This window comes from Miscanthus floridulus, chromosome 8, assembly GCF_019320115.1.
Source record: "Miscanthus floridulus cultivar M001 chromosome 8, ASM1932011v1, whole genome shotgun sequence".
NCBI classification, from domain to species: domain Eukaryota; kingdom Viridiplantae; phylum Streptophyta; class Magnoliopsida; order Poales; family Poaceae; genus Miscanthus; species Miscanthus floridulus.
The window spans coordinates 157,695,680-157,767,768 of record NC_089587.1 but is presented as its reverse complement, the minus strand read 5'-3'; the positions used below and the strand labels follow the sequence as shown (position 1 = coordinate 157,767,768).

The window sequence follows — 72,089 nt, the reverse complement described above, 5'->3', positions numbered from 1 at the left end:
TGATATTACTAGACCAATTTGCTTTTATTGTGATAGTAAAACTTAAATATTTGTGGATTAATGAATGTCATTTTGATTGTATGAATGCTTGTGTTCTTATGTGTTTGAATTTGAACGAAAAAATAATTACATATTTGAATTGAAATATAAAATTTATATTTGGATTCAAACTAAGTTTTCTATTAAATGCTTTCTGCAAGAGGAATGTGATTTGGCATGTCAAGTTGTTTTCTAACGGCCTGAATTCCTGGGGAGAGGATCTTCCCACGTAGGATAAACCAACTACATGTCAGAGCATTCTCTAGGGATTATACATGTTAGTTTCCTTTCTTAAAAAGTATATAACCTGCAATTTTGATGCCCATTTACTCTGATACATACACTAAATAGTAGTAGCTAGGAGGAATTTTTTTAGACAACTATATGGATTTTTTTTAAATCACCGTATAGATGCAGACGCTCAGATAGACACTTGCCTTTACGAACACCTACACACACATTACCCCTATGATCACATTTGAAAGAATGAGCTATCAGATTCTAAGATTGCCAAAGTAATTATAGGATGTGGTAGAAAAGACGGGACACCTACCACTAAATGAAAATCATTATTAAATTCTACAATAAATCCAGATTAACAGCAACACCCACGTTCAGGGCGAAAGTTAAACCAGTTATTAGCTAGTACTCCCTCCGTCGCTTAATGTGTGTCGTTCTAAAATTTGGCACAGGAATTAAGGAACCTAGCGACAAACCTGAACACCCCTATAAAATACAGAGTACGTTCACCTGCGAATGGACATGTCATTAATGCTCATTCTTGGATTGAAAGATGCAGGCATGCCACACACAAACATTATTTTTATAGTAAACAAAACACAGTTGTCAAATCAACCTTTTGTATAGTTACACATGCACTGCATTATTTTGGACTTAAAGAAACCAAACATTACACCAAATCGTTGGTGGCAAACAGCACTTAACGCCAAAAAATATCAGTGCGCTCCATTTTTACACAGAAGAGGCAAACTAAATTTTGAAACTAGTGCTCCTAGCGCCATTTTTCTAACTCCTGTGCCAATAAAGCCTGGTAACTCTTCGTTCCACTCATTTGAACCATTTCTCATGCATCCTCCATGGCAATAGACTTGAACACAGTACCAGAGGGAGGGGAGGAGTTGCCAGATCTCAACAAGAAGCCTGATGAACATGAAGAGGATCATAATCCCTTTGAAGATGTAGTGGATTCGATTGAAGTTGGGGGATCTGGTCGCTTTGGTCTCCATCCTGATCAAATTCATGAACAAACAGAAATTCATCAAGGTAAGCATGTTTGCTTGTATCCAAATCTGAGTGTACTGTTTCAAGCTCTCTCTCTCTCTCTCTCACACACACACACACACACACCCTCCCTCTCCCTCTCCCTCTCCTAAAATTAGTGTGCTGGTTTATTTCTGTCCTAAAAATCATAAGCAACATCAGGGAATTTAGTCATTACTATCTTTTGTCACCTAAAACTCTTTTTTGTACCACTTGTTCTATGTAACCTCTCTATCCTAAAATAGCATGGGCTTCTCTTTATCTTCTATCCGTCCTAAAATTAGTATGAACTGGTAGTCTCTCATAAAAATTTAAGCAACATTAGTTAGGTTTTTTGTGTGAGGAATGCAACTCATATTTGCTTCTGGTTCAAAATGAAATTGTAGTGAGGGGAGAATAGCTCACTTGTGGGGTGACAATGCCTTTCATATTCATCAGCTGCTTCTGTACAGGTGACAATGTTGGCCATCCATTTGATTTGAATGATCCACTAGTAGAACAACAAGGAAACCTGCATGCAGGTGATTATTTCCCTTAGGTTCAAGTCATGTTTGCAAGAATAATTGTCCCTATGAAAAGTTTGATAATTTATTTAATGACAATCAGCACACAGCATCTACATTTTTTGTAGGAAATGACAACACTGCCTTACAAGCAGAACATGATACCTTGGACGATCTCATACAAGACTTCGGAGTGTACGCGGATGATGTTGACATCATATTTGATGAAGAGGAGTTGCCCGACTCGGATGACGACGAAGATCAACAAACCCAGCAAGAAGAAGCAACAAATATGGTCAGGATTTTGACAGAAAGAGAACAGCAAGACATTTATGAAGATTTGCTTCAGTTAAGCAATAATGGCAAATTAAAAAGAGACAGCACAACACTTATTGCTGCAAAGTACAATGTCCATGTGCATACAATACAACGGGTATGGCAGAGAGCAAAAAAATGTTTGGAACAAGGCATACCAGTAGATGTCAAATCTTTGTGACCTAAGAATTGTGGTCGTAAAAAAATTCAAGTGGACCTCACAAGGGTTGTTGATATTCCCTTAAACAGAAGGGGTACCATAAGGTCACTAACAACTGCTCTTAATATCAATAAAAGCTCTCTACATAGGTTGTTCAAAGAAGGCTTGCTACGACGACACTCCAACTCATTGAAGCCTTATTTGAAGGAAGAAACAAACATGCAAGGCTGCGGTGGGTTCTCTCTATGCTAGAAGAAAGTACTCTACTAGACAATCCCAAGTTCAAAGAAATGAAAAATATTATTCACTCAGATGAGAAGTGGTTCAATGGGACAGAGAAGAATCTGACTATGTACATGCATCCAAATGAAGAAGACCCACATAGAACAGTGCAAAATAAGAATGCCATTCACAAAGTCATGTTTTATTCTGCTGTTGGAAAGCCTAGGTTTGATGCTGAAGGGAGATGCTATTTTGATGGGAAGCTAGGCATATGGGCTTTTGTGCGAACGGTACTAATATTTGTCTAAATAATACTTGCAATCCCTTTTATGTTATTTCAAATAACATTCTTTTTAATTACAGGAATCAGCAAAAACGAGAAGTAGCAACAGACTAAGGGGCACACCTATCACAAAGTCCATGAAGGTTGATAGAGAAACAATGAGAACTTATATGATCGACAAACTCATACCAAAAATACAAGCTCGTTGGCCCAGAAAAGCAAGGCATGAGACAATATGGATACAACAGGACAATGCTCCTTCTCATGTACTAGTAGATGATGCAGTTTTTGCTGTAGCAGTAGCCCAAACAGGCCTCGACATACGCCTAATGAACCAACCTCCTAATTCTCCTGATATGAACTGCCTTGACCTTGGTTTCTTTGATTCTCTTCAGTCGCTAACGGATAGAACGACATCCAGAAACATGGACGAGCTCATCTAGAATGTGTACATTGAATATCAAAACTACAACCCCATCCTTCTCGATAGGGTATTCCTCACACTACAAACATGCATGATTCAAGTTATGAAGGATAATGGAGGCAATAGGTACAAGATCCCTCACATGAACAAAGAGAGGCTAGAGGCACAAGGCATGCTCCCTATAGCTCTAAGTTGTGATAGTCAGTTAGTTCAAAGGGCTTTTGAGTTGTTGAACACTTAATGGTTATGTTCATGTAAACATCGCTTGTGATGCTTCTGTTCATGTAAACATCTCTGTATATATATGATCATGTATAAATTCTCTGTATATATATGACCATGTATAAAGTCTCTGTATCATGTGGCAGCGACAAACTAGTAATTCCTTAGCGTGTCATTTAACATTGCAACTCGCAAAGTATACCATAACATAGATACATGCAAGCACCGCAAATCAAAATGAACCAAACTAGTCCAACATAAACCATCAGTGCAAACAACCAACAACCCATCAGTACCACCAGCACTAGGGTGGAGTTACAATCAAAATGTTACCAATACCTTGACTACGATCTTGCGTGTTGTAGCCTAATGGTTCTAACGTTTGGAACTCTTGAAAACATCTTCATATGCAGGAATGAAGGTAGTGAACATGTCTGTTACCTATTCATTTAAGTCGTCATCTTCCACCTGTGAATGGCCTCGCAAGTCCACACCATCCTGAAACCAACATCCCTCATCATCAGTTTCCATATCAGAGAAGCTAGCTTTATGGTCCACCTCCTCCTTGCTAGTATCCATCTACACCTTGGCACACGACATGTCCAGCTTGTCGCTCTCCATCTCCACATTTCCACTCTCTTGCTCCAACTTTACACTACCCATCTGCACTGTGCTACATAGCATGTCGAACTTGTCGCTCTCCACCTCCAACTTCACACTGTCCACCTCCAGCTTGGCACTCTCCTTCTTCAACTTGACCCTATCAACCTGGACCTTGCCAGACAACATCTCCAACTTGTCGCTCTCCATCTCCACATTGCCACTCTCCTTCTCAAACTTGACATTGTCCATCTGTAGCTTGTTGCTCTCCATGTTTACCTTGGAAATCTCCTTCTCCTGATCCAGCTCAAAAATAAGGTCACGCCACTGGTGAAGCATAGTACTGCACAGAATCGATAGAGTTTATACACAAAATCAGTGGCGGAGCTTGGAGCCAGAGCACAAAATCAGCAAGTTACCATAAAATCAGCAACGTAAAGCTGTCTTACCCCAAACGCCCACGACCTTGGTTGCCACACGGCCCAACAATTCTGCTCACTGTAACAATTTCCTGTGGCTGCATCTCAGGCACGTACTCATCCTCATCGCCAAGCAAAGATGAACCCTTAACCCCTTCTTCTTCATTCGAATCAGGTATCAACTCGAATCGATCCGCACCCCCTTCCTATGTTTCTTGAGCAAAATCCTGTCCTTCGATGGCGATGCAGTTAAGCTTATGTTCCCACCAAGTTCCACGACGACGATCCCGACCGCGCATCTACTTTGCAGGCCACATCCTATGGCTTGAAGGGATTCCCAAGGCACGCTTCATTCGCAAGTGGCGAATGAACCGGCTAGCCCATGTGCCCCGTTGCCGCCTGCCATCCAAGGATTGCCTGACAAAAGAACACTGCAATAAGAGTAAAACACTTGATTCTCATGCAAATGATAAACTGATATGACAAAAACAGAAGCCATTCTTCTTAATGAAAAAAGCACTAGCACAGCAACAGGATTTCTGAGCATAATAGTAGCTGAGCCATATTTTTCGTAAATGTCTAGGCCATCAACAGAGTGGATTAGATGTGCATAACTTAATTTTCTGAGCACTATAACGGATTATTCCTGTACAACCCGATCCAAAGGCTCAGCATGCTCTTCACACATTGGTGCATGATGTAGGTAACCTATTTTTTTATTTGCTTATAGTGGTCATGGAAAGATTGAAGTTTTTTCAGAATAGAGATGTGATTTTTGGAGCAGGAGGAGTACCTTGACGAAACTTGAGGGTCCTCAACACAGGCCCTCAGATCTAGCCTAGCTCCACCTTGAGCTGGTAGGAGGCAAGGTTGTGGGTGGCAGTGCGACGACAGCAGAGGGCAGCGGCAACTAGGAGCGGCGAGCCTCTGCGGGTCGGCGCGGAAGCCGTGCTTCACCCTTGCGCTGTCGGATGAGTCTCAGCGATGTCACGTGGACGAAGGGCCTGCGTTCTCGGCTCCCCTAGCCCGGCGCAGGATGAAAGGGAGGGGCCGGGCCAGAGGAGGAGGCAGACGCCGTGCGCCACCGCACAAGTGAGCCTACGCTCTCGCCTCCTGCAGCCTAGCGACCGGCGACGATGCGGATGGGGCAACCGGCGACGACGATGGGGTGAGCAGCTACGAGGATGCGGCGACCGGAGACGATGCGGATGCGGATGGAGCGACAGAAGACCGACGATGCGGTCGAAGAGGGCGAGATTGGGGATCGGTGTATTTTTTTACGAAGTACTACCCAGCCTGTGCGGTGCTGTGAGGGGAAAGCAGTGAAGGGATAAGGCTGCTGCGGGCGACGTGCGGTGGGAGTCTGCATCTATGCGTGGGACCCGCGTCACTAGCCCAACGACACAGACACCGCTCCCCTTCCAGAACAATGGACATTAAGGGACGGAGGGAGTACGAGCAGTAGCTTTCACCCAGCTGAGCTAGGTTGAGTCTGCTGCAGATTGAGGCAACAGCAGTACAATGCAGAAATTATTAGTCCGGCCGACTCAATTGTAGATTGACATGCATACGTACTATTATTAACATGTGGGCCGGCTGCAAGCCCTAGAACTCAAACGAAAAGCTGGAGTCCATTTGAGGAGATGACCGATGACCCGAGAAAAATTGGGCCAAGCACAGGAGCGCAGAGATAAAACTCTCTTTTTCCTTTGCGTCATGTCATCACATGTCCTAGGGCCTGTTTGGATTGTAGGTTTTTCGTAGGAAATTTATAGGAAACTAAAACAGAGGAAAGGAAAGGAAATATGCTGTTTGGAACATAGGAAAATATTCTTTCCATTCCTATGGAATACTGTAGTCTCTTCAAGATTTCACATGAATGAAAAAATCCACTTTGTGCTCTGGTTTTTCTTCTCTTCGCGGAAGCCCGAGGCGTGCAGCGTGATTAGCATGAGCACATCAATGCGAGATTACTCCAGGCCGGCATATGCTGCCATACGTTTTGGAGGTCATTTTTTTAAGGTCATATGCTGCCATATGTTGTACCTCAGGGTAGCTTCTCCCACCCATTAAATAAGAATAAAAATAATCAATCATACATGGGTATTAGTTTATCATTGTACGTTTTTACAAAGATTTATCATTATGTGTTAAGTGCCTTTTATCAGTCATATGCTTTGGAATTCCTGTGTTACAAATTCCTATGTTCCAAACACCTCCTCCTATTTCTTTTCTGTGTTTTTCCTTTCCTTAGTTTTGCCACTACACTCACATTCCTTTCCTGCATTTTTTTTCCATTCCAATGTTTTCCATTCCTTCGTTCCAAACAGGCCCCTAGACAGCTACTGCTACCAGTAGACGACTCCAGCCATAGGTAGGTAGCCAAGCCAGCAGTAGGACAAATTCCATCACCGATTGACAGCAGCTAGGCTAGAAAGCACCCAGAGCGAGAACGGCCCGGAATCTTGCATGCAGAACGGACCAAGCTCCAGTGCTCCAACCCCACCTAGGCCTTATTTAGATGCCATTCAAATTCCAACTTTTTTCACTCTCTCTCCATCACATCAATTTTTAGTCGCTTACATAGAGTATTAAATATAGGTAAAAAAATAACTAATTACATAGTTTAGTTGGAAATCACGAGATGAATCTTTTGAGGCTAGTTGATCCACGATTGGACAATATTTGTCAAATAAAACGAAAGTGATACTATTCATCGGTTTGAAATTTTTTCGCAATCTAAACGAGGCCCTACCCTCGCGCGCAAGGGAGACTGATGGGATGGGCGGAGAGGACTGGCCGGACCGGACGTCTCACGTCTGTCTGAACCTGGACGACACGCGCGCGCGTGGTCGTCGGGTAACCATAACTAAAGATTCTCGACGAGAGGAGCAAGCAAAAGCACGCACGCACGCTAGCTGCAGCTGCACGCCGGCCGCCGGCCGCCGGCAAGCAAAGCTACAAGGGTATTATCCGGCGTCGCGCTGCTTGCTTGCGTTGCATTGCCTTCCTCCCGTGGCCGGCCGGGGACGGACGGACAAATCAAAGGGAGGTGGTGGCGCTGGCGCAGTAGTGCAGGAAGGAAACGGCCGAGAGGCGCTGTCGTCCCGTCGTTCTTCATCGCGCCCTGGTCTGGTCTTGCGTCGCCGTCTCTCGTTTGTCTGAGACTCTGGCGAGGGAAAACAGGAATAAAGTGGCCATGATGCATGTGTACACGTAGGTAGAGACAGAAAGGGGAGTGTGAGGGAGAGAGCTACTGTACAATACATGCAGCCATGCAGTAGAGAGAGAGAGAGATCAGAGAGTGGCGGGTGAGAGACATGCGAACCTTTCAGCTACTAGCCTCGGTTTGCAGAAGGGGAATCTGTGCAGGAGCGGGGGCCAGCAGCAGGGCACAGTGCAGGCTGGGCAGTGGAGTATGCTCAGCTGCCTGCAACTAGCAGGGACAGCATGCAAGACCAAAACACACCATACGATACGAGAGACGGAGAGAGAGGGAGAATGTTAAAAAAAAAGAGAGGGAGAAGCGTGGCGTGATTGGGGAAGCAAGCTTGGTGTTGCGTTGCGGCCCCTCAGCCCTGGCCGCCAATGCCCCTCTGACGATCGATCGTTCTTGCTCCCTCCGTAAAAAAAAAAAAAAAACATAATTCTCCTTCTCTCGAGAAATCTAACAATTTTATAATTAACTGAATCCATAAAAAAATACCACTAACATTTGTGATCCTAAATAAGTATTTTAGAGATTAACTATAAAATATATTTTTTTATAATAAATCTATCTAGAGTCATATATTATTTCAATAAACTTGATCAAATTGTAAAAAGTTTAATTTGAGTTGTTTCTGATCTCTTTTTTTTTCTTTTAACGGACAAAGTAGTTCTTAGGGCAATCCCAATCATAAAACCATGAGATAGTTTCTATACTTGTTGACTGGTGTTGGCACTACACATGAAAACTATATTTTTACAATGGATGGTTTCTTCAAATTAAATTTATCGAGTCATATACCTCCTCTCTCCTATCGTGAACCTATCACAACTTTTCATGTTATGGTTCCTATGTAGACATAGTTTTTTTATAAGAAACATTTTCCTTCTCTCTCCTCCATAATTCCAATGCAATATTAACATTTTGTCTACTTGACACCTTTTTTTGAAAACAAAGGGGGAAGGGTCCCCAGGTACTCGTACAGGGACCAAATATGAGTAAGGATTTTACACAGTTGCATGATTCATACACATAGCGGACAAACACGACTAGACCCAGACCGAGCTCACTATAGATCGCAATCACAAGTCCAGGCCCTTCTGTTTCTTCACACCAGCCATGCACCAAAGATTGTGCTCGTCCTGCAGCTCAAAATCGTGTTAACCGAAGGAGATACCCCCTCAAACACAGAAACTACCTATTAGTGCTGCCCTCTTACTGTAAATTAGAAGCAAAAAATTTAGATCATACAGGTGGCTAATTACTATTCTCTCCGTAAAGTATGCAATTCTCACTTTCTAAGGAGTCAAACAATATTAAGTTGACCAAATTTATACAAAAAATTACAAACATTTATGATACCAAATAAATATCATTAAATTAATTATGGAATATATTTTCACATTAGAGACATAAGTGTTGATATTTTTCCTAAAGATTTGGTTAAATTTAGAAAAGATTGGCTTATTCACAACCTACAATTGCATTCTTCTTAGGATGAAGAAAGTATCGACGAAAGTTTAGTCAGACAGAGAGTGGGAGGAGGCTAAAAGTATAGCTAAAATTAGCTTAGGCACCCTGAGCTAACAATTAGAGCAACTCCAACAGACTGGGTAAATATATTCGTGAAGCCATTTCCAACAGCTATATAGTTTTCCATTTTTTCCAGCTGGCTATCCCACCATTCTCTCTGGCCATATTTTCCTAGCGAGTCCTGCTTGCTACCTGTGTGTTTCCAATTTAGCTAGGCTGTTGTAAAACTCTACATCTTAGATATGCTTTCTATTTTACATAATGGCTAAATCTCACAATTTAGCATCTAAGTTTACCAAGTCTCTTGGAGTTGCTCTTAACTCGTTGGCTAGGCAAAGGCAGCTAACATGGCTAATGGATTGTGAATGAAAATCTCACACCCATTTTCCCCCTCTCTAGTACATTCTCTTCTCGGGAAAATCTTACCTTCCACTTTTTCCTCTTTGGTATACTCTTTCCTCATCTCCCTCTCAATCCATCCATCTAGCCATGGAGGCACAACATAGAGAGGGGGGGGGGGGGGGGGGGGGGAGCACAAACCGTAGTCAGGAACAGGGGGAGCAAAGGCCGATGCAACCTGGAACTAGAAGCCACTACACTTTGACACACATTTGCTTATAGTTATATGTGTGTGTGTGTGGGGGGGGGGGGGGGTTATATATTTGTGTCAAATGATCCGTGGACAAATGTGCAACAATTTGTCAACATCTTATCTGTGGGAAATGAATATATAAGCCAACATGTAACTATGGGCAATGACTATATAAGCCAACATGTAAATTGTCGGTGTTACTAGATGCTGCACATAAACTGTCAGCATAGATTCAACAACTAAACATCAGTCGACAAATCAAAATTAGTGACTTAAAAACAATTTGTGAAGGTGCATAGGCTCATACCCTACCAATTGTGCCAAGAGCAAAAAATTAGGACTACACCAAAAGATTTTGGTGTTGTGCTACTATTGCGCTACATCCATGTGGGTGGGATCATAGGAAAAAGCTCCCCCATCTCAATAGTCCCTCTCGTGCCTTAATAACTCTTTAATCCCCATTGACTAATTCCTCTGAGCCATCGATGGATGCCACCTGCCACCTCTCTTTCACATTGCGCCTACATAGCCCTACCTCCTTCACCAATAGTTGTCACCCACCCCCATAGCGTTGCTCGCCACATCTCAGCCTAGCCTAAGTGCACCACCTCCATTCCCCATCTCATGCCTGACCCCTCCCCCTTGCTCCCTTCTTCTGCATCCCCTCCTTGCTCTCTCTCTCTCTGGTGCATGCTTACAGATGGTCTACCAAATTAGAGTCATGTTGGCTTCTCTCTGTCATGTCCTTACAAATAGTTGTGGATACCACAAATGGCTCGCCAAGTGAATAGCTTGCAGGGTGTTATGCCTGAAAGCATCTAGGCCCCTAGTTGGGTTTCAGTGATTAATGACAATACAAGATTACTATGACTAACGTGTGTTTTGCAGAGGCAATTATGTTAGGTCATGGTAATGACAATTGATTGGGCAATCATGGTTGTCATGCCCCTACGATGGAAATCATTTTGGTTTTCAAAGGATGGATGACAAGGTTAAGGATGGACTAGTTCTAAGTGTCGTTTGGTGTTGAAGAGACACTTAGAGTAGTTTAGGACTTTGTTTTTCCTTTGGCCGTACTATTAAGGGGGGTATGAACTAGTAGCTTGACTTGGGTAAGTCTAGTAGGTTAGGTGTGGTGCACACTTGTCAAATCTAGCACTAGGTAGCTCTGAAGTAGCCCTAAGATCAATTGGAGCAAACTTCATTCACATATGATTTCGAGTTGAAAGTGAATAGAGGGTAAAATGTTGACTGGACGCTGATCCGGTTGTGACTGGACGCTGGCTGTAGAGTTTGGTCAGTTCATTTGATCAAGAAGAAGTCATCTGGTTGCGATCGGATGCTTAGTGAAAAGTGACCCGACGCTGGGTGCCAGAGTCCGGTCAACTCCAGTAAGGTTTCAGAGAGAGAGAATCCTGATTGGATGTGTCCGGTCAGTGCTGATCGAACGCTGGTTAGATCTCGGTTACTGACCGGATGCTGAACAGTGAAGTGACCAGACTCTGGGCTCCAGCATCCGGTCAACATCAGTAAGGGTCCAGAGAGTAGTTTTTGTGACTGGACACGTCCGATTAGTGCTGACCGGACGTAGGTCAGAGTTCGATCATAACTTAACGGCTCTATGGCAGGGAGAACTGACCGGAGCGTTCGGTCACCTTGACCGAAGCATCCGGTCACCCCACAGAACGCTGACGCAACCTCCTAACGGTTTGTTTTGAATGAGGGGGTATAAATACTTCCTCTATTCATCCAAGAGAGGTCTCTTGCCCATTTGATTAGCTGAGAAACACCCTTGAGAGTGCTTTGGAGAGCAAGAGCCTAGTGAGGTGATTGAGATTTGAGAATCCAAGATTATGGCCTCATTAGTGCAAGGAGAGTAGCAAGTGTGCATCCACCCTTCTCATTAGGCTTGTTGTGGTCTAGTGAGAGTTCGTGCTTGTTGCTCTTGGTGATCGCCATCACCTAGACGGCTTGGTGGTCATCGGGAGTTTGGTGATCATCCAGCGGATCTTGTGGATGGCCCAACTCAAGTTGTGAGCGGTTGTGGGTGATTCATCGCGACGGAGTGTCAAAGAATCAACCCGTAGAGAGCACTTGATCCTTGCATGGATCAAGGGGGAGCTACACCCTTGCGCGGGTGCTCCAATGAGGACTAGTGGGGAGTGGTGACTCTCGATACCTCAGCAAAACATCGCCACATTCCTTCACCTTTCTTTACTTTGAGCATTTATTTTTGAGCAATTCAATTCTTGTCTTTACACTCTTAGAATTGCCATGCTAGAGTAGGATTGGAACTTAGGGTGCTAAACTTTTGTGCGGTAGATCATTAGAATCACATTCTAGGCACAAGGGGTGAAGTGGGCTAAGTGTAGGGTTTAATTATTGCAAAGAATTTTAGAATTAGCCCAATTCACCTCTCCTCTTGGGCATCTTGATCCTTTCAATTGGTATCAAGCCTCATGGTCACGTATTTAGGCTTAATCGCCTAGAGAAAGATATCCCACAGGGATGGACCTCCTCCTATCTTTGAGGGAGATGATTTTCCTTATTAGAAAATCCGCATGAAGGCGTACTTAGAAGCTTTAGATGTTGGAATTCTTAGAGCCGCTTGTTAAGGCTTCCCAAAACCTAGGGATCCTACACATCTTCAAGGCGATGAGGTCAATTATGAGAAATGGAATGCAAAGGCTAGAAACACCATCTTTAGAGGCCTTTGCAAAGATGTGTTTAACCATGTGTGGAACCACAAGGATGCCCATGCTCTATGGTCGTACATTTGTGCGCTCCGTGAGGGAACTAAGAGTGAGCGTGAGGAACGCTATCATCTTGTCATGAAAAAGCTTAATTCTTTCGAGATGCTTCCTAAAGAAAGTGCAAATGAAATGTACTCACACTTAAATGTTCTTGTAGAGGAAGTCAATGAGCTTGGACTAACACAAATGCAACCATCCGATGTTATAAGAAAGATCTTGAGTGTCCTCCCCATTGACAAATATAGACACATTGTGACCATGCTTCATCAAGGTGATCTTTCCACCGCTACACCAACTCAAATCTTGGGAAAGATCAACACTCATGAGATGTATATGCACATCACACCACAAGATGGCTCTTCTTCTACCAAGAAGAAAGACAAAAACTTGGCATTTAAGGCTAGCCAAGAGAAGGGCAAAGCAAGAGTTGAGTATGAGAGCTCAAGTGATGATGAAATTGATGATGTAAGTCTTGCTCTCATGGTGAGAAGAACCGCCAAGATGCTAAAGAAGCTCAACAAGAACGGTGTCAAGTTTGATGGAAAGAAAAAGAAGTTCTTCACTAGCAATAGAAGAAAGCCAATCTCAGAGATGGATTGCTACAATTGTGGAGAACTTAGTCATCTAGCTCATCAATGCCCCAAGCCCAAGAAAGACAAGTACAAGAAGTACAAGGACAAGAAAGATGACTCAAGTGATGAAGATAATGATGAGAAGAAGAAAAACAAGCCATACAAGAAGAAGGATGGCAAGAAGAAGGATTTCCACAAGAAGAAGAAAAATGGCAAGGCATACATCATCGGTGATTGGCTCACGAATATTGATTCATCAAGTTGCTCATCCATTGATGATAGTGAGATTGAGAAGGTGGCTGCTATTGTGATTGATTCTTCATCATCTTCATCGACACCACCTCCATCATCCTCTACACACCTATACCTTATGGCCAAGGGTGAACGAAAGGTATCAAATGATGATGATAGTAGTGGTGATGATCATGCTTGCAATGATAATAGTGATAGTGATAGTGATGATGAATTTGAATCACCTTCATATGATGATCTAGTCAAATTGCTAAATCAATACACTAAGATCATTAGAAAGACTAGAGCTAAGAATGAAAAGCTAGAACTTAAGAATGACTATCTTTTAGCTAAATGTGACATATCATAAAAAGCTAGAGTTGAGCTTAGAGAAGCAAATGATGCTATGTCATCCAAACTCAAGGAGCTCAAATCTTCTAAGAAAGAGCTTAAAGAAAAACATAATAAACTTGAGGGGGTGCATAAAGACCTCATCACTAGCTACAACATGCTAAAAGAAGAATATACAAATCTCAAGATCAATCATGATAATCTTGTTGTCTCTAATGAGCTATTATCCAATGAGCCGCATGATGCTACTAACCATGTTGTTAAGATTGATATAGCTACATCATGTGATGATTTGATCATTGAGAGCATTGAGCAAGGTTCTAGTAGCAAAGGCAAGCAAGTGATTGAGTCCGACAACTATGATGAGTATGTCAAGATCAAGAATGAGAATGAGAAGCTTAAGAAAGATCTTGAAAAGCTATCAACCACCAACACTATTGTGATAGAGAACCTTGACCATGATAGTGATCTAATTCTTGAGAATGAGAAGCTCAAAGAAGAGAACAAGAGACTCAAGAAGGAGAAAAATCATGATGAGCTCAAAGAAGAGAACAAGAAGCTCAAGTTAGAAAAAGAACATCTCAAGACCGGGTTGAGCAAATTCACAAGAGGTCAACATCTTCAAAGTGAGCTACTCATGAACACCGTGATGAAGATGGATAGAAGTGGTATTGGGTACTTGGCAAATCAAGGGAAGAAGGCTCAAGCTCAACATCAACAACAACACAAGTCAAAGCCTAAGCCAAAGAGATGTATTAAGTGTGGACAAGAAGGTCACTTTGGCCATGAGTGTCAAACTCTACCACCATAACCCTTGCCCAAGCATGCTAGACCCTTTGCTTTCAATGCTCATTGCATGCTTAGAAAGGATTCTAGTGGTAAAATGAAAGTCATGTTCTTAGGACCTCCCAACAAGAATAGGCCTAAGAAAATTTGGGTTGCAAAGTCACTTGTTGAGAAAGTCAAGGGCCCTCAACAAGTTTGGGTCCTTAAACAAGATTGATCTCTTGTGTGTAGGTGAACTACAAGACCGGTGGAAGTCATTGGATAATTGATAGTGGTTGCACTCAACATATGACCGGTGATCCTCATATGTTCACCTCACTTGATGAAGAAGTTGATGGCCAAGAAAGAATTACATTTGGTGATAACTCAAAGGGCAAAGTCAAAGGATTGGGCAAAGTGGCAATATTAAATGATAATTCAATATCAAATGTGCTATATGTTGCTTCTTTGAGTTTTAACTTGCTATCCGTTGGACAATTATGTGATCTTGGCTTTCAATGCTTGTTTACCGAGAAGAAAGTGGTTGTATCTAAGAAAGATGATGATCAAGTGATATTCAAGGGATTTAGATACAACAACCTATATCTAGTGGATTTCACCTTCAAAGATGCTAACTTGAAGACATACCTATTCACCAAAACATCACTTGGGTGGCTATGGCATAGAAGACTTGCTCATGTTGAGATGAGCTCACTCAAGAAGCTCATGAAGAATGAATTGGTGAGAAGGTTGAAGGATGTGAAATTTGAGAAGGACAAGCTTTGTAGTGCATGTCAAGCTAGCAAGCAAGTTGTAAACACTCATCCTACAAAAGCTTTCATGTCAACAACATGAGTGCTAGAGCTCCTTCACATGGACTTATTTGGACTAACAACTTATAAGAGTTTGGGAGGAAATCTTTATTGTCTTGTGATTATTGATGACTACTCAAGATATACATGGGTGTTCTTCCTTCATGACAAGACCGAGGTTGCTTCATGCTTCAAGAAGTTTGCCAAGAGAGCACAAAATGAGTTTGAAGTGAGGCTCAAGAAGATTAGAAGTGATAATGGTAAAGAGTTTGACAACACAAACATTGAAGCCTATTGTGATGAAGTTGGAATCAAGCATGAGGTCTCCGCAACATACACTCATCAACAAAATGGTGTAGTTAAGAGAAAGAACCGGGCACTAATCACACTTGCAAGAACAATGTTTGATAAGTACAACACACCCGAAGCTCTATAGGCGGAAGCTATCAACACCGCATGTTATGCATCCAACCACCTATTCATTCAAAAGTTTCTTGGCAAGACACCGTATGAGTTGCTCAATGGGAAGAAGCCGGACGTCTCATTCTTCTGGGTGTTTGGTTGCAAATGCTACATCTACAAGAAGTAGCAATACCTAGGGAAGTTTCAAAGACATTGTGATATTGGCTTTCTTGTTGGTTACTCATCAAAGTCCAAAACATATAGAGTATTTAATCATGCCACTGGCTTGGTTGAAGAAACATATGATGTGGAATTTGATAAATCTAACGGCTTCTAAGGAGCACATGAGAATCTTGATGATGTATGTGATGAACCATTGAGGGAGGCTATGTAGAACATTCTAGTTGGAGATATCAAGCCTAAAGATGATGAAGATGATGTACAAGTGATTGATCCACCTTCTTCATCAAATGTGCCACAAGATGGAGATAAAGATTGGAGAGTAGAAAATGAAGATACTCATGTCTCTCATGATCAAATGGTGGCACAAGCACAAGATGTTGATGCTCCATAACCTCCCCCTCAAGTGGTTGATAGAAGAAATTCACCTCTACTACAAGCTCATCCACAAGATCTTATCATATGGAGTTCTTCAAAGGGTGTAATGACTCGATCTCAAAAACTTGCTTCATTCATTGAACATCACTCTTTTGTCTCTTGTGCTGAACCTAAGAATGTAGAAGAAGCTCTTCAAGATTCAGATTGGATCAATGCCATGCATAAAGAGTTGAACAACTTCACTCGCAATGAAGTTTGGACTCTTGAAGAGCAACCACAAGGTGCAAGAGTCATTGGAACAAAGTGGGTGTTCCACAACAAGCAAGATGATCAAGGTGTTGTAGTGAGGAACAAGGCAAGGCTAGTTGCAAAGGGGTTCTCTCAAGTTGAAGGGTTGGATTTTGGAGAGACCTTTACACCGGTTGCAAGACTTGAAGCCATTTGTATCCTCCTTGCATATGCATCACATCATGAAATGAAATTATATCAAATGGATGTTAAAAGTGCATTTTAAATGTCTTCATAAATGAACTAGTCTAGATCAATCTCCTGGGTTTGAAGACCCTAGATATCCTAATCATATTTATTGGTTATCCAAGGCACTATATGGGCTTAAGCAAGCCCCAAGAGCTTGGTATGAACACCTTCGGGATTTCCTCATTGAGAAGGGCTTCACCATTGGGAAGGTCGACACCACACTATTCACCAAGAAGCTTGATGGAGAAATCTTCATTTGTCAAGTATATGTTGATGATATCATCTTTGGATCATCAAATGTAGATTATTGCAAAGAGTTTGGTGAATTGATGTCGAAGGAGTTCGAGATGTCAATGATTGGAGAGCTTACATTCTTTCTTGGTTTTCAAGTCAAGCAAATGAGAGAAGGGATTTTCATCTCACAAGAAAAGTATACCAAGGATCTTCTCAAGAGGTTCAATATGGATGAATGTAAGCCAATCAAGATACCAATGCTATCTAATGGACATCTCGACCTAGATGAGGAAGGTAAAATAGTTGATCAAACTCTCTACCGCTCTATGATTGGTAGCTTGTTATATTTAACCGCATCTAGGCCCGACATCATATTTAGTGTGTGTATGTGTGCTAGATTTCAAGCTAATCCTAAGGAAGCTCATTTGATTGCTGTTAAAAGAATCTTTAGGTACCTTAAGCACACACCAAGCATTGGCCTTTGGTATCCCAAAGGAGCTAGATTTGAATTAGTTGGCTATTCCAATTCGGATTATGCCGGTTGGAAAGTTGATAGGAAAAGCAAATTTGGAGGGTGCCATTTGCTTGGTAGATCACTTGTGTTTTGGTCCTCCAAGAAGCAAAATAGTGTGGCTTTGTCCACCGCTGAAGCGGAATACATTGCCACGGGTGCTTGTTGTGCACCAATACTTTATATGAAGCAAATTTTGCTAGACTATGGTGTAGTTCTAGAAAAGGTACCTCTTTTGTGTGATAATGAGAGTGAGGTAAAGCTTGCTAATAATCTAGTTCAACACTCTCGCACCAAGCACATATATATCCACCATCACTTTCTTAGAGATCATGTTGCTAAAAATGATATTTCACTAGAAGGTGTAAGGACCGAGGATCAATTGGTGGATCTCTTCACTAAACCGCTAGATGAGGCTACATTTTGTCGGTTGAGGAATGAGCTCAATGTGCTTGATTTTAGTAATTTCACTAGAAAATGAGCTTGTGTTGTCCCTTGCATTGCATTGTAATATACAACATGTTTAATTTTTGGTAATACATTTAGAGCTTGTCTAACATGGTTATGATAACCGTCGAAAAGCGTGTGAAGAAGCTTAACCTTGGATCAAACTTGACAAGCAAGTAGAATTACTTTTAAGTATTGCATTGCATATGCATGTATGTTGTTTTGTTGTTTCTCTTCAATCACCTTTTTATTGCCTATTTTCTTAAAAATAATTATAGCCTAAGGCAAAATACTTTAAAAAATTTGAGAGTTTAAGGGAGGTCACTCACATCAGTCCCAATTGGTGTTTATTTGGGTCTTATTGAAGTTGGGACTTGATGGGGAACAGGCAGCGTGAAGGAACTTTAAAGATTTACTAAGAAAGGGTGATCAGACGCTGCCCTAGACTCTAGATTCCAGCGCCCAGTCAGTTCATAGGAGGTGAACAGTAGCGCAAAGAAGTGACCAGACGCTAAAACAGTGTTCTCCTTGCGTCCGGTCAGATGGTGATCCTACGTCTGGTCAAGCGATGAAGATGAACATAGGGTGGACCAGACTCTAGCTACATCAAGTCAAGGATAACCGGACGCGTTCGATCATGACTTGATGGGATTTGGACCTCTCTGTTGTTGATCGGACTCCAGATGGTAGAGTCCGATCGTTGCCACCAGAGCGTCTGGTTAGTAGAAATCGTGTGGATCTAGGACTCTTTCTCCTTTCCTTATCCATCACGTGTGGGCGCCACCATATAACCATGACATTGCTTGGCCTAAGCCCACATCCATCATGATTCCGCCGACATCGCCTATGCCCTAGCCACCGCATCCACACCTGCACCGAACTCGCACGCCTCTGCTGCCGCACAGTTATGCCGTGCCACCACCACAGCCATCGCGCCCTCTCCGCACCATCTACCCATGCCGCCTATCCATGATGCGCCCATGCCCAAGTCGTCTTGCCCGCGCTGCTCCTGAGCCACCGCAGGCTCCCACGCCCAAGCCGCCTGCCCACGCCACCTGCCAGTGCCACCATCGTCGCCGCCATCGTGATCCACTACCATGCCCTAGCGCTGCCGCGCTAGCATCATAGCCTCACATCTCCACCACATTGCTCGACCACCACACTAATTTGAACCCTAACCCTAGGCGATTCCCGGTGGTTCCCTATGATTCGTTCCTCTGCTCTTTGGTTCGCCGGTTCGTCAGGTAGCAAGCTATCGCCTCTAATTTTGTATCTATTGCTTGCTTCTTAGGGTTTCATATCTCTAGATGTATATTGTAATTATTCATATATCCGATCTATTCTATCATACAACGAGTTGGTGTTTTTGAGGTCACTTTGGTAGTTGTCAGTTAACTCGAGGCCAAGCTCATGAGTACAGATCGAGGCCAAGCCTCGAAAGTGACAGTTGGTAGTTGGTTCTTGTCTGTGGCAGTAGTTCTTTTTAGCTCTAGCAATGGCACATGTCAAGAAAGCCAGAGGTGGTCTAGGTGATGAGGATCCAAGGCCTCTGCCTCGCTTGTCTGCTGAGGTGAAAGGTAAGGTGAAGAAGCTTATGATGAAGAAGCACAAGTTTGTAGATGCTGATACTGAGAGAGCATCAACAGTTACAGCCACCGTAGAGCATGCAGAGAGAGGAGGAGCTTAGAGTGGTGTTCGCATTGCAGACCAACTTTCACCAGCTTAGAGAGCCACCATTGAGTAGGTTGAGTGTCATCATGGTAGTCTAGCTAGGACTGTCATGCTTGAAGGACAGTGGGTCGCTATTGATGAGAGTCAGCCTTAGGGGGAGCCATAGCAACAGACATAGCTAGTAGAGTAGTTAGAGGGCACCTAGCAGACAGAACAGACTTAGAGGTAGAGCAGGCCGAGGAGATAGAGCAGGCACCTCAGCCACAGTTACGATGCTCTAGTCGTACTCATGCTCAGGTGACACCGAGGCCAGAGACACAGCGGAGGGGTTCTCGTCTGCCTCCCAGACCACAAGGTCCGCCTCCCATGACTCACCCGGACTTGAGGGCCGCCACATCCAAGCATGTACAACAGCTCAGGTGTGTGCAGTTCGAGGACTAGTTCCCACCGAGGAGGGATGAGTGTGCTTCAGAGGGATTCTATACACCACTTTAGGAGGACTTCTACAATGCTTATCTAAACAGTGGTGTGGCTTTTAGATCTCAGAGAGTTTGCTCCATTGAGTCAGTTATTGCAGCAGTAGGAGAGTAGATCTGCCCTCACCTCTCTTACTTGATAGGGTGGATAGACTTATTTGGATGGACTAGGAGATATGTTCCATCATGGATCCGTGAGTTCTATGCTTCACTTTGGATTGACCCGGGCCATAGGTTTATACACTTTGCATTCAAAGGCCATGATTATAGGCTAATGAGTTTCAGGGTTAGAGAGATCCTCAGGATTCCAGAGGCACCCATTTGCCTGTATGAGGTTTGCTATGGTTAGACAGAGCCACCTAGACATCCTCACAGCAGCCTTGTGCCTCCTATAGATCTGGTCCAACCCTACTTCATAGAGCCTTTTGGTGAGGGTTGATTAGGACACCGAGAGATCTTACTCCTACAACAAGGCTACTTGATGCTATCATGAGGAGGACCCTGCTCCCGAGGATGGGTTATCATGAGGGATTGACTTGCATTCAGCTTTGATTAGTGAACTCTCTGATACAACAGACAATGTTTATCATTTGGGATGTTATTCTATCAAAGATGGAGGACACTCTTGTAGAGGGGTTTAGAGGCCATTGTCAGCTACCTTATGCTCACTAGATTACATTCTTGATTCGTAAGGTAGTTATAGTGAAGTCCCTAGAGACTATGGCTGAGTACACAAGAGCTACTATAGAGTTTCCACCATATAACATGACTCAGATGCTCCATCACAGTGCAGCGAGGACACCTAGCTAGCCATGCTGTCACCTAGAGGTGCTAGAGACTGCAGCCCAATAGGATGAGATCATTAGGGGAGTTACAGTGACAGAGGAGGAGCAACTAGATGCTCAGTAGGAGGGTATGGTCGAGAGCAACCCCAATGATAGTTTAGATGATGACTACCAGGCTATCCCTCAGATGCCTCCTTGACGACATGACAATGAGGCCGGTGGCTCTAGCTCAGCTCCACCATAGCCACCATAGACAGACCTCGCTCTACTTGCTATTCTTGAGCTGATGAGGCAAGATCAAGCACGCCAGGCCTAGAAGACTGCAGCTGCCCTTGCACAGGTTTAGGCCAGATAGGACGAGTTCCATCAACAGCAGCAGGCTATACAACTATAGCAGTAGGCCATGCAATAGCAGCAGCTCCTGATCTAGCAACAGTTACTTGGGTTCATGCAGCATGTCGTTACTGCTATTGGGTCTGCACCGCCATAGCTCACACCTTAGCTTGGCTAGCCTATCACCACTACGGTGACTCCATCTTTATAGCCTAATGGGCTTTAGAGTCAGGGACAACCAGCTACATAGTTTTCTTCACCAACAGAGCAGGTGTCCCAGTGGTTTGCTTCGCTAGTGACAGCCCCGCACTTCACACTTATCATTACGGGCTTTACATCGGCTCAGAGCTCCTCAGTGCTTGTGACTGATACCCTAGTTTCTAGGAGCCTTGGTGCGACATTCAGTGAGCTTATAGGGCATCCTACACCGATAGAGGTACATGTCCCTATACCTACCACCATTGCTCCAGTCACTGGGACTACAAAGACGCTCCCTTCATCTGTTGCATCATTAGAGCCACCTGCTTCTGTGATACCTACAAAGTCCTAGGCCGCACTAGTCCCAGATCCGACCCAGACCACTTTAGCTTCAGTTCCAGCGACAGAGGGTTAGATAGCTTAGAGCTCTGGATTAGAGGATGATGCTACCTAGTTTTAGATTGCTCACCACACCTCAGCGCCTGACTCGTCTGCTCTAGCCCCGCTGACCGACCCTTAGGTTTTGGTGCTTGATGCCAAAGGGGGAGAGGGATCAAATATGATTAGATCTAGGGGGAGCGATATATCTAGAGGGAGCTTATTTATTACGTTTGGCTTTTTATGTGTGATACATTACTATGCATTCATGTTTACTTTCATGCATTAAACTACATAAGTGTGATTGTGATATTTATGTGATATGTATGTGATATGTGACATGTGTGCTCTCTACTTTGATCTATTTATATGTAATGTTACTTCATTATGCTCATTTGGTTTTCTTCCGCATTTTATTTTGATTCAAATGAGATTTATTTCTTGTACTCATGCTTATTTCATATCTATTGAGTACACCATGTTGGCTTGGGTCACATAAGCTTGTCTAACTTCTTTGTTCTTATTATCAAAAGCTTATATGAACCAAGCATGTTGAAAACCTCATCTCTTTCACATACTCGATGTTGTATTGTCATCAATCACCAAAAAGGGGGAGGTTGAAAGCATCTAGGCCCCTAGTTGGGTTTCGATGATTAATGACAATACGAGATTACCATGACTAATGTGTGTTTGCAGAGTCAATTAAGTTAGGTCATGGTAATGACAATTGATTGGGCAATCATGGTTGTCATACCCCTACGATGGAAATTGTTTCGATTTTCAAAGGATGGACGACAAAGTTAAGGATGGACTAGTTCTAAGTGTCGTTTGGTGTTGAAGAGACACTTAGAGTAGTTTAGGACTTTGTTTTTCCTTTGGCCATACTATTAAGGGGGGTATGAACTAGTAGCTTGACCTAAGTAAGTCTAGTGGGTTAGGTGTGGTGCACACTTGTCAAATCTTGCACTAGGTAGCTCTGAAGTAGCCCTAAGATCAATTGGAGCAAACTTTATTCACATATGATTTCGAGTTGGAAGTGAATGGAGGGTCAAATGTTGACTGGACGCTGATCTGGTTGTGACCGAACGCTGGTTGTAGAGTCCGGTCAGTTCATTTGATCAAGGAGAAGTCATATGTTTACGACCGAACGCTGAGTGAAAAGTGATCGGATGCTGGGTGCTAGAGTTCAGTCAACTCTAGTAAGGTTCTGAAGAGGGAGAATCCTGATCGGACACATCTGATCAGTGCTGACCAAACACTGATTAGGTTTTGGTTACTGACCGGACGCTGAACAGCGAAGCGACCGAACTCTAGGCTCCAGCATCCGGTCAACATCAGTAACGGTCCAGAGAGTAGTTTTCGTGACCGGACACATCCGGTCAGTGCTGACCAGATTCAGGTCAGAGTCCAGTCACAACTTAATGGCTCTGTGGTGGGGAGAACTGACCGACCCATCCGATCACCTTGACCAGAGCGTCCGGTCACCCCATAGAATGCTGACGCAACCTCCTAACGGTTCATTTTGAATGAGGGGGTATAAATACTTCCTCTATTCATCCAAGGGAGGTCTCTTACCTATTTGATCAGCTGAGAAACACCCTTGAGAGTGCTTTGGAGAGCAAGAGCCTAGTGAGGTGATTGAGATTTGAGAATCTAAGATTAAGGCCTCATTAGTGCAAGGAGAGTAGCAAGTGTGCATCCGCCCTTCTCATTAGGCTTGTTGTGGTCAAGTGAGAGTCCGTGCTTGTTACTCTTGGTGATTGCCATCACCTAGATGGCTTGGTGGTCATCGGGAGTTTGGTGATAATCCAGCGGAGCTTGTGGATGGCCCAACTCAAGTTGTGAGCGGTTGTGGGTGATTCACCGCGACAGAATGTCGAAGAATCAACCCGTAGAGAGCACTTGATCCTTGCATGGATCAAGGGGGTGCTACACCCTTGCGTGGGTGCTCCAATGAGGACTAGTGGGGAGTGACAACTCTCTGATACCTCAGCAAAATATCGCCGCATTCCTTCTCTCTTTACTTTGAGCATTTAATTTTGAGCAATTCAATTTTTGTCTTTACATTCTTAGAATTGCCATGCTAGAGTAGGATTGGAACTTATGGTGCTAAACTTTTGTGCGGTAGATCATTAGAATCACATTCTAGGCACAAGGGGTGAAGTGGGCTAAGTGTAGGGTTTAATTATTGCAAAGAATTTTAGAATTAGCCCAATTCACCCCTTCTTAGGCATCTTGATCCTTTTAGTGCCAACAAGTGCTTGTGCTATCGGACAATCCAAGTGGTACGTCAGATGGTCGATCTACCTTTTCAATAACATGTTCGCTAAGCTTGTCATTCCAACCTTTCCAAGGAGGGTAGGTTAGGGTTTGGTGTTGATGCTTGCATCTATCACTAGTGACCAGGTTGAGGTGCTGGATTTTGACGCTAAGACAATAATAGAGCAAGCTAGACCACCCTAGGGTTGGAAAAAAGTGGGTGTCATTCTAGGTGGAATGCTCTTAAGATCGAGATTATACTTTGAGATACATGATAAGGAAGATCAATAACACTTACCCATGGGGACTTAGGGATGAATTTTACCTCAAGAGGGCTTCCTAGTGGGTAATTACACTTGGGTAATTCACAAGCTGGCCTCTAAGTGGAGAACATGGACACAACAATGAACATGACTCCATTTCAAATTCAAATGTGTTTAATGGGATCAATTTAGTCCTTAATTTGGGCATTCCCAAGGAAGTTAATGTTGCCTTTTTTAGTCACCATCCATTATTACTCAGAAAGGTGCATGCATGCAACTAGTGCTTCTCTACCTCTCTCACGTAAGGCAATTTGGCATTAGTAAAATAAATTGGAGAGATTATCTCAAGTTGGGTCATGTGACATAGCTCTGTGTAACAAAGAAGGAAAGATTTTATTCCCATGCATTTGGTATGTAGGATGATGATTTTTCTTGTGTTGTCTTTTCTAGTCAAAATGGTTTAAACCTTTGGTGTTCATAATCTTAGGGCCTAGCTTCAATCGATCGCCGGTGTTCTAGTCTTCTAGAGACTTCCATGCTATGCGCCTAAGTAACTTTCCTTCATCAAAACATGCTGGCCCTTCACATTCTCTCACTCCTTGCAACAGTGTAGCTGCAAGAAAACCCCAATCATCTATGATGTAGACATGGCCCGATCTTCTAATAGGTATGGTAACTTCGTTTGGTGGAGAATTCAACGTTTGATGGGATCTAGCTCGCTAGATGGGGCTGAATAGCCTATAAAAATTTTCCCGCAAACTTCAAAAACACTAGTGCAAAGGGATTAATGCAATAACAAATCCTAATAACCTCTACTTGCACTAGCACTACTCTCACCCAAGCAAGCCTCCTAATCAATTCTAGTAGCACTTTGTTTTCTAATTGTAGTCACAAATGCATATGGATTTTGTTTTTGACATTCTACCCATGCATGGAAAGGTGTGGGGGTAACCTTTCCAATGGCACGTGTTTCACATCAAAGTTCATTCAAAGTCAATGGAAATCATTGAAGCAAGTTGACCTCCAAAATTTGTCAGAGTTCTACGACACTATCTTTTGTTCCATTGGGTCGTGTATCGTCTTTTAACCCAATGCACGCTATAAAGATCTTGTAATCAATAGCCGCCCTTGATGTTAGGGTTTTGGCTTTGCTTGGATTAATATGTTATCAAATAGTCTTACCGTTCATTGCTTTGTGAGGCCCCAACTTGTGAGTTTAATCTTATTTGTAATATTAGATTGCGTTCTTTCGAGTCCTTTCTTGTGTTGTTCGATTCGTAGGTAAGGATTAGCTTTCTCGGCGAGGTCAACCGAGTAGTGACATAGATGTTAACTAGATAAGACATGATGCTAAGGTTGTAGCGTTTGGGTTATGTAATCTAAAGCTGGATCAATATGCCAAGTCTCTGCTAAGTCAACGGTTATGTAATCTAAAGCAGGATGCAAATGCAGCAAGTTCTGTATCTTCATCCAATTATGCGAGCACTAGTAGTCCATCCTCAAGCCCGTAATGATGATATTGCCATTGTGACCTTTGATCCAGTGCTAGGTAATCAAGTATAGTTTCTTGTTATCAGAGACATCGCCATGAATTCTAGGTAGAGATTAGGGATATTAATCCCTGTCACCTTGGTCGTGCCTATATATGGTTTAAGTTTGTTCATGGTTAGCATATAATCTTATTAATAATGGAGCTTACCAGTTTGGGGATATACATATGTCACACCTTAATTTTTTTCGTTTTAGGATGTAAATAGAAAGCACAAGTAAAAGAAATGATTTAATAATTTTCCTAAAATTCTCTAAAGCTTTAATTAGTTTCTTATAAATTTTGATAAATAAAAATGGTTTATGAAAGCTTCTATGTCAATTTTCCTAGGGATGTTACATTGATGATAGTTGCATTAATTTATTTGAGTGAAAAAATGAATTTATATTTCTATTAAGCCTCGAATAGGTTTTATTTAATTCTAAAAATTAAAGTTTTAGAAGCTTGTTTTAAAAATTAGTTTGAAAAATTGTTCAAGTTTTAGTTCAAAATTCCTTATTTTTTAGAATTAATGATAAAGTAGTTTTTAATGGTATAAAATTCCAAAAATGTTTTAAAAACATATTAAAAAATATTAATAATGTTTTAAAATTAAGTTCAAAAAAGAATTAGAAATAATTTGTATTATTTCTTAAAATAGCTTTAAAATAATTTTAAAAGGTTTTCTCAAATACAATTTACAATGGTTTGCAAAATAAGGTTTAAAAAGGCTTCAACACATATTTAAAACCTATTTTGCTACATTTAGGAAGTATCAAAACCTGTCTCAGGCTGAAACAACCTCCAAAGCCCAACCCGATTTTCCTTTATTTTCTTCTTTTCTATTTTCACCAATTTAGTCCCATTCATCTATTCTCCCTACAACCCCTAAAAGAATCTATTCTTCCTAGGGTGGCCTACCATCCTAGCTATTTATTCTTTTTTATCTTTTGTTTAGAGCAACCAATATTATTGTTGGGGAAAAGTCCTTTTTACCTCCCTTGATGTAGACTAGGCCCGATCTTCCGAAAGGTATGATAGCGTCGATTGGTGAAGACTCAACATTCACGATCTAGGCTTCGAACCAAGATTGATTCGGACCCCCGCAACCGTTACACACTGCTCCGTTGGTTATCAACCACGCGAACGCGATTGACCTCGCCGAGAAGGCTTTTCTACAAGCGAATCGAGAACACAAGCAAGAACAGGATGAACACAATCTGAAATTGCAAATAAATATGAGACTTATGAAATCAAGAAGGAGTTCAAGTCTTTATTCGAAAGGACTAATCGCCACAGGCGAACAAGATCAAGAACTGGGGCCCTGGTTCACAGCAAGCGGCCTTAGCGGCGACAGTTGCAGCAAAACGACGTCTGTTTCATGAGGAAATCAAGAGCTAAACAAAACCCAAACCCTAAGGAGAGCGACGGCTGGTATTTATAGAGTCTTGGGCATCACCCCCCTGGACGCAGCCCCTAATAGGCCCAAACACGATACACGGTCCAACGGACCAAAAGACGGTGTCGCAGCACCCTGACAGATTCTGGACGCTGACTTGTTTCGACGATTCCTGTTGATTACGAAGGCCTTTTGACGTGAAACCAATTGGGTTGGTTTCCTTATCCAATTAGCTTTCCATCCATATGTGGATCGTCGAAAACGGAGTCCGAATGCGTCCTGGGTGACCTGTTTAAGGCAGACTGGTCCTGGAGCTCGAACCGGACTCGAACTTGAGTTGGACTCTAGACTCGAACTTGAGTTGGACTCGGCTTCCACCACGAAAAAGATGAATTGGACGCCCATGCTGGACCTCCTCTTCTACTTGGCTTGTATGCGACGAAGTAGTGATGTCCTCATCATCCTCCCTTTCTTGAATTGAAGTCATCCTCGACTGAAGTAGATCGTCTCCTCTATTGGATGACAGCAACAATGGTTCCGGAAGAAGACGTTCATCTTGGCACCCCATCCTTCACAAAGGCGGCTGCCATGGTGGCTTCCCTATTGAGAATTCGTCCTCCTTCTCCTGTAAAAGGTTAGTACCAACAAGAGGCATAGCACTAGGAGTAGGACCAAGTGGACATATCGGTGATGTACAAGTTAGAGCATAATATGGTTCATCATGATCAACAAGAATAGATTTAAGAGCAAATAAAACTTCTTTCATGTTACTTGATGGTTCATTTGTTGGTTTGCTAAAGTCTTTATCATGGCCTTTCTTTTTCTTTTCAGCAAGTTTCTTTTCATATTGCACAATTTCAGCAGGTGATAAAGGAAGTAAAGCAATGGTCTTTCCTTTAAACATAAAAGTATATCTATTTTGCCTACCATGATGTACAACATTATTATCATATTGCCAAGGGCGGCCTAACAAAAGTAAACAAGCTTGCATAGGCACGACATCAAAATAAGCACAATCATGGTATGACCTGATAGAAAATTGCACACAAGCAGATTATGTTACCTTTGCCTTACCACTATTGTTGAACCACTGAATATGGTATGAATGTGGAAGAGCACGTGTAGATAAACTAAGAGTCTTGATAAGCTCAGAACTTACTAAATTATTGCTGCTCCCTCTATCAATTATAGCATGAACACAGAAATTATTGACAATGAGGAACATTTGAAACAAATTATGGCGTTGTAGCTTGTCTACTGGCTCAACTTGTGTACTCAAAACACGCTGAACAAGGATTGATTTGTAGTCTTTAGTGCATGCCACACTATCAATTACCTCATCAGGATCTTCAGCACTATCCGCAAATTTATCTGCATAAAGATCAGTTGCAAGTGCAAATTCATTCTCTTCATCACTAGCACTAGCATACCCACCATCATCAGTAGCAATATATGTGCGTTTGCTGGGGCATTCTTTAGCAATATGTCCCATACCCTTGCAACGGTGGCACATGACTTTAGAAGAGCTGCTAGAGGAAGGTGTAGCAGATCCACTAGAAGAAGGTGTGATAGGAGAATTCTTCTTTACAGGCACTGGTGGTGTCTGCACATTAGAAAATTTACTCACCTCGGTTGGACGTGAAGGAATGGATGGAGTCATGGATGGAGTCGTGGATCGCCTAGGTTGTCGTCCCTGTACTTCTCTTTCAGCTTTAATAGCATAATGATATAATTGGGAAAATCTAGTCCATTCTTTATAGTCAAGAACATCCTGTATTTCACGACGTAAACCTCCAAAAAATCTAGAACACTTATCCATATCGTCCTCTTGTATGTTACTACGTGCTAGACCAATTAAAAGCTCCTGATAATATTCCTCAATAGTTATACTACCTTGATTTAAACATTGCAGTTTTAATCGTGGATCACACTGATAGTATGGAGGAACAAATCTTGATTTTATTCGTCGTTTAAGTATAGTCTAGGTTTGAGGTATTTGAGCATTAGCATTAGCATTAGCATTATTGCAAATATCATTCCACCAGAAAAGAGCAAAACTAGTAAACTCACTAGTAGCAAGTCTAACTCTATATTCTTCAGGTACTTGATGGGAGCTAAATTTTTGATCTACAGCCGTCTCCCAATCTAAATATGCTTCAGGATCAGCAGAACTAGAAAAAGGAGGTATCTTAAACTTGGTTTTAGAGAAAAGATCATTATTACCTTGGTTGTTTCCTCCCATACCGCGTCGGTTAAAGTTCAACCGATTACGGTTACGTACATCCTCAGCACGTCGTTGAGCTTCGGCTTCAGCCTCCGTGTCGCCATCGTCCTCCTTAGAGAGATCATCATCATCATCATCTTCAGGACGTGGTTCCAGATGTCGTTGTTCAACATCTTCAATCCTCTTGGCCAAATTGGTGATTTGTTGAAGGATCTTATTGAACTTGTCATCAAGAACGGCACAGAGCTCATTCTTAGAAACATAGTCATTGAAATCCATAGGTGCGTCCTCGTTTCCTTGGCCGCTGCCTCCGGCTTCTCCTGACATGGTTAGTAGAAAGAAAAAGACGTCTGTTTCACAGCAAGCGGCCTTGGCGGCGACAATTGCAGCAAAACAACGTCTGTTTCATGAGGAAATCAAGAGCTAAACAAAACCCAAACCCTAAGGAGAGCGACGGCTGGTATTTATAGTCTTGGGCGTCACCCCCTGGACACGGCCCCTAATGGGCCCAAACACGATACACGGTCCAACGGACCAAAAGACGGTGTCGCAGCACCCTGACAGATTCTGGATGTTGACTTGTTTCGACGATTCCCGTTGATTACAAAGGCCTTTTGATGTGAAACCAATTGGGTTGGTTTCCTTATCCAATTAGCTTTCCATCCATACGTGGATCATCAAAAACGGAGTCCGGATGCGTCCTGGGTGACCAGTTTAAGGCAGACTGGTCCTGGAGCCCGAACCGGACTCGAACTTGAGTTGGACTCTGGACTCAAACTTGAGTTAGACTCGGCTTCCACCACGAAAAAGATGAATTGGACGTCCATGCTGGACCTCCTCCTCTACTTGGCTTGTATGCGACGAAGTAGTGCTGTCCTCATCACCCCTCATCTACAAAACTAGTGTTTTTGGACCCCCTAACTTTTAAAACTGTTTGTTTTTACACCTTGGCCAATTTTGATAATGTTTTTTTTGCTGATGTGGCACGAGGGGTAAATCGGACTAAGTTGAAAGTTGAGGAGGTAAATCAAAACAGAAATATTTTCTAAAAAAAATTCAAAAATTCTTAGTTTTTTTTTCAAAAGTTTATCTAAATGTTTTTACAAGGGAAAATAACGCAATTAAAATCCTATAATTTGGTTTAATCTTAGAAAATTTACTTAAGCTAGGAAAATTAAGAAACTTGTTTTAAATTTTTTCTTCTAAAGTCATGCCCTATGTTATGGTACCTATCTTGAAATTGTTTAAATTTTGAAGGACTCATTTTGGTTCTTATTTTCTAGTTGAAGTTGTTCTTATCTATCATAATTAGTCGTTATTGATCGTCCGTACTATGTAGAAGCACTAGTGTAGTATCGTCAGGATCATAGTTGGCGTTGGTCCCCTGCCTTGGATAAATTTTTAAAGTAGCTGTGTTAGCCTGTTTGGTTGCATGCACCCCTGCCTTGGATAAATTTTTAAAGTAGTTGTGTTAGCCTACATGGTTGCATGCACCCTGCCACACATATGCATTATTTTTCTATGTAAAAATATTTTAGAAAAAAATCTCTTTCTCTCTCTTTCCTCGGCACTGTTTTTTACATCTAGTGCTGAGGGAACTGGTGCTGGAGCATGATTTTAGAAAAAAAAATGAAACTAGTTTCATAAATTTTCGAGCAAAAAATGTTTTTTATATAATTTTTCTAAGATTAAATCCAATTTTAGGATTTTAATTCTATTATTCTCCCATGCAAAATATTCAGATGATTTTTTTATATATTTTTTAAATATTTATGGTCCGATTTAACTCCCTAAAATTTTAACTTAGTTCAGTTTACTCATTTTAACGTGGCGCTACATTTCAAAACCATTTAATGTGCAAAAGACTGACGGTTTTAAATGTTAAAAAACTAGTTTTATTAATAAGAGGGGGTAAATCAGACGACCACAAATGTTGAGGAGTTTAGATTTAGAAGGATTTTTCCTTATTGTCGGGTGGAAGCCGGACAGTGGTAACACTAGCTTGAGTGCCTACTATACATTGACTAGTTAAAAAACTGATAGTGAAAATGGTTGTAGGACCCATAGCGCTGGGATCCCAATACCCCTTAAGGCCAGTCCCAGTGGAGAGTTTCATTACACAGTTACTAAGACTGTCATGTTAGCTTTGTGTTGATAAGAGCAAGTACAACAATTGGCTTATAGCCAAGCTAATTAATATTTTTGCTGATATGGAAGAGAGAAGGAAGGAGAGAGAAGTGAGCCTAGTTCTCATGCAAGCACCTGGACACGGAAGCATAGGCAGTAGTGGATCCCAGTAGAGATGTATGTGAGGAGAAATATGAAAGAGAATGAAGACATATAATAATAAAGAAATTTTATAGACAAATAGAAGGCTAACTATTGTATAGTTTAACTCTTATAACTTGGCTTATAGCAAGCACTTGGCTCTATTATTGATCTTGCTCTAACTGTGCTAGCGAGTTTCATTCAGACGAAACTCTATGAAATTCTCTCTCTCTCTTTGTAAATAAGCTGCCAAGTAAGCAGATTTGATGATATGTCACTACATTAAATGATAACGAAACTCTTTTGAAATTTTCATTGTGACAGGCCTAACAACGTGAAGCAAGCATATATCAACAACCAAAATGCGTGAAAGCCACCAATATTTGAACCTCCAACCTCCAAGTGCGTAGCACTGCCAAATAAAAACCGTGACAAAGGTAGGATCGGGGGCAAACAAAAGAAGAAAACGACCAAAGATACCTCATCAAGAAATGAGCCAAGCTAGTTATATATAACAGTGGGCGGCTGCAATCCATTCGGCCTCCATCGCTGCCGCGGACGCACTCTACAAAGCCACAGCGCAGCCGGCGGCAGCAACCAGCAAGAGCAACGGCGTCGCGCTGCCCCCACACGGCCACACCACACGCACCCACAACACCACCGCAGCGAAAAGCAGCCTGCCTCCTTCCTTTCTCACCTTCGCCCACCTCCCCGCTCCCCTGTCCTCTCCGTTCCTCTCGCGCACACCTCTTCCTCCACTCCACTCCACTCCACTCCACAAACACCCACCCACCCACCTGGCCTGCCGGGGCGCCCCACACCCCCCTGGCCTTGATGACTACTGCGCCCAACATCGAGATGATCGCCTCCTCGCTGCGCCACTGCTCCCTCAACGGCGGTGCCGGCGCCGGCGCTGGCGGAGGGAGCGGGCGGCGCCGGGGAGGCACCAGGCGCCGCGGCGCCGAGGGAGGCGACGACAGCGAGGGCGTCACCGTCGAGCTCAACTCCGAAGTCGCGCTGCCCTACCACTGGGAGCAGTGCCTCGACATCCGGGTACGTCTGTTGCTGCACTGCATATCGTACCCTACGGTCGGGTTCCTTCATTCCCATCACGCTCACGGCTCGCGGCTGAACGCCGGTAGCGCGTGCGGGTTATTTCCCAATCATTTGACCATAAATGGCCAACGGTCTCCGAGTCCGAGGTAGGTGGATGCCGGCGGCCGGCGCGTTTCAGGAATGGATGAATCAATCAATCATTCACTCATTAATGGCGAAAGTGGCGAGCAGACCGGCCGGATGGGGATAGGGATTTTCCCCTTCATTAACTCGCTTCCGCCGGCCTGTCCCCCTCTTTTGTTCTCTTGCTCTTGGATTCTTGTCTTGCGCCTCCCGGACCCGGTTGAGATTAGCTTTTGTTCTTCCTTCCCTGTGTTGGGTTTTCTTTGGATTGTTTGGCCGGGGATTTCTTGATTGCTTTCTTCTCCTTTGATTGATCTCCCTGTTTCCTTGCATTTCTGAATCTGAAAGAGAGAGAGAGAAAACAAGAACCTGTCTTTCATCTTGGTTCGAGCTCATTCTTGTTCCATCTGCTTGTTCTGTTATACTAGCGTAGCGTTGTCCCAATTTCATTTCGGGGGATGTGATTAAGGCGAGTTCAGATCTGTTTGTCTTCTCAATCCTGACACATCCCCGCACTTTTTATTAATCTGTCTCTATCTGGAACTCGAGATTTCGCCGCGGATTTCTTCTGGACCACAGCGTTCTGCACTCTGTAGTTGGTCCTGGGCCGTAATCACCCAGCCTAATCACTTGCTCTGTTCAAGCGCTGTGTGTGTTCCCCACTGCTGATGCAGAGAGATCTTTGAGTTGGAGGAGCCCATGGCTTGCTTCGAGCGAGTTATCTGACTCGCGCCCACTTTATCTGAACAAGTAAGCACATCATCATCATCGTAGTTATTATTATTAACTGAAAAGGCCTGTGATACGCAACTCAAGCTGTTCCCCCGTTTACTTTCTTTCCTCCTGGAACCAATGCAAGTTGCATTGTTTGCATCTGATTCTCTCCAGCAAGAAATTCAGAGAACCCAAGCAAAAGGCAGCATCTTTTTTTTGAAACACAAAACACATCATCATAGGTGAAAAGTCTTTCCATCGGCAAGGCTTTTTCGCTGAAAAGCTCCTTTCCATGATTCCATCGCAGACAGAGACGGTGTTCGTGAAGGGAAGGCGTGTGTGGTCATGGTGGCGTTTCCTCCTTTCCAGCCCTGCCCGGGCTGCCTTCCTGCAACCTGTTCCCCTATACCTGCATAGTGCCCTGCCCCCCCAAATGCCACTAGTTTGTGTGTGTATATATATATATATACTATTATATGCATTATATGATCAGACAAACATAACCCAACAAAGATGATATACCGTATACGTACGTAGATAGCATTTCTTTGATGCAGAGTTTTGGTCACTGATAATATACGTATATATAGTAAGCATCTGAATCTGCATTAGTTGCTCTTGCAGACTGCCCAAATATGCACAGTACTTTTTTGCAGATTCTTTCTAAGTACTACTAGTATGTATACTTACTAGGAGTGGTCTACGTGCAAATAGATACTATATATAGCGTTCTCGAAAATCGATTTGTAATGTAATGTAATCTAATCTAATAGTTAGTGTGTTGCATTTTGTGAGCTAATTCTCGTGCAGACGGGGCAAGTGTACTACATCAACTGGGAGGACGGCACCCGAACGACGGTGGACCCGCGCACGACGTCGGCCTTCTCCTCGCCGACGCCGCGCTCCACGTCGTCAGCGTCTCGGCGCACCCGCCGCGCGTCCACACCGTCGTCGGGGTACACCTCCTTGTCGTCGTCCGTGGGCGCGGACGTCACCGGCACGTGGCGTGGCGCCGCCGGCAACGACAGCGGCTACGACAACGACGACGAGGAAGAGGACGGCGAGGAGGACGAGGACGAGGACGAGAGCAGCAGCACCACCAGCAGCAGTTCCAGCAGCACGGGCAGCAGCCGGAGCTCGGCCGTCTCGTCCACGCTCTCGTCCTTCTCGCCCACCGACGAGTCCGGCTCCGGCGACAACGGCGGCCGATGCCTCGGCGGCGCCGGGCACGTGCTCGTGGCGGCCGGGTGCCGCGCCTGCTTCATGTACTTCATGGTGCCGAAGCGCGCCGACGTGTGCCCCAAGTGCGGTAGCTCCGGCCTCCTCCACCTCAGCCGCAACGGCTACGCCTGAGATCGCAGTAGCTCGCTTCGCTAATTGTAGGGGGACCTCTCCGCCTGTCGCGCAGGCAGTCGTGCAAGCAACCTCTGTTGGCTTGACCATCTAGAGATCTTCTTCCATAAAAACTAGGAGTACTACGAGTTTTTGTTGCAGAGAGAGAGAGAGAGAGGGAGGGAGGGAGAGGTCCCCAAACCCAATCTTTTGCCATTCATTTCCTGCTATGCTACATTGTACGCCAATTGCCAATGTATGGTGGGAGCAGAGAGGAACCATTCCTTGAATTGTTTTTCTTTCTTTCTTGCTTTCCCTTCCCTGGATGTCACTGTTTTTCCTCTACGTTTCTGCTTGTGAAATTCAGCCAGCTAGGTAGAGAGATCAGGCTAACCCTTTTCCTTTATTTTGCATTATATTTGTTGGTAGTATTAGTTGACCCTCATCAAGAATAACCACATGTATCTGTGCCTCAGTTTAGTTTGTTTGTGTAGCATATAGGCATTGGTATATACATGCCCTTGCCTTGGTAGCATGAACTAATGTGTACTTCCTCCATCCAGAAAAAATACTAGATTCAAATTTAGAATTGCGTTTTTTTTTGGACGGAGGGAGTATGATCCAGGGACGCATGGCGTACAACTACAAGTTTACCAACCACTGGTGTCTGGTGGGCTGGGCTGCTTGTTTTCTGGCGGTGCAATATTCTTTTGGTGTGTGTCTTGGAAGCGAGTGCATGTACATGTAGTAGAATACAGACGATGCGCCTGGGCTGGCCCTGGCCGGGCCTGCTGTTGCATTGCTGGTTTGCTTGCTGCTACTGCACGCTCTCAGTCTCATCAGCTCCGCCAGGCTAGAGCTCAGTAGTGCTCAGAGCAGCTCCACTCCGGTCCGGTCCTAGCATAGCTAGCTTCTTGTGCTCATCCGTATCTGACGCCGGCCCTGCTGCCATGCATGTTCCTGCCAACCAAAAATTCCTCGCTTGTGAGGGGAGAGAAACATATATACTCCCTAGATATGCTACGGAGTATATATTATATATATTTTTAATCGTATAGTAGGAGTAGCAGTATTGCGTATGGGAATGCAGTGACCAGCGAGTGAGATCACAGATGAGGTGCAGCTGGGTTCACGTGCAGCGTCTGTGCTGGCGTGCTATGCTCTCGTCAGTGTGGAACTGGAATGTTTGTCTTGTATTATACGTACAAACTATAGTACTGTGCTATCCTTGGTTCAAAACTGGTGCAATACTTATATTATATATATATATATATTACTGTTGTAGTCATCGATACTTAGAATCTACTCACTCCCTTATAAAAAGCTGAAATTCTCATTTCTCGATAAATCAAATAATCATAAATATAGTTAAATATATAGTTAAGACACTAATATTTATAATTCGCAATAAGTGTTACTACCTTGGCTCCGTTTTATAAAATGGACGCGGTTAGATTCGTAAACAATTATACTAGAAGCATGTCTCGCGTGTTGCCGCGGGATTTTTTTAAATAAATCTGTTATACTCCCTCCAGGTTGGTAAAAGAAGTCGTTTGGGATAATGTTTGGGGTCAAACATTAGGAATATAAATCATGAATAACTTTTAAGTTGTTGAATTTGAAAATGTGAAAAACATATGAATAGATTTGTCTTGAGAAATACTTTCATAAAGATATACATATATCACTTTTCAATAAATACTTTAATAAAAATAAGAAGTCAAAGTTATGCTTTGAAGACTGTGTCGCTGTCCAAAACGACTTCTTTTACCAACCTGGAGGGAGTACTATTCTGTATTCCATATACCGTGTATATATATGAATTTGACTTGCATGTTATTTTATTATATCGAATCTGGTAAAAATCAGTAAGCTAATAGAAAAAAAACCAATAAAATATTTGATCACATTATAGAAGAATAGGTGATGAAACAAATAGCATATGCAAATGACTTTACGTTAATAGATTAGAGATGGCTATGTAAAAAAACACATCACAGACGCACTTTAAGAGATATTACAGACCAAAAAAAGCGCGTCTGTAATAAGTGTAATAAGGTACTACTACAGACGCGTCTTATGTATAGGCGTCTGAGTGAATGCAAACACACGTCTGAAATAAAGTGAACACGCATCTGTAACAAAAGTTATTTCCGACGCATGTTACAGAAAAACGTCTATAGGTTTTCAAATGCTACAAACGCGCGTTGTGTATAAGCGACTATAGTACAATAAATACTACAGACACACTATGTCACAACGCGTCTGAAGAGTTTAAGAATACTGTAGACACGTATTGTAATGACGTGTCTATAGACTTTCAGAATACTACAGACACGCCTTCTTAAAATGCGTCTGCAGAGTTTCAGCATACTACAAACGCTCTTTCGTTACATTCGTCTGCATTACGAAGAATACTAAAGACGTGTGTATACTTAGCGCGGGTCTGTAGTATTTATTTACCATATACGTGTCTGCAACCTACACACGTCTGCCCAAAGTAGACCACTGATATCACAATTAATATATACATATAAATCAGACCAGCAGATCTTACAAAAATGACATCACATTTCAAAATTGTTCACTTAATAAGAACAAAAATTGTTACTGCTATGTTCATCACACAAACATATTAAACAGATTCACAATAGTTCAAACCAAATAGATCAAGCTCCCAAACACCCATACAAAGTCCTATGCATATGATTCCAATGCATCTAAACAACTGCTTTATGAAACTCGCCTTTTTGGTCGATGATCTCGACACAATGAACATGGCAATCTTCTCTCTAATGTCCTCTAAGTTGATTCGAGTGGTCAGCACTTCAAATTCCTGTAATGTAGCCATAAGATGATGCTGCATAATTAGTTTAGGTGCATTGAAACATACATCTAAATACTATAGAAAAGGCTATTTATCTAGCACATAACTATATATTCAGACTAATATATACGCAGCGATGATAGCAGCAACACATTAACGTGCACAAGGCTATTCCAACAGCAGCAGCAGCAGCAAACATCAGCAACAAACATCAACTTAGAGATTGTTATGGCGTCCTCAACGGGATGAAAGAAATTGCTAGTGACTTAAGCTCTAGAAACAATAAAAAAAGACATCGAAGTGCGAGACTGGATATTATTCCCTCTTGTCCTCTGTCTTTCTTCCGTCCAATAAAATCTCATTAGACTATGACTTTGGTCACCCTTTGGGACACCCTTAAGTTTAGGCTCATCCAAGTTGTTCAGTTGACATAGGGGTTCTTCTCAAAAACATTTCCTACATGTTACTTACCTATTTACATGCATGCTACCTACTTAGCTATATAAACACACATACACAGCCTAGCTGGCTATGGTTAAACAACAGCATAAGGTGGCTACACTTTCTCCTAGACAAATGTATAGTACCATCCAGATCAGACCTAGCTAAAAGTCAGGGATGCTGAGCCTTGGAGTTTTCAGCATTGGAGGATCCTAGTGTCACAATCAACGTCAAACAACAACTAATAAGTAAATATATATCTGTCGTACCTCAGGATAATCCAATTTGGTCTGCCCCATCGCAAGCATCAAGTTGTGGGCCGTATAGAACCCACAATTGTTGTCCAGACCTTGTTGCTGGCATTGCGAACATATTAAACACATGGTAAGCTAGGGAATTGAAACACTAATTCGATCACATTTGGAAGTGACGCACTACTTACTGCAAATTTGGCGGCATGGGTCAACTTAACATTTTTCTGCCTGTTCTTTGCTTTGGGTATGGATTTGCCAAAAGCCCTACACAGACATGAGTTGTTGTCACATTTTTTTGACTTTGAATAACATAATTAACAAAGAAACACATGTGTCAATAGTAGGTTAGAAAACACTCACTCATCTATCATAGATTTCAACCCACTCAAATCTGTCTTCCTGCCTCTATTGGAGTCGAGGTACAACACCTTCTACCACTTGGGAATGATGATGACAGCAATCCAGTGCACACCACAGTTATACGCAAACATCACATAGTCTTTCTTGGCATGTTTCTTTAGGCTTTTTTCCAGATACGACACGCTAAAACCTCTATCCCTGGTCATGCTGTCTATTGACAATGGATCTGGATCAAGAAGGCCAACCGGCACAGACGTGTCCCTAGCTTCTACAATTAGGCATCTAGGAATAAAGAAGCATACAAAAGCAATTTAGCAAGGAAATATATGAAGAGCATCCCTATGCAACAATGAACGAGTCTAAAATATAAGAAATTGTACTTACAGTGTCAAGTAGTGAAGAATGGACATATCCAATGCATCTAGTGTGAAGAGGTCAAACAAATCATCTAATCCCACAACAAAAGGCTCAGTTTCTAAATCACACCGAAAATGTTGGAGCTTGAACATACCGACTATCCCATCCATTCTATTCTTTGTGCATGCTTTCATGTAGTAGGCATGAAGAGCAACACACCCAGGTCTTGCCTTCTCAACATCTGTTGCTGATAGAATTGGCTGTCCAAATTGATAGGGTTGGCCTTTATCCATAAAGTTCTAATAGGGTGGCACTCTTAGATGGTTTGGTGGATTGCGCCTCCTACTGCTTATGCTTGCCACCCACCTGTTGTTCTATGTCACTCTTGGCTTTTCTAGGGGCTGATGAAGGTTTCATTGTAGCACGTGAGGACTTAGTTGGCTTCTTGTCTTCAATAGTGGCACTCTTCGCTTTCCCATCTTGTGAGGATGAAACATTGGCTACCACACGGTTTGTTAGATTGCTTTTGGTTGACCCATGGCCATGCAGTGGAGGTCTTGGTGATGTTTGAGGAGAGAGCACCTTCGCTAATACCACAATGCAACCCCTACTCCACTAGACCCTCTTGAATGGAGCCTCTCCAAGATTTGTTATCTCACCACTTGGGGGCGGATTCAGCACAATGCCCTCATGTTCTAGATATACAAAATCAATATGTACAACATCATATCCATCCTGTACTAGAAGTGAATATAGCTCATTTTGCTTTATTGCTACTACCTCCATTTTACCTCCAGAGTTGATTACAAGTGTACACGCCGTTGGCTCTATAAGAAGGTCCACAACATTCAGATATGGAATTCCACCAAGTCTGTCCAACTGTGCATTGCAGACTGCATCTAAAGCTGAGGTACAGCTGCTCTATCGACCACCTACAGAGGTAGGGGTGTTGGAAGGCGACCTCAAAGGCACTCCTTGTTCACGCAGCATGTCCATGATATCCTTAGTGATCTTTGCGATAACTTCTTGTGTCACTTGGCTTCTAACTTCTTCTTTAATGGCTTCCACATCCACATTTGAACGCTTCCTCTTTCTGTACATGCTGGTGCAGTCTAGCCAGTACTTCCACCAACAGTAACTAGACACACCACGCATGCGCCCTGTCTGTTCTGGTTGGCCCAAGACCTCTATGAGCACATCTCTCTCCCTGACCAAAGTGAGCCCTAAAGCCTGAAGTCCTGCTTCATTCTCTAAAATTTGTCGAGCGACACTTTCAGTTGTTTCTGTCGACCAACGAATCTCAGCAGTACCTTCTAAAATAACCAATGTACCCCGTGCACACAACCAATTCCTAAGGCGACCAGGAGGATATTTGTCCCAAGGATTACTTATGCATGCGGCGACTAATTCCCTGTCCTCCTGCTCCCACTTTTCGGCCATCCCAGCATACCCTTCTATCCCCAGGCAGTGGTCATGCTTGTTTCTCTCCCGAAGCTTCTTGTATTTCTCACTTGTTTCCTTTACTTCTTTGCTCTCGTTTAGTTCCACAAATTTTGCCCAATCTTGACGCGGAATGTATGGGTGCTTCACTGTGGCATCCAACCCTTTCCTGATGAAACAACATACTAGATCGCTTTTGTGGGTTCTCCAACTTTTGGTTACCATCTGCATCATTATCTTAAATGCCCTATCCTTCAATGCAACTGGAAACTCCAATCTAGGATGGACACACTCATCAAATAATAACCACTTGTCCTCTTCACTTAGGTCATTGAATGAATGCAAGATCAAGGATATCCTTTGTCTAGCAATCAGACTAGCAAGCTTCCAGTGGGCATCCTAGCTGGTGTAAGCTCTGTGACAACTATAGTGTCCTCTGGCCACTGTGTGACTGTCCTGTTTCTATGGCGGTGACGCGGAGGTTCAGATGGGTGCCCCTCTTCAGTAACATCTATCTCCCCCTCTACAGTAACATCTATATGTTGGTCCTCTGCACTAGCATCTCTCTCTTCCTCCTCTGTAGTTGTTTCATCGCCGGTTGATGATTCACGTTCCTTATCAGCCTATAAAGCAAATTTCAGCAAGGTTAATTGTAACACCCTAAAATTTGCAATATTTTGAAAATAGGTGAATCGGATTTATTTATGCATTGGTGTGAGCATGTAACATAGAAAAATAATAAATTTTATCAAATTAAAATCAAATATAAGGTTTACCTACATGTTTATGCATTCGCTGCTGCATATTATTTTTGTATTGTGTGGTTTGAAATTATATTTCAAATTGATTTGAATTTGCATTCAAGAGATGTTTGGAAATTAGTTTGGAAAATAGAAAAGAATTTTCTTCTCCCTCCTATGCTTTCAGCCAACTAGCCTGCTTCCACGCCTGTGGCCCTTTCTGCTTCTCTACACTGGCCCAACTCGGCCTTCCTCCCGTGCCCCACTCTCCTTTGCTCTGTGCGGTCCAGCACTTCCTTTCCCATGGCCGTTCTAGTCCTCCGCTGCAGCCGGCCCAGCTTCACCGAAGGCCCAGTCACGCCACGCCTGCGTTGTTCCTTCTTTCACGCCATGTGACGCTGACAGCCATGCCCCACCTGTCAGTAGCACCTTCTTCCTCGCGCGTAATCAATCCGAACACCGCTGTCCATGGAGTCCATGCCACCTACACCGTTTCCCTTGCCTTGCGCTCCAAGCTATTTTGGGCTATAAAATCGAACGCCCACATCGTGCTGTGCCTATCTAGAGCTTTGGAGCCATAGCCGCCCTTGCAATGCACCAAAACTCGCTAACCCTAGTGCCACCGTCGACGTAGTTCGTTTCGCCAAGCCACACGCCACCGTAGTTCCACCTACGTTCATGAAAAGTCTTTTGGTGAGTCCACCGTCATCTTCTCTCTCTCCATGCCCTTGATTCGCTCAATGGTGGTCCGTATGCCTTGTATCGTGTGCGCCGCTCACTTACGGCCATGGCGCCGCCACGCTTGGCTCTATTTTAGCCGGCCGACCACGCTAGCTCTTCTCATCCATTCAATCTAAGATCAAGGGTCAGGATGAGAACATACCCTTTCAATTGTACTTTTGCGTATAGGCCATTACAACTAATCGGGTCTCAACCCGTCGTCCTTGTATTCTTTCAAAAGAGTCCCTACCTTTGTTGCAAATTGTGCCCGCAGTCCTTATGTTAGTTTAAAGTCTGATTTAATTATTTAAATTCAAAAATTATGTATCATCTATTTATAGAACTGCCACTATCTTCTATAGGCCATAAAATCTCCGTTTTAACTCCGATTTGATCTGTTCAACGTGCGTTAGGTTCATAATTCTATAATCTACATGTTCTTACTACTATTAAGTAGGATTTCAACTTTTAAAATTCGAGGTTAGATTTAATCTATTATTTTACTAAAGTAAATCATGTTTAATCCATAACTTCTTTGGTTTAGCTCCGATTTTTATGATCTTTGCGTCTGTGTGTTCGTAGTGAGACGTATATTCATTTTACAAACTTTTCATCTTGATTTTATGCTAATTGGTGTACTATTCTAATCTATAGCTTTTGTTTGTTATGCATGATTGCTTCTGGATGCTTGTACGTTGCTGTGATTATCGAGTATAGACGGTGAGCAATTCGTGGGAGACCAAGAGTATTACTTTGACGAGCCAGATCAGCAGGTGTACTTTGTTCAAGGCAAGTATAGCAAGGGATTATCCTTGCTTCCTATCAACTTTAATACATTTAATTCATGTTGCATGTGTCGCCTTGATAGGGATTCCCTAGAATTGAACTTATACCTTGTCACCTATGGGATATGCATTGGGTAGCTTTGCTAGTGCTCAATTAAACCATGATCTTGTAACTTGACTAATGGTATATGCAATAAACATTAAAATAGGACTTTTTAGCAACTTGGAAATAGGGGGCTATAGTATTTAGCTACTTTCTAAATGCTTCAGATTCCTCTACCTAAGGGCTTATTTGTAAGCGAACATCCGAGACTTATAGTACAACTGTGAGAGCTACATGGCTCTGGCTTTAGCTCAGTATGAGGACCTTTTCTAGCTTGTTAGCAGTTACCTTTATTGGCGTAAGAATTGCTTACCGAATCAGGTATAGGACAACCTCTACTCTTATGTGTATAGCCGTGATGGAATTGTGCCATTCGATAGGGGGTTCCTATATCTATTTGCCGAGTGAATCTAATAGCCCTAACTTATGAGATGAACCTTTGAAAGGCTTCATAGTGACCCCTGCTTGCTCACCTTGTAAGTGTTTTGGGAGTTGCAAACCCAGGCATATGGGTATCATGACTCACAGTGAAAGTGTACAACCTCTACAGAGTGTAAAACTGGTATATCAGTCATGCTCATGGTCATGAGCGGCCTTTGACCCTTATGGAATAGATGATCACTAATAATTATCTGTTTATGCTATTCATTATTCATGTTTACACTAATCATGTGTTTTACTTTGGGAATTAAAACAACTTGTTGCTACTCTTATGCTAAAATTTTGACAACTAAAAGTTGAACGCTATTAAACCTGTGTCAAGCCTTTTTGAGCCTCATGAATCCCATGTTGCACTTGTTGAGTACGACATGTACTTACGCTTGTTTATTTTCACTATTTGGATAAAAATCCTAGATGGTAACATATGGCTATGGTAATAACGACTTTCCTGAGAATTACTAGACTTGTGGTCAACCAGCTGATGTCCCTATGATATGGAGCTTTCGTGAGAGATCTTTTCTTTATACTCCCGCTACATTTATGTGAAGACTCTGTCTTATTCGTGATGTAATAAACACTTGTGATGATACTATTCATAATCTGTCGGCTTATGTGTGCGACTAATCTCTGGGCGCACATAAAATTTTGCATCCCATTTTATCTTTAAAATCAGGTGTGACAGATTGGTATCAGAGCTGTGTTGACTGTAGGACGCAAGTCTAGTTAGCAATGGTCATTTTAACTTCTTTTACTTCACTCATTTCATGCTTTCCATCTCACTCTTGTTATTTGCTAAAGGTTTATGCTTCTTTTGCCTCGCTCTGTTATGAAAATTATTGTTTCTAATCTAACTAAATCTAATTTTGTAGATGTCTCGTGCTAATAAGACTGCTCACATCAGCACCAAAGGCTACTACTCGCCTCGTGGTTTGTCCATGGAGCCACATGATGAGGAGGATCCCCAAGAACAAGAAGTTGATTCGCCAATGCCTGCACCTATGCTGGAGCTAGTGCAGGAAGAGCTTGAAGAAGAAGAACCCGAAGAAGTAGAGGTTGTCTTGTTGTCTGATGATGATGATGATGAGGAAGACGCCGTTGAAGAGGATGAGCCGATCCCTCCCCTAGGATGGACTATGAAGGTTTGGTACAAGCTAGGGTGTGAAACCTCTGTCTCGCACCACCGACTTATGGGGATTCTTCAGATCTACTACGGTGATTGAGACGCAGCTATGGAGTACGTCTGCACCAAGCGTACGCACCCTCTGGAGGACACCTATTGGAAGACCAGGGTGTGCATCTCCATCAAGGATGAACAGGAAGGGCGCATATCAGCTGGACTCAAACTATGCGCATCACGCTCACTACGCCACCATGGGGGATATCATAGAATATGCAACAGCTACAACCTGCATGGGTCTCCGTGGTTGTCAATTTGAGGATATGAAGGATGACCAATATCGATTCCTCCCTCAGCAACACCCTGAATTAGAATGGGCAATGATGGACCCATAGGGCACGGATCCAACTACCCAAGTGATGGTACACTTTGGCTATGAGTTAGTAGCAAAGATTCGGCGACTGGAAGATCAGTTGAAGGAACAATAGAAAACCCTTAAAAGATACCGACAAGTGATAGATGAGCAAAGGGTGTGCCCCAACCTTCCAAGGATGTACAAGGAGCTTCCCCATAAACTTTGCCCATAGGTGTTGGAGTCCCTTTTATGTAATAAGACGTTAGTAGTACGGGTCAAGTTGAGTCGAGTCGAGTCTATTAGTGCAGTGTGAACATTGGTGTGCTTAGATGATTTGTTATTATGTTTATGTGTGAGTTGGATTTTTGTAATGAGTGCTGGAACTTTGTGGGCATGTCTGCAAGTTCCATAGTTAAGGATATTAAAGTTTGGGTCAATAAATAAATAGTTGGGTTTGGTATATCTTATTCTCTCGGATCTATTTTTCGGAGCCCTTATCTCAATGCCTCTGGAATCACCCCTATATATGATCTGGTTTGTGATATATAACAGTTTTAATTTGAGGTTTTGGCGTAGTCTGGAATCTGAAATAGTTTTGGTTGTATCCTACTTTTTATAACCTAACGATAGAATCTGGGAATGTGGTAAGAATAAAAGTTGTAGATAATTTCTTAAGATTTCCAACCATATAAAGTACATCTCTTTTGGAAATCTAGAACTCTAGATATGACTATGTTACCGAGCTGCTGATGTTGGAACTCGTCCAGAAAATTTTCAGAATGTATTCTAACTTGGAAATCACTAAATTTTGAATATTTCTATTGGATGTTAGATGTCTGGAAGAGGAAGAGGCCAAGGTCATGGAGGTGTTCCTCCACATCCACCATCACCACCGCCACCGACTATTGAGCAACTCTTGGTAATACAGAGACAACTTATGTGAGCTCTGGTGCAGAATCAGCAGAACCATCCAATTGGTGGAGCACCGCATGACAAGCATGGTGAATTCTTAAAGGGCCGTCCCCCAGTGTTTTCTCATGCCACTGATCCACTAGAAGTAGATGATTAGCTTTGTGCAGTGGAGAAGCAATTCAACATAGCATAGTGTGATGACCAGCAGAAGGTGTTGTACGCGTCAGGACAACTCCAGGGAGAAGCCCAAGACTGGTGGGAGGCATTTGAGTATGGATGTCCTGCCAATGCTCCTCCTATCACCTAGTAGGGGTTTAGAGAGAATTTCAGATCCTAACACATATCAGAAGGATTGATAGAGCTCAAGCAGGAGGAATTTTGAGCTCTAAAGTAGGGATCTATGTCCATGGCTGAGTATCGTGACAAGTTTGCTCAGTTGTCACGTTACGCTCTGAATGAGGTGGCTGATGATGCTGATAAGCAACATCGCTTTCTCAAGGGTCTGTATGATAGTTTGTAACTCCAGCTTATGTCCAATACATACCCCAATTTCCAGACGCTAGTGAATCACGCCATTGTTATTGACAATAAGCGCAAAAAGATGGAGGCCAAGAAGAGGAGTCTTTAGGGATAGGCCTCAGGAAGCAATACTCGTCTATGCACCAACCCTCAGCAAGGCTTCCAACAGAGGTACTAGGGACCACCTAATCAGTGGAATCATGGTCAGTACCCTCAGTGCAACCCAAACCAGCAGCAGAATGGCAATCAACGTCCCCAGTCACAGAGTGGCCAGCAGACACCACGATAGGGAACACCCAACAACACTCCCATGAACACTAGTGCATGTAGTACCCCCAACATATGCTATCATTGTGGAGAAGTTGGGCATTATGCTAAGCATTGCCCTAGGAAGCAGAATCAGCAAACACCACAGGGTTAGCATAGTAATCAGAAGGGAACGCCACAGAAGCCAGCACCCAACACAGGAAAGGTGAACCATGTCTATAGAGATGGCGCTTGTGGAACCAGAAGTCATGCTCGGTCACTGTTTGCCTAAACAACCACTTAGCCCGTTTACACACCGTTTAAACGCTACACGGTGGTACACCGTTTCTGTTTAATCGATTGTTTTGACCGTTTAAATGACCATTTTCCCGTTTAAACACCCATTTTGCCCGAATAATGGGCTAAACAGTAGGTGATCGACTGTTTACCATTTACCATTTAGGATAACACTGTGCTCGGTACGTTCAATGTCAATTCCACTCCTGCCACTGTTCTTTTTGATTCTGGAGCTTCACATTCATTCATATCACAAGCATTTGTTAGAAACCATAGCATACCCTTATGTGCCATACAAAATCCCATATTAGTAAACTCATTAGTAAACTCACTAGTCTATCCTTAAGGGCGGTAGAGTTCAAAGTGAGTCCCATTGTGTTGAGAACATCTGGCATTGATGTGATTATGGGTATGGACTGAATGAAGCAAAATTGGGTAGTCATTCAGTGTCAAGAGAAGGTAGTTGTTGTGACCGCACCGAATGGGGATAGAATTAGTGTGGATGTTGTAGTACAAGCATAGCCGACAACCACAGTGAACTAGCTTCATGATCGCGTCAACAAGGAGGACCTAGTAGTGGATGAGTTTCTAGATGTGTTCCCCGATGACTTGCTAGGTATGCCACGTAATCGTGACATTGAGTTTATTATTGAATTATTACCTAGAACTGCACCTATAGCTAAGCGTCCATATAGAATGTGGGTTAATGAATTAGAGAAACTTAAGAAACAAATAAAGGAGTTATAGGAGAAAGGTTTCATTCGTCCTAGTTTGTCACCTTGGGGAGCACCAGTTATATTTGTTGACAAGAAGGATGGTACCTAGATAATGTGTGTTGATTATCGGTCACTCAATGAGGTTACTATCAAGAACAAGTACCCGCTACCTAGAATTGATGACTTGTTTGATCAGTTGAGAGGTGCTTGTGTTTTCTCTAAGGTTGATCTTTGTTCTGGTTATCATCACCTGAAGATTCGTGCAACTAACATACCCAAGATAGCTTTTACTATGAGGTATGGTCTGTACGAGTATATTGTTATGTCTTTTGGTTTGACCAATGCACCTGCCTACTTTATGTACTTGATGAATAAGGTGTTTATGGAGTTTTTGGTGGTATTTATCGATGATATATTGGTATTTTCCAAAATGGAAGAAGAGCATGCTAAACATCTAAGGTTGGTCTTGCAAAAGCTCAGAGAAGACAAGTTGTATGCTAAGCGAAGCAAGTGTGAATTCTGGTTGAAGGAAGTTTCTTTCCTAGGCCATGTTGTCCCTAATGGTGGTATGGCAGTAGATCCAAGCAAGGTGAGAGATGTGTTGAATTGGAAACAACCAACTGATGCGGGAGAGATTAGTAGTTTCTTAGGATTGGCTGGATACTATAGAAGGTTTCTCTAAAATTGCCAAGCCTATGACAGCTCTGTTGGAGAAAAATGCCAAGTTTGTGTGGTCCAAGAAGTGCCAGGCTAACTTTGAAGAATTGAAGAAGTGGTTGACTACCGCCCTAGTATTGGTTTTGCTAGATTTGAGCAAGAGCTTTTTAATCTATTGTGATGCATCTCATCCAGGTCTCAGATGTGTTCTTATGCAAGAAGGCAGAGTAGTGGCTTATGCATCCCAACAGTTGAGAAAGCATGAGCTAAACTATCCTACCCCTAATTTGGAGTTAGCAGCAGTGGTTCATGCTCTAAAAATATGGAGACACTATCTTATCGAACATAAGAGTGATATTTATACTGATCACAAAAGTCTGAAGTATATTTTCACTCAAACAGATCTGAATATGAGACAACATTGATGGTTAGAGCTGATTAAAGATTATGATCTAGAGGTACACTATTGTTGGTGCAGAAAGCGACCAACACGTAAATATTTATAGTTTTGCCGTACGTTGTGATCGGAGGTGGCCTAGCACTCAATGACACAGGCTTTATACTAATTCAGGCAGCATGCCCTATGTCCAGTTTGAGTCAGTCGATGACTTTATTCCTGAGCCTAAGTGCTCAAAGTCTGCAGTGGGGTTACAAACGAGAAGGAGAAAGATGGGGTGTACAAGAGGTCCGGTCGGCTCCGGTCGGAAGGGCCAAGAGCGGTAGGAGCTCCGCTATGAGCTAAGTGTTCAAGCGTGTGCTTGAGGTCCGAGCCTGGTGGTTCTATGGTTGTGAGCTAGTGAACTTGATCGATCTAATGAATCTAAAAGGATTGAGTTATCTTAGAGAGAGCGCATCCCCTTTTATAGATAAAGGGGATGGCTTTACAAGTGAGAGGGTGAGGGTACACATACAACTGAGCTTTGTTGCCTATGTCGGCGGGTACAAGATAATGGTAGGCACCCACAACATTGTTGATGTCACTGTAGAATGTCAGATGCATGTGGGAGGTTACGTTGTCTTGTTCGGGTATGGCAGATGTCGGTATCTGCTATGCTGTTGATGCCTAGAGGCATGTGAGTGGTTTTCACCATGTTCACTCGGTATGGTAATTCTGGCGCCCACAACACTATTGATGCCTAGAGGCATGTGGGGGGAGCCTTACCGTATGGGAGGCAATGGCACCCACAATACTATAGAGGGAAATGTCAGCGCCTCCAATATTGTTTGTGTCAGGGTGGTTGGAGAGTACTGTTTTGTGTGGGGTATGGTCCCTGGTACCGTGGTTTGACTTGTGCGCCTCGCCTTGCTTTTCTTTGCACGTCTCCTAGTCCCTACCGAGCGTGCGTCCCCGGTTGGTTGATCCCAGTTGGCTCTAATCGTTCCAGTCGGAGAAGAGCGGCGAGTAGGGGCTAGGCATATCCCCGGTCAGAGAGTGCGGGGTCAGAGTCAGAAGCAGTGCTTTTGGCCAAGCCTTCTGGTCCAAGAGGCCGTCTAGAGGTGGGCTGGTGACCAAAGCAAGCGATCCAGTCGGATTAGTGGGCCGGAGTCAGAAAATAGGCGCTGTTCCTCCTCGGCCTAATCTTTCGGTTAGAGATTGGATCAATCCCCTAGCTTGTCGCTCAGGTTTTTGGGCCGACCCATGAGTTGCACGCTATCTAGTTGGGCCAGGCCTTTGCGGGGAAGCCAATCTACGAGGGACCCCGGGTTTATGATCCCGACAGGAGCCCCCAAGCCCCTGGGCGATTCGGGCAGAATTGTCTAGGGGATTTTTGCCTTGACGGCGGGTGTGCATGAGCGCACCCATGTGTGTAGCCCCTGAGCCCTTAGGCGCTTCGGGCAGAACCATTTGGGGGTTTTCCCTTGTCGCCAGTGGGGGAGGTTGTTGTTTTGTCGGCTGGTGCACGCGAGCGCACCCACGGGTGTAGCCCCCGAGCCCCCGGGTGGTTCAAGCGGAACCATCTAGGGGGTGTTTTGTTAGCGGGCATGTGTGCGTGTTTTTAGTTGAGATGGAGTTTGTCAACCAAGGTGTCGTTGTGTAGCCAAGGCGGTTAGGCATTGGGATCAGATGAGACGGAGCTCGTGGATCCTAACGTCGGTGTGCGCCGTGGGATCGGGCGAGGCGGTTAGTTCATTAGTTTAGGGATTAGGTGAGGCAACAAGGCGGTGCTCGTGGATCCTAGCCTTGGTGCAGCCTATGTAGCTGGGTCAATTAGTTTGTTAGTTTAGGGATCAGGCGAGGCGACAAGGCGATGCTCATGGATCCTGATGGGGCGAGATCAGGGTCGCAGAGCTAGGCGTTTGGAGCGTAGTCAGAGTGTAGCCAGATGGGGCGAGATCGGGGTTGCAGACATAGGCGTTTGGAGCATAGTTGGAGTGTAGCCAGATGGGGTGAGATCAGGGTCACAGACCTAGGTGTTTTGGAGCGCAGTCGGAGCATAGCTGGATGGGGCAAGATCGGGGTCATAGACCTAGGTGTTTTGGAGTGTAGTCGGAGCATAGCCGGATGTGGTGAGATTGGGGTCATAGACCTAGGTGTTTGGAGTGCAGTCGAAGCATAGCCAGATGGGGTGAGATTGGGGTCGCAGACCTAGGTGTTTGGAATGCAGTCAGAGCATAGCCGGACGGGGTGAGATCAGGGTTGTAGACCCATGTGTTTGGAGCATAGTCAGAAGGGGCGAGTTCGGGGTCGTAGACCCAGGCTTTTTGTGTCTTGAGCCCCCAAGCCTTGTTGGGCCTTAGTAGGGGTCGGTGTGAGTTGTGTGCGTTACCCCATCCTTGGTTCCTCACAACTGGAGGGGCTGAGTTTTGTCGCTTGTCCTAATCGCTTGGGCTCGAGTGACGCGCTCGGTGTGTTCGCTAACAGGTATGATCGAGTGGAATTTAGGTCCGTCATTCGTGACGGGGTTGACATAGCCCTCTTGTGACATTCCAGTACTCCTTTACCTACAACCCAGTAGATGCCTGGGTTGTTCCAGAGATCGACCCAAGTGGCCTAATGGCCTCCCCTCGATGGAGATTCTTTGGGCTTGGCGAGAGGTTCAGGATCAAATGAGAAGGTTGAGATGACCCTGTCTGCCATACTGGGCAAGGGCCGCTTGGGGCTCATCTGCATTTTTCTCCCCTGGCTCTGTTGGCTGCTTATGTCGAATGAGGAAACCACCGCTTCGTGACGCAACACGGAGCGTTGTGATGCATTTCGCTACACGTGTGATACTTAGTTCCTAAGCCCTTGGGTGTTTTAGGGCCTGAATCTCCTAGTAGGTATGGGCGCATGGAATGAATGCGCATATGGATGTATGAAATGATTTATAAAGAAATAGAGGGGGTTGATAGTTTTTACCTTGATGACTTGAGTGATGGGGTTTTCGGGAGCTTCAGTCAGAAACGTCTGACCGGGAACCATGCTCATCGTTCATGACTAAGTCAGCATGGCCTACATGGGGCATCCCTTTGCTTCCTACCTGTCTCTCGGTGTGTTTTCTTGAGCTGTTCGATCGACTTAGGAAGCCCGATGGTCTCTCTTGGCAGAGATCCCGCTTTGGGTTTTTCCAAGTCCCGCCTGGGGGTGTGGAGAGCAGCCTACGTGTGGTGATGTTTCGATTTTTGTGCCTAGTCATAGTGGTGGACCATACCTAGGCTACGTTTCATCTCACCAGGTGGCATTCTGTCTGAATTGACGTTGTTTCATCGGCCAACGTGCGTCCCATCGGTCAGGGTGTGTCCCATCGTTTCCCATCCGCATTGAATGGGGGAAGAGAGAGAGTTTTTTACTCTGATCTTTTGCCCCTCTTCGGCTGCCATGTTTCTTCCTTAAATAGGGGGAGGGAGAGGGCTCTCCATCGTAGTCCTTTGCCTGTTCTCTAATTATTGTCTCTCCTCCTTCTTCCTCCTCACCGAGAGTGCCTGTATGCCATGGTGGTTCCTAAGTGAGAGAGATGGTAAGCGAGGGGGGGACTTATAGATCCTTTCATGAATCTAAAGTGCGATGTTGAGCTGGAGGCTGCTCGGTGTGGTGCTGGCCATCTTTGCCTGAGAAGGGGTGGCTTCTGCTGAAGGGGGTGGCGTGCTGGATTCATCTACGAGGACTTCTTTGGGATGGAGCCATATGCGAAGGGGAAGTTGCCTAGGATCTTGCTGGTGGAGGGTTCCGTGGCTACAGCTGCTCAGGTTGGCCAGTTCATAAAGTTTGATGAGATCTCTTCTAGCCATGGTGGCCATACTTTGGTGGCAGCATCCTTGCCCATGAGCTGCCTTGACTGCATGAGAAGGTCTAGAGCCCCATGGTCTTCTACTGAGCATCTATGGGTGTGGCACCTTTGAGGTACCCATTGCACTCACCGAAGTCATGAGCGGAACAGGGTAGGGGCCCCTATAGTGGTGGTTATGTCCAGTGGCGAGTGCCATTTTCCTTTGGCGTCATGCGATGTCATCAAGTGGCCATAGTAGTATTTGGAATGGAAGTAGTTTTTAGCAAAAAATATAATAGTTGAGTTAGTGGGTGAGCCCCTGTGTGAACAGTTTTTATATCAATGAATACATCAGTCCTGTTCTTTGTGATAGAATCACTGTCCGTTCCTTGTTTTTATCCTAGAGTAGCTATTTATTTTTGTCCTTTCTTTTTTGCACCTGCCCGTTAGTTCTATAGGCTGCAACTTTTTTTAAGAACCTGGGCATGGCCTGCGGGGCTCGACTGCTCGTAACCGTAGGTCATGGCAGGGTGTGTTCAGTTAGGAGTAAGAACAAAGTTACGTAGGATAGTCAAAGGAAAAGGAATGTGCTTCCATTCAGGGACAAAGTTGCTTACCACGTGACAATAAAAAAAGAGAGATAATATTTGGTATTATACCCTCATGTAGCCCCCGAGCAACCTGGGCTGAAACTGTTTGGGCTGGGGTGCTTTACAGGAGCAAGCGTTGACTAAAAAAGTAGTAAGACCAAATTTTAGGGGAAAAACGATGTAGCTATTCAATGTTCCAAGTGTTGGTGAGAACGTTGCCGTTGTCGTCCTCCAGTCGGTAGGTGCACGGTCGAATTACTTTGGTTACCGTATAGGGTCATTCCCATGGTGGAGAGAGTTTGTGTTTTTCCTTTGTCAATTGGGTCCTCCGGAGTACGAGATAGCCGGCTTCGAGGATTCTCCCCCTGATCTTTCTTTTATGGTACCTGCGGAGAGTTTGCTGATAGCGAGCGAACCGGATGATGGCTGTTTCGTATGCTTCCTCGAGTAGGTCGACTGCGTCTTGCTGAGCCTCCGTGGCCTGATCGCGGTTGAAAGCCTTCACTCTTGGGGCACCGTGGTCGAGGTCGGAGGGTAGCACTGCCTCAGCTCCATAAGCCAGGAAGAAGGGTGTGAACCCTATGGATCGGTTCAGGGTTGTTCTCAGTCTGTAGAGGATTGCTAGGACCTCTGCCACCCATTATTCGGCATATTTGTTGAGTCGGTTGAAGATGCATGACTTGAGTCCTTGGAGGACCATGCCATTGGCACGCTCGACCTGACCGTTGGTTTGTGGATGTCCGACCAAGGCCCAGTCGATCCTAATGCCATATCCATCATTGAAATCTAGGAACTTCTTTTCGATGAAGTTAGTTCCATGGTCAGTGATGATATAGTTAGGAACACCGAACTGGTAGATAATGTCGAAGAAGAATTTGACCGCCTCTTCCAAGCAGATGTTGGTGATGGGCTTGGCCTCTATCCACTTAGTGAACTTGTCGACTGCTATGAGTAGGTGAGTGAAACTGCCTATGCCCTTTTTGAGGGGTCCCACCATGTCGAGGCCCTAGACCACGAATGGCCAGGTGAGGGGATGGTTTGGAGCTCCTGTGCCGACAAATGTGTTTGCCGAGCATAGAACTGGCATCCTTCACATCTGCGGACGACCTCCTCTGCATCTCATAGCGTAGTGGGCCAGTAAAAACCTTGGCGAAATGCTTTTCCAACCAGCAACCTTAGGGCCACGTGATGTCCACAAATCTCAGCATGGACCTCGAGGAGGAGCTGCTTTCCCTAGCCAGTGGGGATGCACTTCATGAGCACTCCTGATGGAATCCATTTGTAGAGTACATCATCGAGCGCGATGAAGGTTTTAGCATGTCAAGCGATCTGTCGAGTTTCAGTCCTTTTGGGTGGGAGAACCACCTCGAGGAGGTAGGTGAGTAGCGGTGCTCACTAGTCGGTTTGATCGAGTGCCAATACAGCAACATCGGTGGGTGACGCCGTCATGGAGGTACCGGGATCGGAGCCCTCGAGCGCTGGCCTGGCGCCGGGGTCAGAGCCCTCGAGCGCTGGCCTGGCATCAGGGTGTGTCTAGGTCAGACCTTCTACGATGTGGGTAGAAGGCTCATGGAGGTCATTGATGAAGATTCCACTTTGGTATGGGTCTCTCCTAGCGGCCAATTTTGCAAGAAAATCGGCAGCATAGTTGTCCTTTCGGGGGACATGGTGCAGCTCGATCCCCTAGAATTTGACCTTGAGCTTGTGCACCTCCTAGTAGTATGCTGCCATGAGGGGGTTTTTGTAGGAGGATTCCTTCATGACTTGATCAATGATCAACTCTGAGTCGCCACGAACGTAGAGTCGCGTAGCGCCGAGCTTGATGGCGATGCGTAGTCCGTTGATGAGGGCATCGTATTCCATGGCATTGTTTGAGGCTAAAAAATGGAGGTGGATGGCATAGCAGAGTCTACTCCCATCTGGGGAGATTAGAACCACTCCAGCCCCCGAGCCATGTGCCATTCAGACCCATTGAAGTACATTGTCCAGTACTCGTGGGTGACGTCTGGGGTCAGTAGCTAGACCTCCATCCATTCGATGACAAAATCCGCGAGAGCCTGAGACTTAATAGCGGTATGAGGGGTGTACCTAATGTCATGGCCCATGAGTTTGAGTGCCCACTTGGAGATCCGCCCCACGGCATCATAGTTGCAGATGATGTCTCCGAGCGAGTATGAAGTGACGACTGCAACTTTGTGGTCGGTGAAGTAGTGCAAGAGCTTCCTGGTTGCCATTAGCATGGCGTATAGGAGTTTCTGCACCTAGGGGTACCAGACCTTGGGGTTGGTAAGTACCTCTCCGATGAAATATACGAGTCGCTATACCTTGAGCTAGTGTCCTAGCTCCTCCCTTTTGACGACTAGGGCGGCACTCACCACATGATTGCTTGCCATGACGTAAAGGAGGAGGGGTTCTCCCCATTTGGGAGCAACAAGGATTGGGGCCGACGTTAGGGATGCTTTGAGGCTTTAGAGAGCCTACTGGGCTTCCTCAGTCTAGACAAAGGCATTTGTCCTTTTGAGGAGCTTGTAGAGTGGCATCCCCCGTTGGCCGAGCCAAGAGATGAAGCGACTTAGGGTAGCTAGACAGCCGGTGAGCCTTTGTATGCCCTTAACATTGCATTTGGGACTAATGTTGGAGATCATTGTGATCTTTTTGGGGTTGGCCTCGATGCCACATTTGGACATGATGTATCCAAGCAGCTTCCCCTTTGGAACCCCAAAAACACATTTTTCGGGATTCAGCTTGGTGTTGAACCTTCGGAGGTTCACGAATGTCGTGGCCAAGTTTGCGATCAGGTCGTAAGCTTGAGCTGTTTTGACCACTATGTCATCAACATAGATGGTGATTGTTGGTTTTGGCCGCTCTGCTTGATCAGGCTAATCGAGTGGGTCGATTTGGTCAGCGAAGCATTGCTGCATGCACCTTTGGTAGGTGGCGCCAGTGTTCTTCAGGATGAAAGGCATGGTCACATAGTAGTACAAACCATATGGAGTGATGAACAAGGTTGTGAGCAGATTAGATTCTTTCATCGCGATCTGGTGATAGCCTGAGTAGGCATCCAGAAAGGAGAGGATCTCGCAACCCGAGGTGGAGTCGACTATCTGGTCTATGCGTGGCAAAGGAAAGTGATCCTTTGGACATGCTTTGTTGAGGCCAGTATAATCAACGCACATTCTCCACTTCCTAGTCTTCTTTTTAACAAGAATGGGATTAGCAAGCCAGTCAGAGTGGAATACCTCTCTGATGAATCCAGCTGTTAGGAGTTTGGCGACCTATTCACCTATTTCCCTACGTCTCTCGTCGTCGAAGCCATGCAGGCATTGCTTGGCGGGCTTTGAGCCCAGGATGAGACGCAGTGCGTGCTCGGCAACCTCCCATGGTATGCATGGCATGTCAGAAGGCTGCCATGCAAAGACATCGTGATTGGCGCGTAGGAAGTCGACGATCTCACATTCCTATTTGGCCAAGAGCTAGGTCCCGATCCACACCGTCTTGGTTGGTTTGGTGGGGTCGGCACCCACCGCCTTGGTTTCCTTGAGCAGGTGGAAGGCCATCGAGGAGGTTGGTTTGTTGCAGTCCAGGACTGCTAGGGTTGACAACTCCCCGAGCCATGGGAGCTCGAATGAGTTGACGACCGTGGTGGTGAGCTCAAAATGCTTGTGGTCGCACATGAAGGCGTGCGAGAAGGCACTACTTACAGTGATGACGCCATTTGGTCCTGGCATGTTTAGCTTGAGATAGGTGTAGTTGGGGATCTCCATGAATTTGGCGTAGCATGGACACCCAAAGATAGCATGGTAGGACCCTAGAAAGTCCACCACTTCGAAGGTGAGGACCTTCGAGCGGAAGTTGGCTCATTTGCCAAATGTGATGGGCAGATCAATCTACCTGAGTGGGTATGCCTGTGCTCCTAGGATCACCCCATGGAAGGCAGAACCCACTGGGCGGAGTTTTGACCGATGAATGCGCATGGCATCAAGGGTGTCGACGTAGAGAATGTTGAGGCCGCTACCTCCGCCCATCAGCACCTTGGTGAGGTGCTTCTTACGGATGATAGGGTCGACGATGAGCGGGTGGCATCCTAGTCTTGCAACATAGGAGGGATGGTCCCTCTGATTGAAGGTGATCGGAGATTCCAATCAGCTGAGGAAGGAGGGGATGGCCGTCTCGGCGGCGCATGCCTCGCTATAGCGCACCTTGTGCTGGCTTTTCGTCCAAATGGCGTCAGACCCACCGAAGATCATGATGCACTCCTTAGGTTTGGGAAAGCCATCTCCATCCTTGCCTACCGTGCCACGTTTCTTGGCTGCTACCTCTTTGCCGTCTCCCTCCTTTGGCCCACCGGCCTATCGGAGGAAACATTTGAGGAGCTCATAGTCCTTATAGAGGTGTTTGACGGGGTAGGCATAGTTGGTGCACAGACTATCCATGAGTTTGTTGAAGTGGTTAGGCATCCCCTATTAGGGCTGGTTGCCTATGCGATCAACCATGGCGACCATCATGGTGTTGTCCGATCGGCACCGATCCTTTTTGTTTTTCTTGTCCCTCTGTGTGGAGGGGCCCTCATCTTGGTCCACGTGCTTGGCCTTGCCTTTGTCCTGACCTCCGCTGAAGACCGCTCCGACCGCCTCCTCACCAGAGGCATGGTTAGTGGCAACGTTGAGCAGGTCGTGGGTGGTATGGGGTTTTAGGCAGCCAAGCTTGTGGATCAGGGACTCACAGTTCATCTTGGAGAGGAATGCCCTGATAATGTCTACGTCGATGACATTAGGGAGGGAGTTGCATCATTGGGAGAACCTATGGATGTAATCCCATAGGGACTCACTGGGCTGTTGCTGGCAGCTCTTGAGGTCGTAGGAGTTTCTAGGGTGGACATACGTCCCCTGGAAATTTCCGACAAAGACCCTCTTGAGGTCCGCCCAGTCGCGGATGCTGTCGTGCGGGAGGAATTCAAGCCAAGCCTGAACATGTTCCCCCACACAAATGGGAAGATACTAAATGATGAAATAGTCATCATCCACTCCTCCATCCTAGCAGGCGAGTCAGAAGTCTTCAAGCCAAATGCCTAGGTTTGTCTCCCCGGTGTATTTGGTGATGTTGGTGGGTGATCAGAAATGCTGTGGGAACGGTGCTCTCCGGATACGCCGGTTGAAGGCCCGTGGTCCCGGGCCCTCAGGGCTGGGACTTCGGTCGTCTTGCCAGCGACCGATCTTGGGGCACGTTTCACCACTCCCCTTGATGGTTTGGCCAGGATCCTTGGTGCCTGGTCTTGCCGCCGCACGGTGGACATCATCATCGTGTCGGGCCCGATGCTGGTTGTTGACGATGCTATGAGTATCCTGGTGCAGATCGGGCCACTCATGTATCGGCGGTCATTGTGGAGCAGGTGCTAGGTCAGACCGTGATGCAGCTGCCACCCCTTGAGCAATGCTTGACGGCTGTAGCAGCGAGCGAATGGAGCGATATGTGTGGCACATCCCGTTCCCTCGGTGGGGAGAGAGGGCACATGTTAGAGTCATGACGTAGAGCTTTCCACCTATTGAACAGTGGTGGCTTCTACAAGAACCCAGAGGTTCTAGTAGACTGCCCGCTCCTGGGGGTCGACGGGCTTGGGAATGCCACGTAGAAGCATTGCTACAACAGCGATGTTCTGGCCAGCCTAAGCTAATTGTGGGAGATCGTTCCCCTCATTCATGATGTTGTGTTGGACCTAACAGGCGTGACCCTAGGCGCCACCTGTTGGGCCATGCGCATGGGGTGCAACGTGTTGTATCGACTACGCCGGCGTAGGCAACAGCTGGTTTTGCCACCATTGTCGTAATTCCTTGGTGTGTGCTTGCACAGATGCATGGGCCCCCTCACGCGGGTCTAGAGGGGTGTGAGTCTACGCAGACTCCACAACCACCATCGGTTGTCCTAGAGCATCCGCCATAGCGCACTCCCGGGACGAATGGTGGCGGGGTGCCACGTCGCCGATGCTGGAACCATCGCTCTCGCCCTCGTCATCTGGGAGTTTGTGGAAAGTGGTAGGAGCATAGCCTGCCATTCACATGAATTTGGATGTGAGGGGGATGGTGCCAGCATCCTTCGGAGCCCCAGAGCATATGCATCCATAGAGGACGCGAGGCCATAGGGGAACCAATCATATGGTGTTTGTGCCGTGGGCGATACGGTCCCTCCGGATGATCAATGGGAGATAGTAAATAAAGAGTAAATAACAGTACACATATTACTTACAGTGGGGTTTGAGCAGAGAGTTTGCTCGGAATGAAGCATAGATGCCATGTCATTGAAGTCATGTGTCCTGGAGTCGATGGAGGGCGCCCCTCCGATGGGTGCTGGAACGTGCGCCTCCTCACAGAGGTGTAGTATGCCGAGCCGGTCGGCAACAAAGTCTAGGCTTCCATAGAGGAACACCTAGGATAGCTAAAAGATGGGTGGAACCCACATCCCAATAGGTGGGAGTGCGGGAAACTCCAGTGAGCTAAAGCGAATCGTATCGCCCAAGCCCACCACGGTGAGGGTGGCAGAAAAGTGGGCCATCTGATGACCAAAAAGTGTTGAACGTACAATGTCTTCCCCATGGACAGTGCCAACTATCGGTGCAGAAAGTGACCAACACATAAATATTTGTAGTTTTGTTGTACGTTGTGATCGGAGGTGGCCTAGCACTCAATGACATAGGGTTTATACTGGTTCAGACAACATGCCCTACGTCTAGTTTGAGTCGGTTGGTGACTTTATTCTTGAGCCTAGGTGCTCGAAGTCTACAGTGGGGTTACAAACGAGAAGGAGAAAGATGGGGTGTAGAAGAGGTCCGGTCGGCTCTGGTCGGAAGGGCCAAGAGCGATAGGAGCTCCGCTATGAGCTAAGTGTTCAAGCATGTGCTTGAGGTCCGAACCTAGCTGTTCTATGGTTGTGAGCTAGTGAACTTGATCGATCTAATGAATCTAAAAGGACTAAGTTATCTTGGAGAGAGCGCATCCCCTTTTATAGATAATGGGGATGGCTTTACAAGTGAGAGGGTGAGGGTATGCATACTACTGAGCTTTGTTGCCCATGTCGGCAGGTACAAGATAATGGTAGGCACCCACAACACTATTAATGTCACTATAGAATGTCAGATGTATGTGGGAGATTATGTCATCTTGTTCAGGTATGGCAGATGTCGGTATCTGCTATGCTATTGATGCCCAGAGGCATGTGAGGGGTTTTCACCATTTTCACTCGGTATGGTAATTCCAGCGCCCACAACACTATCGATGCCTAGAGGCATGTGGGGGGAGCCTTACCGTATAGGAGTCAATGGCGCCCATAATGCTGTAGAGGGAAATGTTGATGCCTACAATACTATTTGTGTTAGGGCGGTTGTAGAGTACTATTCTATGTAGGGTATGGTCCCTGGTACCGTGGTTTAACTTGTGCACCTCGCCTTGCTTTTCTTCGCACATCTCTTGGTCCCTACCGAGCGAGCGTCCCCAGTCGGTTGATCCTAGTCTGCTCTGATCGTGCTAGTCAGAGAAGAGTAGTGAGCAGGGGCTAGGTGTATCCCTAGTCAGAGAGTTTAGGGTTAGAGTCAGAAGCAATGCTTTTGGCCAGGCCTTCTGATCGAAGAGGCTGTCCAGAGGTAGGCTGGCGACTGAAGCAAGCGCTCTGATCGGAGAGGTGGGCTAGAGTCGAAAAACGGGTGTTGTTCCTCCTCGGCCTAATCTTCTAGTCAGAGATTGGATCACTCCCCCAGCCTATCACTTAGGTATTTGGGCTGGCCCATGAGTTGCGTGCTGTCTACTTGGGCCGGGCCTTTGCGGGGAAGCCGGTCTGTGAGGGACCCCGGGTTTATGAACCCGACAACTATCATCCTAGAAAGGCGAATGTTGTTGCCGATGCTCTTAGCAGGAAGAGTTATGTCAATGAGGTGCAAGTGGCACCTATGTCAAGTGAGTTGTGCGCTGAATTTGAGTGACTGAACTTGGGCTTTGTCACTAATGCACTGGAGTTGGTGTTAGAGCCTACACTAGAGCAAGAAATATGTAAGGGCCAGTTATAGGATGCAAAGTTGAAAGAGATAGCAGAGAACATAGTGATTGGTAAGGCACTTGGATTCCATATGGATGATAATGGAACTCTACGGTTTGGGAAAAGGCTATGTGTGCCTGAGAATAAGGCTATATGAGATGCAATTCTTCGTGAGGCACATGAGTCTGCTTACTCTATGCATGCTAGAAGTACCAAGATGTATTTGGACATGAAAGAGAGGTATTGATGGTATGAACTGAAGAGAGATGTTGCTGAGTATGTTGCTATTTGTGATACATGTAAGAGAGTCAAAGCTGAACATCAAAGACCTGTAGGATTATTACAACCAATGAAGATACCTAAGTGGAAGTGGGAAGAAGTTGGTATGGATTTTATAGTTGGGTTACCACGTACTCAGAGAGGCTACTATTCAATTTGGGTGATAGTGGACCGGTTAACTAAAGCTGCTCACTTTATATCGGTCAATACACATTATAAAGGACCGAAGTTGACCCAATTATATATGGAGAGGATAGTGTGTCTACATGGAGTTCCCAAGAATTGTGTCTGATCAAGGTACTCAATTCACATCTCATTTTTGGCAGCAAGTACATAGTTCATTGGGAACAAAGTTGAATTTTAGTACATCATATCATCCTTAGATAGATGGACAAACTGAGAGAATTAATAAGATATTAGAGGACATGTTGAGGGCTTGTGCATTGCAGTATGGTACAAGTTGGGACAAGAGTTTGCCTTATATAGAGTTCTCATATAACAACAGTTATCAGAAGAGTCTCAATATGGCACCTTTCAAAGCTTTGTATGGACAAAAGTGTAGAACCTCATTGTTTTGGAATCAAACGGGGGAACTCAAGTGTTCGGTCCAGATGTTTTAAGAGATGCAGAAGGCCAAGTAAGGATGATTAGAGATAACTTGAGAGTAGCACAGTCTCAACAGAAGAGTTATGCCGACACTAGGAGAAGAGAATTGGTTTTTGAAGTCAAAGACTATGTTTACTTGAAGGTGTCCCTAATGAGAAGTGTGAGAAGGTTTAATGTGAAAGGAAAGTTAGCACTAAGGTATATTGGACCTTTCAAGATTTTAGAGAGATGTGGAGAAGTAGCTTATCAGTTGGAATTGCATGCGAATTTGTCAGGTGTACATGGTGTGTTTCATGTGTCTCAGCTAAAGAAGTGTTTCTGTGTGCCAGAGGAGCAGATACCATTAGAGGAGCTTATAGTTAAGGAAGATCTTATCTATGAGGAATTTTTGGTAAAGATTTTGGAGACAACAAAAAGAGTTACAAGGAGCTGGGTTATAAAGATGTGTAAGGTTTAGTGGAATCGGTACACAGAAGATGATGCTACTTGGTAAAGAGAAGAGGATTTGAGGAAAACATACCCGTAGCTTTTTGAGTAAGTATTGTCTAAATCTCGAGGACGGGATTCATTTTAAGGGGGTAGGCTTGTAACACCCTAAAATTTGCAACATTTTGAAAATAGGTGAATCAGATTTCTTTATGCATTGGTGTGAGCATGTAACATAGAAAAATAATAAATTTTGTCAAATTAAAATCAAATATAAGGTTTACCTACATGTTTATGCTTTCATGCTATTGCATATTATTTTTGTATTGTATGGCTTGAAATTGGATTTCAAATTGATTTGAATTTGCATTCAAGAGATGTTTGGAAATTAGTTTGGAAAATAGAAAAGAATTTTCTTCTCCCTCCTATGCTTTCAGGCTACTGGCCTACTTCCATGCCTGTGGCCCTTTCTGCTTCTCTACGCTGGCCCAACTCGGCCTTCCTCCCGTGCCCTGCTCTCCTTTGCTCTACGCGGCCCAGCACTTCCTTTCCTACGGCCGTTCCAGTCCTCCGCTGTAGCCGGCCCAGCTTCACCAAAGGCCCAGTCACGCCACGCCCATGTTGTTCCTTCTTTCACGCACTGACAGCCATGCCCCACCTGTCTGCCGCACCTTCTTCCTTGCGCGTAACTGAGCCGGACACCGCTATCCATGGAGTCCATGCCATCTACTCCGTTTCCCTTGCCTTGCGCTCTAAGCCATTTCGGGATATAAAATCGAATGCTCGCATCGTGCCACACCTATCTAGAGCTTCGGAGCCACAACCACCCTTGCAACACACCGAGACTCGCTAACCCTAGCCGAGCCGCACGCCGCTGCAGTTCCACCTATGTTTGTGAAAAGTCTTTTGGTGAGTCTACCATCATCTTCTCTCTCTCTCTCTCCATGCCCTTGATTTGCTCAATGGTGGTCCATAGGCCATCTATCATGCGCGTCGCTCACTTTTGGCCATGGCGCCGCCACGCTTGGCTCTATTCTGGCCAGCCGGCCACGCCAGCCCTTCTCATTTGTTTAATCTAAGATCAAGGGTCAGGATTAGAACATACAATTTCAATTGTACTTTTGCATATAGGCCATTACAACTAATCGGGTCTCAACCTGCCGTCCTTGTATTCTTTCAAAAGAGTCCTTGCCGTTGTTGCAAATTGTGCTCATAGTCCTTATGTTGGTTTAAAATCTTATTTTAATTATTTAAATTCAAAAATTATGTATCATCTATTTATAGAACTGCCACTATCTTCTATAGGCCATAAAATCTCCGTTTTAACTCTGATTTAATCCGTTCAACTTGCGTTAGGTTCATAATTCTATAATCTACATGTTCATACTACTGTTAAGTAGGATTTCAACTTTTAAAATTTGAGGTTAGATTTAATCTATTATTTTACTAAAGTAAATCTTGTTTAATCCATAACTTCTTCGGTTTAGCTCCGATTTTTGTGATCTTTGCGTCTGTGTGTTCATAGTGAGACATAGATTCATTTTACAAACTTTTCATCTTGATTTTATGCTGATTGGTGTACTGTTCTAATCTATAACTTTTGTTTGTTATGCATGATTGCTTCTGGATGCTTCAGAATCCTCTGCCTAAGGACTTATCTGTAAGCGAACATCCAGGACTTACAGTACAACTGTGAGAGCTACATGGCTCTGGCTTTAGCTTAGTATGGGGACCTTTTCTAGCTTGTTAGCAGTTACCTTTATTGGCGTAAGAATGGCTTACCGAATCGGGTATAGGACAGCCTCTACTCTTATGTGTATAGCCGTGATGGAATTGTGCCATTCGACAGGGGGTTCCTATATCTGTTTGCTGAGTGAATCTAATGGCCCTAACTTATTAGACGAACCTTTGAAAGGCTTCATAGTGACCCCTGCCTGCTCACCTTTGAAGTGTTTTGGGAGTTGCAAACCCGGGCATATGGGTATCATGACTCATAGTGAAAGTGTACAACCTCTGCAGAGTGTAAAACTGGTATATTAGCCGTGCTCACGGTCATGAGCGGCCTTGGACCCTTATGGAATAGATGATCACTAAGAATTATATGTTTATGTATTCATTATTCATGTTTATATTGATCATGTGTTTTACTTTGGGAATTGAAACAACTTGTTGCTACTCTTATGCTAAAATTTTGACAACTAAAAGCTGAACGCTGTTAAACCTGTGTCAAGCCTTTTTGAGCCTCATGAATCCCATGTTACACTTGTTGAGTATGACTTGTACTTACGCTTATTTATTTTCACTATTTGGATAAAAATTTTGGATGGGTAACAGATGGCTATAGTAATGATGACTTTCCTAAGGATTACTAGACTTGTGGTCAACCAGTTGACGTCCCTGTGATATGGAGCTTCCACAAGAGATCTTTTCTTTATACTTCCGCTACATTTATGTAGGACTATCTTAGTCATAATGTAATAAACACTTGTGATGATACTATTCATAATTTGTCAGCTTATGTGTGCGACTGATCTCTGAGCGCACATAAGATTTTGCATCCTATTTTATCCAAAAATTGGGTGTGACATTAATTAGTGACCAGGATAGAGCTCTGCCATCTAACTATAAGTAGTGTTAGTATATCAAAGCTAAAGCTTACCATTCTGATAGGAATCTGTATGTAGTCAACATCTAGCACTCACAAGACACAACTAACACCAATGATCAGCCTTTGTTCATTGCCAGATTCCTAGAAATAGCAAGTAAAAGGAGTAACTTAGTAGTGCAACGGTGGTAGTAGTACTTGGTAAAAGAATATAACCTATCCAAAAATCTCTGTGTCTATTATCTAAATGGATGGTTTGTGCCTAGAACAGAATATATTTTTCCTAGTCTGACCAATAAAAGCAGACATGCTATCCCACCTAAGTTATTAGTTCGACTGTTTTACTGTCCACATAAAGTAGGAACATTTCGATCAGAGGAAACTAAACTTATTGATAACAACATCTTAGACTTCATTATATGGTATATCTAATACTAAAATAACAAATCCAAACTGTCTATAGGATTGGCAAAGCGTTGCCCAATTGATATCTCCTTTGTGTTCATAAATAACACGGAAGCAAGATAACCAAATTAATAAGCACCAAACTAGAATTAAAAAACAACCTAACACAAATATGGGTTACTCCAAACAAGAGTAAGTTCAATAATGACTGCACTTTGGACATTTGTTCTTAAGTCTAATAAACAAAACTAACTCATTAATCTTTTAAACATGAACCCTCTAAATGAAGAAGTGTGAGACGTGCAACATGAATACTCAAAATATCACTCATAAACAATATATGAAGCGATATGGTCATGCCTTTGAACGCACACCTATAGCTATGTATATAAGAATTTACATATAAGTTACAAAAGAAGAGCATGACAATATCACCTCAGTTGCCATCGGTTTGGATATCCAAGCACATTGTTGGCATTTCTTAGCGCAATCACCGAGTGAGGAGGTTTTAAGTCCATCACTGGCAACAGCGCTAGAAATGCCTATTGGTATTTCTTAACACCATTACTAAGATTGAGTTAATCTTAGAAATGCTACCAAGAAACACCAATTACGATAGTCCTTAAAGATTATAGACAATATCTGCAAATGTATGGATCTATCGTTGTAGCATTTCACCTGGAAGTATTCAGGGTATTGTTATTTATATTTTCCCAAAGGAGGGCAAGGTATGCAGAGTCTAGCATGAGCATGATCAAGATTACATACTTGCATAGTGGACCATAGTTCATGATAGCGGTAAAAATGGTATATCATGGATAGTGGGCACACATCTGGGCCAACCTCAAGGATAAAAGGAAAACAAAGAATAAAAGATTGTTCCTATGTGGAGCCGGCATGTTCTAATATAGCCGTGCAAAGAATAGTTAATGATCAAACAAGTTATATGACTAGAGTTAGAACTACAATAAGATGGATGGGGAGATCTTCGAGCACTGGTCTGCCAGCAAGCACAAGAGACTTTAAAACTCCTACACAATACCCGGACATGGGTGATTACAAGGGATGGATAGGGCTGTCACCACCTGTCGCCTACCCCTCAACCTTGGGATACCATCATATCCAAAGGTTTTCGTGCACCCGAATGCCACGTCCATGTACAAGGAAACTACCCATATCCCCCCAAGACTCAAACCCTACGGATTGACAAGCAAGAATATGGGCAAACCCAAAAGAACGACGAACCACCACCCGAACCCTAGCTCTACTTCTACTCGTACAAGTTATATGACTGATTAAGCATAAAGTTGGACATGTTAAGATCATAACACACAAACTATATGCTAGTTCATATATCATGATTATAGCATGAAAACTATACTCTAGTTCATATGCACTACTATATAAATGATATGAGAGCATGAATATGGAAGAACTCTTCATAGTATTATTCATACCAAAGTTGCTCTTCTTCCAAGGAGACAAGCTCTCCAAGTAGCTTTGCTAGCTCCAAATACTACTAAGGACTAAAGCTAAAAGAGTACAAGAGTAGGGTAGTGAGGTGTAGCTCCAAATGATTATGTGTGTGTGAGAGGTGAGCTCTAGCCCTCTTTATATAGTGGAGTGAGGACGGTTTGGCGTTGGAAAATTAGTAAACCCTAGGGAACCACCTATGCATGGTGGCATGCAACCGCCAGAGCGAGGTGGTGCCGAGGCACCCCGGTGGTGGTGCGGCCGCACCCGGCCCTGCTCCGCTGGCCACCACCTTGCTCTGGTGGGCTACTGGCTGGTCCTAGGTCACATCCTCGGTGGTATTCTGCCTAGGTAAGTTGTGTAGGTGGGCTTCTTTCTCCCTCTTTGGTATAGAATCTGCTTTACGCTTTCGTGTTTGTGCATTTTGCTATGTTTTCCACTTGTATTCGAATATGTGTCCTGCAAAACATGTTTTCTCCAATACAAGTGGAACTAGGTCAATAGTAAATGCATATGTGTCAAAAGCATGTTCATTTCTCCTGTTTTGGACTATAATTGGCGGTTAGAAATGGTCGTTAGTGACCGCCAACAAATCCCCTAAGCTTAACCTTTGCTTGTCCTGAGCAAATAGCTAAGTACTTAGTTGTTGATCAGGAGTTGCTACTATGCCAATACAATTCACAAGTGTCATGCCTATAACAAAGTATTCTTTCACAATTTAAATAAGTTGGCATTTTATCCACCCTTTACCTTAATCCCTATGGGGCATATAATTTTTCCAAGTTCTTGGGCGGTTGCAAGATAGAACGGTTATAACAGAATCACCAATCATTCATTCTTTGATTAACCATCTATCCGGAGGTTTTATGAATTTTGCAAAAACAAATGTAAGTTCCTCAAATGATTCTCTCGATCGGTCAATGTGTATGATACCTCACCAAAGGCATTTGAAATTTTGCCTTCTTTTCATATCCTATCACTAAAGGCTTTTGAGTGGAGTTTTGGGTAGGTATGAAAGTGGGGCATACTTGCATCACATATTTTGCTAAGTCAAAGACCGAACCACAAGGAGATGCAAGTCATACACTTTGATCAAGACGTGCAAGTGTGTGGAATTTTTATAAAGTCCTAATTCTAAATATTTTTGGTACTCCTTTGGATCATGAATCTCTCTCTTTTTGGATGAATGCCTTTATTTGAAAGTATGGACTATCTTTATTTCTTTCTTTCTTTTTCTTTTCTTTTCTTCATGCTCTTTGGCATGCATTTTTTTCCCTCATGCCTTTTGGCATGGATATTTTTTCTTTTATTTTCTCTTCTTTTTTTAGCATAGCCCATACTTGTCATTTTTGGCATATGATACTTTTAGAATAAGAGAGACTCATGATAAATGAATGGAGTAAATATTTTGGTGGATGGAAAAAGCATGTTTGTGCATAAACCTTAGTGTAAGAGTTAGTAATTTATTTGTGGGTATACATGTGTCTTGATCATGGGTGCATGACAAGAATCTCAACATGGGTCACAACAATTTGATAAAGCTCAATGCTCAAACAAGTAGCATATGACTAAGGTTTGAATTTGAATATCATGTCATATGACCTTGGTTGGTATTCATAACCATTGAGGAACTTTGAATTTTAGCATTTTTAAAAGTAAAATCTCCGGATATCAAGTTTCACTTAGAACAAAATCATAGTAAATTCTATTTGTACCATATCATAACTCGCAACAACTTAGAAAAGGAGCATGCATTTGCAACCCACAAGTTTTCAAGTTTTAGGATGTGACATTTTTAGCCAACAAACTTAAATATTGGGGAATACTAAGTTATAACCTAGGCACAGATGAATTATAGATAGAGCAACTATTCATCATTTTAACTTAGGAGAAACTAAACATTCCTTAAACACATATGGGAGTGGAATAAATATTTTTGGTATTTTCATCATATTTTATTTTTTTGGTATTTTTGATTTTTAGATGCTAATAAAAAAATAAATGCAGAAAATAAATTACAAAAATAAAAGATACAAGGTACCTCTGCGGGGGTCCTCCCCCAAGCTAGCTCGAGGCCTAAGGTCCGAGATGGCTTGGTGTTGACTCCAAAGAAGGTATATTATTTATTTATTTTTATATAGCTTTTAATAATAGTTTTATTTGTTTGTTCATCCTTCCCATGTCTAATTTTAGTAGTTTTGGAATAGTGATCAAACTAAACATCATGTTTAATTTGATCAAGGTAGACTAATCAAACTAAGCACCATGCTTAATTTGAAAAGCCTATGAAAGTATGATTGCATGGAAGATCATACCTCAAACCAAAACATACTTGTATAGAGCATGGAAAAATAACCAAGGTTTATTTGAGTTTAGATATATGAAAGGTGAACTAAATTTTTTATAGCATAATTTAAAGTGCGATCTATAGTTTTATTGTATAAGAATTTTAAGCAACTTTTATTAAGCAAAGTATATAGGATAACTATCGATTTAGCTTCGGTAAGGGCTCGACATTTATAATCCGTCGACATGACTTCTCCTTTATTGGTCTACAGTTGCATGAACAAATTCGAGGGAATTCTTGGGTTGCCCTAGGATTTTTCCTGAATGGTTGACAGGTATAACGGCAGCAATTTGAGCAATTTCTATTTTAATCATTTTATTAAAACTTAGTTGGTTTTTCATGGAGGAGGATAAATTTTTAAGTTTTAAATTAATATTTTCTATGATTTTATCATTATAAAAAGGCTTTTTAGTAAGATTTTCATTTATTTTAGCTTGACCTAAAACAAGGTCTCTCAAGGATGGTTGATTCAAATTGTAATTGGAGTTATAGTTAGAATTACCTCCTTGCGGGTGGGACTGATTGTTCCACCCGTTGTTATTACCTTGTTGTCAGAACCTATTGTTGATATACGCAGCATCTTCATAGGTTTTGGGGTAGTTGTTCCCCGAATGTCTGACCTCACCATAGACTTCACAAGTTATTTGCGATTCTGTGGCTGAACGGTAGCCTTCATAGCTTCCTTTTCGTGGGCCCTTTTGTTCCGTCTTGATAACAAGATATCTATTTTTGCCCAAGCATATCTGTCTCCTTCACGGTATACATGCCTTTTTGTTGTTTGCGTTGCTCTCCCCAGCTTTGGTTGGCCACCATTTTCTCGATGAGAGCCTTAGCTCCATCGATGGTTAGGGAGTGGAATGGTTCTCCAGTAGCGGCATCGATGTGTCCCTTCGACATGGGTGTTAAACCCTCGTAGAAGTTCTGGATCACAAGCCAGTCCTCCATCCCATGGTGTGAGTAGGCCTGGATGTAATCCTAAAGCCTTTCCCATGCCTCAGGGATGGATTCAAATGAAGATTGCTGGAAGTTTGAAATTTTCCCAGGGCATTGGTTTTGCCCATGGGGAAAAACTTCATGAGGAATGTCGTGGAACATTTGTCCCACATGTCGACAACTCCCTTGCTCTAGTAAAACCACTCTTTCACCTTCCCTGCAAGGGAGAAGGGTAATAGACGAAGCCTGATGCTAGCTGGTGCGACATCTTTGATGATGATGGTGTCGCACAGCTCAAGGAAGTGTTGCAAGTGTGCACTTGCATTCTCGCTTGGGAAGCCACAGAGCCGGTTTGCCTGCACCATCATAATCAGGCCAGTCTAAAGCTCAAAGTTTTCGGTGCTCGTGTTGATAGTAGGCCCAACAGGCATGTTGGCAATAGTGGGGGTGGAGTAGTCGTTGAGTGACTTGGCCATGTCGGTAGTAGCGTATGGTACGGGGGTGATTGGTTCGATTGTCAGCGGAGTAGCAGAAGAAAAAGCGATGCGAGACCTATTCTTCCTTAGGAGTGCCTCCAGATTACCAGTGTAGTTGTTCAGCAGATCAAAACCACTCATACACTATCCTGTTTTCATACCACAACAGGATGAAAATAAGCAGAATTAGCCTGCATAAACTATGGCTACCATTTCATGCGTGTGATCATTGTTCACGTTATGCTAGATTCTTTTTAACCTATGCCCTCCTCGGCAACAGCGCCAAAAATACTTGTTGGCATTTCTTAGCGCAATCACCAAGTGAGGAGGTTTTAAGTCCATCACCGACAACGATGCTAGAAATGTCTATTGGTATTTCTTAACACCATTACTAAGATTGAGTTAATCATAGCAACGCTGCCAAGAAACACCAACTATGATAGTCCTTAAAGATTACAGATAATATCCGCAAGCCTACGGATGTATCATTGTAGCATTTCACTCGGAAGTATTCAGGGTATCGTTATTTATATTTTCCCAAAGGAGGGCAAGGTATGCAGAGACTAGCATGAGCATGATCAAGATTACATACTTATATAGTGGACCATATTTCATGTCAGGTTTAAAAACAGTATATCATGGATAGTGGACACACATCTAGGCTATCCTCAAGGATAAAAGGAAAACAAAGAATAAAAGAATATTCCTATGTGGAGACGGCATGTTCTAATATAGCCTTGCAAAGAATAGTTAATGATCATACAAGTTATATGACTAGAGTTAGAACTATGATTAAGATGGACGGGGAGATCTTGGAGCACTGGTCTGCCAGCAAGCGCGAGGGACTTTAAAACTCCTACATAATACCTGGATGTGGGGGATTACAAGGGATAGACAGGGCTGTCACCACCTACCGCCTACCCCTCAACCTTGGGATACCGTCATATCCGAAGGTTCCCATGCACCCGAGCGCCATGCCCATGCATAAGGAAACTACCCATATCCCCCAGGACTCCAACCCTATGGATTGACAAGCAAGAATATGGGCAAACCCGAAGGAACGACGAACTGCCACGTGAACCCTAGCTCTACTTCTACTCATACAAGTCCTATGAATGATTAAGCATAAAGTTGGACATGTTAAAATCATAACACACAAACTATATGCTAGTTCATATATCATGATTATAGCATAAAAACTATACTCTAGTTCATATGCACTACTATATAAATGATATGAGAGCATGAATATTGAAGAACTCTTCATAGTATTATTCATACTAAAGTTGTGCTTCTTCCAAGGAGACAAGCTCACCAAGTAGCTTTGCTAGCTCCAAATACTACTAAGGACTAAAGCTAAAAGTGTACAAGAGTAGGGTAGTGAGGTGTAGCTCCAAATGATTGTGTGTGTGAGAGGTGAGCTCTAGCCCTCTTTATATAGTGGAGTGAGGATGGTTTGGCGCTAGAAAATTAGGAAACCCTAGGGAACCGCCTATGCATGGTGGCATGCAACCACCAGAGCGAGGTGGGGCCGA

General features: G+C 43.8%; 1 protein-coding gene and 3 pseudogenes across 1 annotated transcript; 2 read left to right on the top strand and 2 right to left on the bottom strand.

The window, feature by feature from the left end:
- Window positions 1–1,754: 1,754 nt before the first annotated feature.
- Window positions 1,755–4,874, bottom strand: LOC136470064 (uncharacterized; annotated as a pseudogene).
- Window positions 2,116–3,246, top strand: LOC136475440 (uncharacterized; annotated as a pseudogene).
- Window positions 4,875–32,381: 27,507 nt separating the features above from the next.
- On the top strand, window positions 32,382–35,410 carry LOC136473817 (protein CURLY FLAG LEAF 1-like). Its single transcript, XM_066471460.1, has 2 exons — window positions 32,382–32,749; window positions 34,400–35,410. Exons 1-2 carry the CDS (start codon window positions 32,531–32,533, stop codon window positions 34,940–34,942), a joined length of 762 nt encoding a protein of 253 aa, XP_066327557.1. The 5' UTR covers window positions 32,382–32,530; the 3' UTR covers window positions 34,943–35,410.
- Window positions 35,411–38,799: 3,389 nt separating this feature from the next.
- Window positions 38,800–56,749, bottom strand: LOC136470063 (uncharacterized; annotated as a pseudogene).
- Window positions 56,750–72,089: the final 15,340 nt, after the last annotated feature.

Coding starts and splice junctions, on each gene's coding strand:
- LOC136473817 (XM_066471460.1), top strand. CDS start 32,531: ATGACTACTGCGCCCAACATCGAGATGATCGCCTCCTCGCTGCGCCAC. Junction 32,750..34,399: donor AGCAGTGCCTCGACATCCGG/GTACGTCTGTTG, acceptor ATTCTCGTGCAG/ACGGGGCAAGTGTACTACAT.